Raw genomic sequence first — 72,089 nt, 5'->3', positions numbered from 1 at the left:
GCCTGTACATTTCCAATTAACCAAAATAAGAAATTATTCTTCAAAACCTATACAAGATTGTAGATACTTGGTACTCTCATACACATTCAGCAATAAACCTTGGTGACTTCACCATGTGGCCAACAGAACTCTTGTAAATCCTATGTGGAATTATAGCTAGATAGCAGAGAAATAGCTTTTATAGATAGGTTTGGGCATGAAAGCAATCCAATTTCACTTTATAATTTCTTGACTGCTCTACTATCAATGCTCTTAAGAAAGCAAGAAATTTTTAAATTTCCTCAACATTGGAAATAAAGTAGGAACTGAATCCATTAGTAGAGGGGTCTAGGCAATGCCAAGGAAAGGGAATCATTCCCAGGATTTTAATAGACTTAAAAGAAATGTAAACAAACAAAGGCAGAGTGTTCTAACAGACTCTGGTGGTTGCCTACCCAAACCATTTCCTTTATCCAAACTCCCAGACAATCTCCCACCAACACACACACTTTTTCTTTGCTAATAACTCTAATTTTGTTCAGATATCCATCCTTCATGTGCCTTAAAGAAAGCTACTTCTGTCTCAGTAGTCACATGTGATTGGTTTAATCCTGGTGTCCCATTCCCCTCACCAGTAACTGTTTTAGGCATATACCCACACATATCTCTCTTGCAGATATTACTCCATTGATTTATGTCTCTCTGACTCTCTAAACAGTTTGCACTTTGCCTAACTTATCTGGTGCAAGTCTGGACAATGAGATGTAAGGGAGTCTGCTGAAAGAATCAGTGGAAGGTCTTTCTCTGAAAAGAAGGTTTACAGAAAAAAAAATAGTTCTTCTTCTCTGCAGAATAGTGTCATGCCTGCATATGATGAATGTGACAGCCACCTTGGGACCCTGAGTGGCAATGGCCTAAGGAGAATAGATGGAGAAGAAAGTAGGAAGAAATATAAGAGCCTGAAAAAAATGAACTATTGGGACCTCATCAAAATAAAAAGTTTCTGCACAGTGAAGGAAACAATCAGCAAAACTAAAAGGCAACTGACAGAATAGAGAAGATATTCGCAAATGACATATCAGATAAAGGGTTAGTATACAAAATCTATAAAGAACTTATCAAACTCAACACCCACAAAACAAATAATTCAGTGAAGAAATGGGCTAAAGACATGAACAGACACTTTTCCAAAGAAGACATCCAGATGGCTAACAGACACGTGAAACGATGCTCAACATCACTCATCATCAGGGAAATGTAAATCAAAACCATAATGAGATACGACCTCACACCTGTCAGAATGGCTAACATTAACCACTCAGGCAACAACAGATGTTGATGAGGATGCAGAGAAAGAGGATTTCTTTTGCACTGCTGGTGGGAATGCAAACTGGTGCAGCGACTCTGGAAAACAGGACGGAGGTTCCTCAAAAAATTAAAAATAGAACTACCTTATGACCCAGCAATTGCACTACTAGGTATCTATCCAAGGGATTCAGGTTGCTGTTTCAAAGGGACGCATGCACCCCAATGTTTATAGCAGCACTATCAACAATAGTCAAAGTATGGAAAGAGCCCAAATGTCCATTGACGGATGAATGGATAAAGAAGATGTCATATATATATATACATACACACACACACAATGGAGTATTACTCGGCAATCAAAAAGAATGAAATCTTGCCATTTGCAACTACATGGGTATTATGCTAAGCGAAATTAGTCAGTCAGAGAAAGACAAATATTGTATGACTTCACTCATATGGGGACTTTAAAATACAAAACAGATGAACATAGGGAAGGGAAGCAAAAATAATATAAAAACAGGGAGGGGGACAAAACATAAGGGACTCAATTGCTGAGCAATTAAATTAACCAATCCTATACCTGCCCTAGCCCTAGAGTTCTTGTTATGGTACATAATAAAATCTCTATTCTTTAAGCCATTTTGAGTTAGGTACCCTCTTTTATCTGCAATTGAGCATCCTAAGTGACACAGGGTTGATATATTTCATAATTGCACAATTAAGACTGGATAAAGATACTGGAGCTCAGCAATATATTTGAAGACTCAAGCTCTTATATTTTTTAATTTTTTATTTAATTATTTTAAAAACCCTTATTTAATTTATAATTAATTAATTTAATTGACTTTTAAAATTTACATCCAAGTTAGTTAGCATGTAGTGCAACAATGATTTCAGGAGTAGATTCCTTAATGCCCCTTACCCATTTAGCCCATTCCCTCTCCTATAACCCCTCCAGTAACCTGTTTGTTCTCCATACTCTGGCTATACTGTGTCCTAGCGTCACCTGAGATGGAGTCAGCTGGGCACCACCTGTACTCTCTACTTGTACCACACCTTCTCCCTCAGACACGGCCAAATACCCACAACAGGAAGGACTGGCTCTGAGGTCCACTTCTGGGTCTTTCTGTTGTCTCAGTCTCTCTGTCCCTTTCCTTTCATCTCCCTGCCCTGTCTCCCCCTCCACTATCCCTCTTTCTTACTCTTGCTCTCTCTGGGCTCTGGCTCTCTTGATCTCCAAGGCTTTAATAATTCACAGGATAATTGAAATAGGTCTTGTTTCTCAATTGCTAGAAGAAGGGGAGGACTATTACAGATAGTCCAGGGAAGGTGGTTGCTTCACCCATATTTCTGAAACAGGAAATGCTAAGTGTTTGTAGTATAGCCAATAACCTCCAACCTTCCTTTGAGGGGAGGAGGATGAGGAGGTGTTGGCTGACTTCTCTTTCCTCTAACCCAGATACAGGCAGCATGGCTGCGTACCTGATCACAGGTGCCATTATTTCAAACTTGGTTCCAGGACCCAGTTGGAAGATAAAGAAGGCCATAGGATGTGTAGGCTGGGAGGGCTTCACAAGCAGAGCTCAACTTCAGGACAGCTTCTCATCTAACCCCAGATGCTCAGGCCACCCCATGAGCATTTCTATTTCCTCTCAAGAGTGTCAGACACAGACCTTGTACTCATAGCAAATTTATTGTACAAGTTTGTCTGCTGAAACCAATCTTCACAATATATTACACAGAAATAGTAGACCTAGAATCATGCCAGAAGGTTCCTAAAACCTTTCTACATTTTAAAAAATATTTTTATTTATGCTTTGAGAGAGAGAGAGAGAGAGAGAGAGAGAGAGAGAGAATACATGCATGAGTGGGGGAAGGGCAGGGAGAGAGGGAGACACAGAACCCAAAGAAGGCTCTAGGCTCTGAGCTGGCAGCACAGAGCCCAATGCAGGGCTCAAACCCACAAACTGTGAGATCACAACTTGAGCTGAAGTCTGATGCTTGACTGACTGAGCCACCCAGGTGCCCCCCTATGGTAACTTCTTTACAGCATTTAGCATTCATTCTTTCAGCAAGCATTTGTACATCTCTTGCTTTGTGTCATGTGTCACAAGATCAACAAAGTGATATTCTGCCCTCAAGGTTATTAAGACCTAGTAGACATAGATGCTCATTAAAGGGGCACTATTAAATCTAAATAATAGTTGCCTACGGAGCTAGACGCAGATAAATCTTCATAGCCTTAAAAACCAACCTTAGTAAGTATTTGTAACAGGAAAGGCCAATTTTTTTTCTTTCTTACAGGGTAAATTTTAGTTTAACTCCTGAGTAGGCTACAGCTAGTCATAAGAAGGGCTAAGCTTGGCTCCTTGATGAGAAACTTAAGATTTGTAAATGGAAGTACAGTTTTCTTTGTGAATAGTCACTACTGGTCTCTTATTAAGGACAACATCTCTTGGGTTAAAAAAAAAAAAAAGACAAAATAAAATAAAATCCCCTAAACACTGCCATACTGGTCTGGAGGTTTAGCAGAGAATAATTTATTAATTTGCTAATTACAATCTGTACTTTCTTTATTTTAGCATAGATATGTTGCCAGAAATTAAAGAGTTCCAGTGTTGTCTTTCGTTTTACTCAGACTCATAAATAAGTGGACTATTTGCCAACTCATCCAGTTACTCTCTCTGTTTCCTTTTTATTTGGCTTGGTTTTTAAAACCAGAGTGCCTTTTTCCCTGGAGACTAAGTTGGTATAAAATTAATAATGGCAAGACTGTCTACCCTTTCCTAAGTTAAAAGCCACATGGCTATTTCCAGACAAATCCAAGCTTTGTGAGGATTCAAGCTTATATAATTTGAGAGACCCTCTTTAAGAGAAAGAAAATAAGGCATCTTACTTTTTCAAAATTTTAACATTAGGGCCTCTCCTGAAGCCTTGGGAGTGGCCCATGAAGCATAAGTCTCATTTGCTTCCTATATAACTCTGCTTCATGTTTTCCTAATTTTGTCTACTCCCTCAAGTTGTTGCTCAAGCATTTTAATACATGTAGCCCAATAAAAATCAAGTTAAATGAGTTTCCTTATCTAATAATTCTTGCTTCAGAGATAATGTACATGTAAAATAATAAAATGGGACACAAAAGTAAAGGTTTAGGTTTAACTACAGGGTATAAATTGATACTGTACTGCCATCTATTGTCTACTCAAAGAATTCTTACTGTGTTCTGGTAGGCTTTGGACCCATGATTTGAAAGTTACTGAAGGGGTTTCCAGCTGCACTGAATTATTTCCTCATGAGAGCTTGTTATTAGAATCATTCTTCTGAATCAAGGCAGTGGTTGTATGGCTACATAAGTTTCCTGGCCATGAACAAAGAGAGAAAACTTTTAATTTACTAGCAAGCTAATAGTATGTATAGTCTTTTTCTTTTTGTTGTTGTTGTTGTTTTGTTTTGTGTTTTTGCTGCAACTGCTAAATGGTAGAGAGCTACCATTTCTTGAGCAACTCAGATTATGGACACATCCCATCAGATCATTCTAGACTTGAAAAGGCCCTAGAGATTATCTGGTGAGGTCTCCTCATTGCAGATTTGGAGAGACAATGACTCTGAGAAACTATGAGGCTGACAGAACTGTGGGCCTGCTGATTACCCACGTGTATAAGACTGGAAGTCTGACTTCTATGCCAAGGTTCACAAAGAGGCAAATGACAGTGTCAGCATGAGGCTATGTAAATCTGCCCTGTCTCCAAAACAAACAAATAAACAAATAAACATATATTTACCTTGGAAACAAAGGGTTTTAGATTTACAGAATGGGTTTTTCATTCAACAAGCAATGTTGTATTCAGACTTCTGTTTTTCTCAGCTGAACAGGAGATGAAATATAGCTATGGTATACACTCGGATTTCAAGTCATATGAGCCTAGCCATTAACTATGTGACCTTGGCTAGTTACTTAAATTCTCTAAGCCTCTGCTTCCTCATCTGCAAAATGGAGATAATAACCAGACTGTCATAAGAATGAAATTAGCTAACACTCATAAAAATTAGCTAATGTTCATTAGCTTAGTACTGGCACATAGTAGGTGCTCAATAAGTACCAGTTATTTTAATCATGCATATGAATGCCAGTTAACATTTCCTGCATAATAACTCACTGGGTATCATATGGATGTTACTTGAAGCTAACATATTTATTAGACTCCACTGAGTCTGGGAGATGGGAATACATAATCCACTTGACTCCCAATTTAGAGACTAATTTCAAATTCTCTGCAGATGAGTTTCATGATCACAAAATATCCAGCTGGATGGAGAAATAAATAAAATTTTCTATGTTCATTCAAGTTTTAAAAATCCAAAACACCCTCAGTGTTAGCTATACAAAGGATACTCCGACATTAATGTAGTAATTGAGCATCTGCAAATGGCAATAGCTTTCAATGCAGAAACTCTGCCATCTACTGGTTGCACAAGAGCATCAGTGTACTTTTTTTTTTTTTTTTAAATAAAAAATAACACTTTAGTCCAATCAGCCTTTACCCCTGGGCCCCTCAATGTTTTAAATGGCAGCTTGAAGGCTTGGGGCCATCTACCAATATGCTGTGTGGGGCAGAATGTCCAAGTTCCCCTCCTATCTGACCACTGGAATGCAGATCATCTCTCCAACAAAGGCTAGGGACCTTGGCCATAATAATTTCATTTTGTGAAACCTAGGCTTTGGATACTACAGGTTATGTGAAATTTAACCAAGCTATCTCAGAACCAATAATATGTACATTTTGGTCATTTGGGATCCCTCTCCAGGATTAATAAATTATGAAGCCACTCAGAACCAGGTTAGGCTCAACAGGGTTTCGTTTTATTATTGGTGTTCTCAGAGGAAGGAAGTATCTCATTCTGGGCAAGAGCAAAGAGGACAGGGCACCAAAACAGCCATGGGAACAACTGTCCCTAACCCCAGCAGAGCTGAGGAACTGAGGTCTGTGTCTCCAGGAAGGGCTCAGGGTCATTAGGAGACTCATGTTTCATGCACGACTGCACATGCTCTCACTTAGAGGAGCTGAGGATCATGGTATTTTTTCAACTTCTAGTTGGACAAGTTTAGTTGTTAAAATATAAAAGTTTTCTTCATTGCTGGTATTTTCCTTCTAGGCTACCTCAGTTCCTATAATCTAATGGCAATGAAGGGCAAATGTAGCTCTTCTTTTGATGGTATCTATAATCCTGAAAGAAAGACTGTCTAATGACTTCCTAAGCTTATAAATAACAAATCAATAATGCAAGACAGAGTTTTAAAAATTGCTATCCTTTGCAACACAAAACAAAGCTGGTGGTGATCGTATTACCATGGGGCAGGCAAGGAGCAGAAAGCCTGGCAGAATATGATTACTGGTTACAAGTGTAGAAAACCAACCCTACATCATCAGGGGCAACACTAGGGAGTCATCCCAGGGCTCTCCTCTCCCATTGCCCCACCTCTGATCACTGGTCAAGGGGCCCTTTGTCACCACACCTGACTTGCTTTGAGAGACACTAAAGCCACAGCCACATAAGAACTCTTTGTTGGACCCACTGCAGGGAAGCTGTGAAGGGTGTTAGCAACATCTTACTAGTCTCTCTATAGGGCCTGAAAAGAGAAATTTCTCTCACTCTTAAATGCCAAAATACCTTTTCTTTTCCTCACTTGCTGTCTTTCAGACAATGTAGACTATGTACCTGATCATGAATCAATTTTAGTAATGATATAGAACTTTATAAACATAGACTTCTGTAAAGTAATGATCTCTCAGGTATTATCACATTAGAATTCCTTTAGTTTCCTGATCTTCACCTACTTACATTGTTAATTGGATATAAACTACTGCAAATCCTTGGAGGAAGAGGTGATGGGGTATAAATATATGAAACATGTTGCCTCCACCAAACCAGAATGACAGCCATCTACCCTCGTTCATTCAATTGACCATTATCCTAATCCCCAACTTCATTATCTCTTCAATTTAGAAAGTTTTCTAGCTATCTTCTGCTACCTAGTCTCTCCTGTATCTCCTAATCTGCTCTAATACTATAGATTGATCTTTCCAGTGTATTCTCTTATTTCAACACCATTAGACGGGTCAGCACTACGTCTACAATAGTCCAGTACTCAAGCTTTTCCATCTTCTGGATGCAGTCCATCTTTTCAAACACAGCTCCCTTACACATTCTATATTACAGGCAGGTTTGCTATCTTGTAGTTTCATTATAATCATTGATGGCTCTTTCTCTCACAGAGTAAGTTCTTTTATCTCAGAGAGAAAGTTTCTTATGGAGCTCTACTAGTCTGATTCTCTCTGTTTCTGCCATGTCATATAACCACATCTGTCACATTACAGATATTCAGCTAGGGTTTACTGGGTGAGTCAATACAAAGCCCCTTCTGCAAAGATGGTTTGACTCATGATGACAGCAGCTACTTGCAGAACTTGTGCTTTTCATGACTATTTCAAATAATGTCTCTATAAAGCTTTGGTTCAAAAGCACATCTTCCTAACCACAATAGTTGCAGCCAGGCTGGTCTGTCTGTTGTTATTTTCCAGAAGTCTATGGTGATGTCACACACTTTGAAGTTGACTTTATAGCACCTTTAATATGTATCATCTGCTTCCTTTATTTACCTTTGCCCCACCTTAGCTCAACAGTCCAAAATGACTCTGGTGCCAACCACAATTAGTAAGAGTCTGTGAAACTCTAGGGTCCCTAAAGAACCTGACATCAAACTTGTCTGCCTTTGTTAGACCTTCTGGGCACTCAAAGAATTATTTTTACCAATCTTGAGCTTTGATAATACTTGCATTGCTGCAAGCATTATTACTGTATAGCAACTTGAGAAGCAAAAAGTTTCAAAATAAATTGTGTAATTGTTCCTCTTATCAAAAAGTTTTACCATTTACTGTATTCTGGAACTCACAAATCTCCTTTTCCTACAAATTAAGTACTCTCAAAATTCTCACAGCTATAATTCAAAGATTTAAAGTTTCTACTTAATAAATTCTTACTATACAGTGTTCTATATGTCTTATAAACCTAGAAGTGACGATTGAGTCTTTACATATTATTTGTAAGACATATTAAACATTCTCACACACAATATGGTGCTCTTAGTAAATGCCTTTTGATGATAATATGAAACTAAGGAAATTATTTTAAAATATGAGAATGAGTTTCTTTTTTTTTATCTTTTCAAGATAATTCTTACAGGTGTTAGTTTTTACATTAGTTTCCAATTTCAACAGTCAATTTCATCATGTTTGATTTACTCAATTTCCAAATACGTAGCAGTTATTCAATGATTAATGCAAGATGATCAGTAATTAGTACATAATTGTCTGAATTACATCTTTGGCTTCCCCCATCTATCTGCACCAGTCATGTAAATGCTATAAGAGACCAAAGTTGCTTAAGGGCCTCCTAAATCTGTCCTTTGGAAGTGACTAGAATTGTCATCATTTACTTAATGATGAGTTCAATTAGTATCTTTAACTGGTGCTAATGTTACAAAAGAAAACTCCAATTAAAAATCATTTCTGGGATGCCTGGGTGACTCAGTCAGTTAAGTGTCTGACATTTGACTTTGGCTCAGGTCAAGATCTCACAGTTGATGAGTGGAGCCCCAGGTTGGGCTCCGTGCTGGTGGTGCAGAGCCTGTTTGGGATTCTCTAACTCCCTTTCTCTCTGCATCTCCCCACTAGCCTCAAAACAAATAAACTTAAAAAGTCATTTGTGGGGCATCTGTGTTGCTTAGCAGGTTAAGCATCCAATTCTTGATTTCAGCTAAGGTATTGATTTCACAGTCATAAGATTGAGCCTTACATCAGGCTCCACACTGGGCCTGAAGCCTGCTTAATATTCTCTCTCTCCCTCTCCCTCTCTTTCCCTCAAAAATCATTTCTAACAAGAAGTAATAATGCAAAACATATTACAGACACATCAGGAATATAGACTTGCTGACTGAAGACAATCTGAATCTGAGAAGCTGAATCTGAGAATAGACTTATATTTATACTCTTGGCTCCCACGAACTGAAATCCTCTAAGGGGTATGAGGCAAAAAGAGGTCACCACTACTCTCCATCTAGTTTAATAAAGTACTCCTTACGGAGATGCTAGCAACAAGCTCCAAATTCTCACTAAGGAGTATTCCACTGCTGCTCCAAATCCAGTTTCCCCTCAGTTGTGGTCAGAGAGATTTGTTTGCTCTTCCCTATGCACAACTTGTTTCATAATTTACTCTTTGCTCGGGTTTCCTATCATTCTTTTCCCTCTCTTCTTTGCAATGTCTGGCTATCAAATTCTATTAAGTCTAATTTCAAAATTCATTTATTCCACAACACCACTGATTGTAATGAATCCTGTGTTTCTTTTCCCTTTAGGTGTCTAGTTTATAGTAAAGGAAATCCCAACTAACCGAAGAGTTATGTTCCAAAATTTTTTTTAAGGTAACTGACTTTTATCCAATAAGTACAATATTATAAATGATGGTATGAGTTCCAGATAAGCCACATGAAAACCTGATTTCATGTAGCCAAAATAGTATACACCACGGCAACAAAACAAAACAAACAAAAACAACCCCCCCCCAAAAAAAGCAAAAACAAAGCCACAAAAAAACAAGAAAGCAATAAAACAGCCTTAGAAATAGTATTTGTTTTTCTCAAGCACAGATTATTTTCTTTTTGGAACATTGATTACTGAGAAAAAGCATATTCAGTTAAGAAGAGATAATGGGGGGCGCCTGGGTGGCTTAGTCGGTTAAGCATCCGACTTTCGCTTAGGTCATGATCTCGCGGTTCGTGGGTTCGAGCCCCACGTCGGGCTCTGTGCTGACTGCCAGCTCAGAGCCTGGAGCCTGTTTCAGAGTCTGTGACTCCTTCTCTCTGACCCTCCCCTGCTCACGCTCTCTCTCTCTCTCTCTCCTAGAAATAAATAAAACATTAAAAAATTAAAAAAAAAAAGAAGAGATAATGGTTAGGTATTTTTTCAGAGATTATAAAATGACTTTATAGGACTTTCATTGTTACCAGATCTAGATAACTATTGTTTCAAAATAAAACATGGTTTTCTCTTCTCTTTGTACAAATGCGTCACTAGCTTTTGCTCTTGGACCTCACATCCATCAACTACATGATCATGATTCACAACAGAATGGAAAAAGACACAAAGAATGGGAGAATAAAAGGAAGGAAAGGAAGTGAGAGAGAAGGGAGAGATTTTCTTTGGCCAAGAGTGGAAAGAAAGAGGAAGAGAGGAAAGTATTACAACTAAGGTGAGGATAATATGCTTAAGAGGAAAGAAAATTCCCACATGTGGAAGTAATATAGCTGAAAAGAAAAGCGTATGTAAAATGTGCAGAATTCTCAAAGGGGAACACTGGCCCCACACTTCCCTAGGCTGAGCACCAAAATGAACAGGACTTTGTGTACAACTGCTCTCAATACATAAAGATGTAAAGGACATGGAAAAATCAGGTGAGTTTTTATTAAGAAAGGATGCTGTATTTTGTCAAATGCTTTTTTTTCATCTATTGACAGGATCATATGGTTCTTGTCTTTTCTTTTATTAATGTGATGTATCACATTGATTGATTTGTGAATACTGAACCAGCCCTGCAGCCCAGGAATGAATCCTACTTGATCATGGTAAATAATTCTTTTTATATGCTGTTGAATTAGATTTGCTAGTATCTTCTTGAGAATTTTTGTATCCATATTAATCAGGGATACTGGCCTGTATTTCTCTCTTTTTGCTGGGTCTCTGTCTGATTTGGGAATCAAAGTGATGCTGGCTTCATAGAATGAGTCTGGAAGTTTTCCTTCCATATCTTTTTTATGGAACAGCTTGAGAAGGATAGTTATTAACTTTGCTTTAAAAGTCTGGTAGAATTCCCCAGAGAAGCCATTTGGTCCAGGACTCTTATTTGTTGGGAGATTTTTGATAACTGATTTCTTCACTAGTTATGGGTCTGTTCAAATTTTCTATTTCTTCCTGTTTGAGTTTTGGTAGTGTGAGGGTATTAAAACCCTCAAGAAATTCTGGAGAGAAGGAACATACTTAACCATCATAAAAGTCATTTATGAAAAGCCACAGATAATATCATCCTCAATGGGGAAAAACTGAGAGCTTTCCCCCTGAGATCATGAACATGACAGGGATGTCCACTCTCACCACTGTTGTAAGTCCTAGAATCAGCAATCAGACAATGAAATGAAATAAAAGGCATCAAAATTGGCAAAGATGAAGTCAAATTTTCACTTTTCGCAGATGACATGAAACTCTACGCGGAAAACCCGACAGACTCCACCAAAAGTGTGCTAGAACTGATCCATGAATTCAGCAAAGTCGCCGGGCACAAAAATCAATGTACAGAAGTCAATTGCATTTTTATACACCAATAATGAAGCAACAGAAAGAGAAATAAAGAAAATGAACCCGTTCAAAATTGCACCAACAACCATAAAATACCTAGGGATAAACCTAACCAAAGATGTAAAAGATCTGTATGCTGAAAACTATAGAAAGCTTATGAAGGAAACTGAAGAAGACACAAAGAAATTGGAAAACATTTCATGCTCATGGATTGGAAGAATAAATATTGTTAAAATGTCAGTGCTACCCAAAGCAATCTACACATTCAATGCAATCCCAATCAAAATTGCACCACCATTCTTCTCAAAATTAGAATTAACAATCTTAAAATTTGTATGGAACGACAAAAGACCCTGAACAGCCAAAGTAATATTGAAGAGGAAAACCAAAACGGGAGGCATTGTAATTCCAGACTTTAGCCTCTACTACAAAGCTGTAATCATCAAGACAGTATGGTATTGGTACAAAAACAGACACATAAACCAATGGAATAGAATACAGAACCCAGAATTGGACCCACAAATGTATGACCAACTAATCTTTGACAAAGCAGGAAAAGAGTATCCAATGGAAAAAAGACAATCATCTCTTTTAAAAAATGGTGCTGGAAGAACTGGACAGCCACATGCAGAAGAATGAAACTAGACCACTTTCTTACACCATACACAAAAATAAACTCAAAATGGATGAAAGACCTGAATGTGAGACAGGAAGCCACTAAAACCCTAGAGAAGAAAGCAGGAAACAACCTCAGCCACAGCAATTTCTTACTCAACACATTTCCAAAGGCAAGAGAATTAAAAGCAAAAATGAACTATTAGGACCTCATGAAGACAAAATCTTCTGCACCACAAAGGAAACAATCAGCGAAATTAAAAGGCAACCGATGGAATGGGAAAAGATATTTGCAAATGACATATCAGATAAAGGGCTAGTATCCAAAATCTATAAAAACTTACCAAACTCCACACCTGAAAAACAAATAACCCAGTGAAGAAATGGGCAGAAGACATGAATAGACACTTTTCCAAAGAAGATACCCAGATGACCACAGACATGAAATGATGCTCAATGTCATTCATCACCTGGGAAATACAAATCAAAGCCACACTGTGATACCACCTCACACCAGTCAGAGTGGCTAAAATGAACAAATCATAAGACTATAGATGCTGGTGAGGATGTGGATAAATAGGAACCCTCTTGCACTGTTGGTGGGAATGCAAAACAGTGTGGAGGTTCCTCAAAAATTAAAAATAGAACGACCCTATGGCCCAGTAATAGCACAGCTAGGAATTTACCCATACGATATAGGAGTGCTGATGCATAGGGGCACATGTACCCCAATGTTTACAGCAGCACTTTCAACAATAGCCAAGTTATGGAAAGACCTAAGTGTCCATCAACTGATGAATGGATAAAGAAGATGTGGTTTATATATACAATGGAATACTACTTGGCAATGAGAAAGAATGAAATCTTACCATTTGCAGCAACATGGATGGAACTGGAGGCTATTATACTAAGTGAAATAAGTCAGTCAGAGAAAGACAGATACCATATGTTTTCACTCATATGTGGATCTTGAGAAACTTAACAGAAGACCATGGGTGGGGGGAGTTACAGGGAGGGAGGGAGGTGAACCATAAAAGACTCTTAAATACTGAGAATAAACTGAGGGTTGATGGGCGGTGGGGGAGAGGGAAAAGTGGGTGATGGGCATTAAGGAGGGCACTTGTTGAGATGAGCACTGGGTGTTGTATAGAAATAAATTTGACAACAAATTATATTGAAAAACAAACAACTGCCCCCCCCAAAAAAAAAACAGGTGAGTGATAGTAGCTGGTTGTGAGTTTTTAGGTTGAATGCTATGAAATAATATTTTTATACGTTAAAAACAGTCAGATAAGCTTCAACTTAGCACTATTTGTTAAGTGCTCACATTAGGTTTTCTGTGAATACACATTATTCCCTCAATTCAATTTTGGCCTTTTTAGGAGTTAAGAACATATTATCTTCTATCCCTATAATGTGTAGTCTGCAGGTATAAAATAAGTGCTTTTTTTTTGATCAGGGATGATATAAAACAAGTTTTTTCATGTGGCACTGTCTGATTGAGAATCCAGGCTTCTGGCACTGAGAGAGTTGAGTCACCAAACCACAAAGCATTCTACTCCAAGAAACTACTTATTTTGTTTAATAGAATTTTAAATTAGGGAGTGTCATCTCATCAGGTAAAATGAGGACTTCGGAGTAAAGCAGCTCTGTGTGTACACAGGAGATCTTTATTTCTGCACTCAAGATGAAGGTAGCAACCTTCACAGTATTTGTGGCTATCAGGCACAAGCGAACAGAAAAAAAGAACAATATATTGATTTTGTTCAAATCAGAAGCGAACCAAAAAAAAGAAAATATATTCATTTTTTCACTTAAAAATACCTTCATACTCCTTTTAGTAAAAATTTGTAAATATTGCCAATATTTCCAAAAGGAATTAAACTTGTGTTTTATAAGCCAGATAATAGTGGAACATATCACACATTTCTCAAAAATGAGAAATTCATAAAATTAAACAGTAGGTATATAAATTTCATTAAATTTTTTATAAAAGCCATATTATTTATAACAGGAGGAAAAGGCTATTGGCATTTTCCCAGCTTCTGCAACTGTATTTTACTAAAAAGAATCAAAATGTGTTATCAGAACAATTAATTCTCCAATCTGTCATCCTCTCTTCTCTTTAAAATAATAAAATCTTAGGATTTCCCTGTATTTAGGAGTCAAAATAAACTTTTTTCTCTCCCTGCAAAATTTAGCAGTTACAACTCATTGATTGGACTTCGAATATGAGAAAATCATATAATTGCAGTTTCTATTAATTTATGTAAGTTTTTTTTTAAAATCAAACAGATTTGACATCAAACCATTACCTGAATCATTCTAATGGGTTACTCATTTTGTCCTTTCACTTAACTATCAACTAGTTTATGTTACTAATAGAAAAAGAAGATACTGATCAACCTAACCAAACACTTGGATTCTCCACTTTAACCACAAGCAAGTTACTGAGAAAGCAAAACACATGTGGATTTACTATTTATCTGGTTACAGGACCAGCCACGGGCAAAGGGGTGGGATGAGACATTATTTCTGCTCCCCCTCTCCCTTGACTCTCTCTGCTGGTTTCTCCCTTTGCCTCCTCACTACAGATTCCAGGATTTTCTAGTGGTTCCATATCAACTGTTAAAAAGAAAAAGTGATCTAATAAAACTAAATAATAGGAAAGAGCTATTTGCTTACTATGTGTACTGGGATGAATAATGTTCTCTGAACATTCACATGCCTCTAGAACCTCAGAATGTGACTGTATTTGAAATAGAGTCTTTGCAGATGTAATTAGTTAAATTCGGATGAAGTCACACTGGATTCACGTGGACCCTAATCCAATGACTGTGTCCTTTCAAGAAGAGGGAGATCCAGACACAAAGACTCAGACACATGCAGATACAGAGGGAAGCGAGCTACGTGAAGGTGGAGGCAGGGCCTAGAAGGATGCAGTTGCCAACCCGCAAACACAAGGATTGCTGGCAGCAACCGGAAGCACGGAAGAGGCAAGAAAGACCTCCAGCAGCCATCAGAGGAAGGATGGACTTCTAGCCTCCAGAACAGTGAGAGGATACATTCTGTTGTTATGGCAGCCACAGGAGACTAATACACTATGCTACTCTGCTGAGGTGCATGTGCGTTTTTTAACAAGGCTTTTGGGAGAGGGCAGTGTTTAGTGCAAAGAGAAGAAATAACAGCTATATCTGGCATCAATGAAAACTCAGAGAAGAAATTTTTAAGGAACTGAGTCTTTTGAGTAACTTTTATTTATCTCATTTTTTAAAATTTCTTTTTAGAGTTTATTTATTTTGAGAGGGGGGAGGGGCAGAGAGAGAAGGAGACAGAATCTGAAGCAACCTCCAGGCTCCAAGCTGTCTGCACAGAGCCTGATGCGGGGTTTAAACTCAAGAGCCATGAGATCATGACCTGAGTGGAAGTCAAATGCTTCACTGACTGAGCTACCCAGGTGCCTCTCTTTTGAGTACCTTTTAAATGAAACATAACAGGTGCCAGCCTCCTCTAAAGAGGTGTGGGACTGGGCTGGTCTGAGTAGAGTGACTTACTAAGCCTTGTGGAGGAAAGAAAGAGAAATGAAAAGAAGACATACACTTTGTCACACAGGGCACTCCAAAGACACTAAAAGTCCTAAGATGAAAGATTCTGCTTCAGGGACTAAGAAGCCCTGAAGTAAAGCCAAGAACAGGAGACCTAAGGAGGAATCTCTGAGTTAGAGAGGACTGTATGTATCTACACCATGCATTTGCCTAGAACCTGGCAAAGTTATACTCTATATGTACCAAAGTTAATTCCAGGTGACTGAAAGAATTAAATGTGAAAACATCAAATCACTAAGCAGTTAGAAGGCCTAATACAGCATGTTAGAAGATAATATAGGAAACAACTTCTTAAGATTAAAAGCAATGGAAAAAACAAAAAAGAAAAATACTGGTAACAGTATTACTAGGCAAAAATTTTAATTTTTCATACTTTTTTAAAAATGAAAGACAATAACAAGCCACAAAAATATTTTCAACAAAAACATCCAAAAATTGTGTAAGGGCCATACTGGATAAAGAAACCATACTATAATATAAGAAAAATATTAGCAACCCAGTAAAAGGGGAAAGGAAAATAAATAATTTTTAACGGAAGAAAGAAAAGGTTAATTAATGTATTTTCCCAACCTCACTAATAATCAAAATATGCAAATTAAAGCAACAAAAGGTACAATTTTAGCTTTTTAAATGTTTATTTTTGAGAGGGAGAGAGAGAGAGAAAATGAGGGTGGGGGGCAGAGAGAGAAGGAGACACAGAATCTGAAGCAGGCTCCAGGCTCTAAGCTGTCAGCACAGAGCCTGATGAGGGGCTGAAACCCACAAGCTCTGAGATCAGGACCTGAGCTGAAGTTAGATGCCTAACCAACTGAGTTACCCAGGCGCCCCCAAAAGGTACAATTTTAAATTAATAATGCTCAATGCTTCTACATACTACTGGGGGATATATCAACTGCTTTAGTCTTTCAGTAAGCAATTTATAAGTACTTATCAAGAGACTTAAAAATGTTAATATATCTATAACCTGTTATTCTACTTCTATGAAATGTTTATAAGGAAATAATCAAATAAGTCTTCAAAGAGCTATTTACAAAGATCTGTATGCAAGTGCTATTTATGATTTTAAAAATGTGCAAACAACTAATTCAGGTAATGATTTACTAAGTTATGGAACATTCATATTATAAGAATGACATTTATCCTCTAGGTCATTGGGTAAAGCCTGTGATATAACAGCAAGTTGAAAAGTAGGATAAAAAATTGTATATCACCTATGTTAAATATCCAAGAACATATGGAAAGGAAATGCATTAAAATCTTTATAGAGGTCATTTCTGGCTAGTTGAATTATGAGTACTTTACATTCTATTCTGTATTTTCCCTAACTGTTATACACATTCTCTTATAATGAAAAAAAAATTAACAAAAAAAGTTGTAAAACTCCTAATAGGCTCCCTGGGGAAGTCTAAATAATAAGGATTTTGAGTGGCAGTAGCAGAAGGTAAAACCCAGATGATGGAACAGATCTTTTAACATAATCTAATGAAATATTAATGTACAGATTTTACCTGCCAGTCTCAATTTCTTTTTCCTAGTTCCTTAGGCCAATAATTCCCAGCCTAGGTTTTGGAACACCTCAGGTTATTGTCAATTATCTCATGAGAGTCACAATGTTTTTCTTGGATATTTTTCAAGCTACCACTTGTTTTAAAAATTTGCAGGGGAAAAAATACTAATAGGGAGCTTCACCCTGTTTAAAATGATCAACATCTGTTTTGACGTTTGTCAGAGAATTAAAAAGTAATCATTGAAAGGTAATTCTGCAGGAGTGGTAGCTAGACTGACATGGGGATAGAGAGAGTACAGAAGTTAACAAGAGAATGATTTTATCTTGTTTCCTACTGTGCATAATTTCAAAGTCACTTATTCCACTTCAACAGGGGCTAGGGTGCAAATATCCAAAGGGTATCCTGATGCCATTCACTGTTTCATTATTCAGCCTTTTATACCTCCTGTGGCTCCTTTTTATTATCTATACACATTTTATAGAATAAATCAGTAAACCCATAAAATGAAACTGGGAGAGAAACTGGTAGAGAAAAGCAAATATTTTATCTTTTACCATGATTCTAGATAAAAGCTTCTGATTTAGTATTTTATAGTTTTCTTTTAGGTCAAGGGTTAGCAAGCTAACCTTGGGCCAAATCTGGCCCACCACTTGTTTTTGTAAATAAAGTTTCATTGGAATAACCACATAGTGACTGTAATACAGAAGTCTCTATGGCTGCTTTTGTGTTATAGTGGCAGAACTAAACATCTGCAACAGAGACTGGATTGTTGGTGGTTCCTAAAATACTCACTACCTGGCCCTTTAGAGACAAAATCTGCTGACCTCTATTTTGGATTATAAATTCCTATAAGCTTGTTGGCAGAGTATCTTCTTTCTGTACTTTTATAACGTTCACTGAAGAGGAATGAATACTTCTAAAACTATTATATATATTATCAGATAATTATAACACAAGCTCAGGTTTACCCAAGTCTAGATAAATTTAAAGATAGGAAAAATTCACCCACAATCTTATAGATAGACCTAAATCTGAAAAATCCTTTGATTTATTTAATTTTGACTACTAAATATATATATATATATATAATTTTTTATCTTATTTTAAAGGAATAGAACAGTAGGTGAGGACGAATAGAACATCCTCCAAGACGTTTCCCATTATCCTCTCCCGCTGGTATTTACACCCTTGTACAGTTTCCCCACATGCACAGATGATATCTCACTTCTAAGACTAGGTCATAACATTGTGGCTTCTCTCTCTTTCTCTCTGTCTCTCCCTTTCATCACTTGCTCTAGGGGAAGCCAGCTTCAGTGTAGAGAGGCCCACATGGCAAGGAAATTCTACCAATAATCAGGGAGGAACTGTGGCCTCCTGACAACAGACACAAGAGTAAGTTTGGAAATAGAGCTTCCAGCCACAGTCTGCCCCTCGTATGACTTGGGTTGACAGCCTTGACTGCCACCTAACAGAGACCCTGAGCTGCAGCCACCCAGTTAAGCTGCTTCTGAATTCCTGACTGGTTCAAACTGAGAAATGATAACTATCTGTTGTTTTAAACCCCTAAATGTGGGGGTATTTTATTATACAGCAACAGGAAATGAACATACTTATGTCTGTCACCACTTACTTATTGCAGTTTCTAGCTTTCAAATGTTTATTTATTATATTGATAGAGAGCACAGGCAGGAGAGGGGCAGAGAGAGAGAGAGTGAGAGAGAGAGGGAGAGAGAGAGAGAGAGAGAGGATATGAAGTGGGCTCTGTGCTGACAGCAGAGAGCCTGATGCAGGGCTTGAACTCACAAACCATGAGACCATGACCTGAGCCAAAGTCAGATGCCCAACCAACTGAGCCACCCAGGTGCTACTGCACTTTCTAGCTTTTAAAAGCCATCTGCACGAAACACAGACATGGTACCGGAAATGGGCCATGAATTAGATCTAGCTTAGGTCACAATATAAATATTGTGCTAAAAAAAAAAAAAACAAACACAGAGACTTTCTCTCTGCTATAAAGACTATCAGCCATTAGCTCAGCTCTTGAGTGTTCCACTACACTGCCATAGTGACACTAGTCAAAGCCTGAAATGACGGAGATCATGTGTGAGCCCTAAAAACAACACAACCTTCACACCAGGAGGACTGAAAACCCACCAGAACTTGCCAACAACCAAACTCCCAAAGTGTTAGGGAACCAGAGCTCAAGCTTCTATGACAGGTTTAGTCTTCCAAACAGTTTTGAGTCTCCCTTCTACTTTTATCAGAGAGGTGAACGATACCAACGATCTTTATATTTGTGTAGCACTTTGTCATTTGAAAAGTAGAGCCTTTGTGTGTATTTTTAATCCTCATAGCAACCTTGACTAGTAAGTTTAAAGTAAGAGTCATCTTATTTTTTTTTATTTTTTTAATGTTTAGTTATTATTGAGAGACAGAGAGAGAGAGAGAGAGAGACAGAGCATGAGTGTGGGAGGGGCAAAGAGAGGTGAAGATAGAATCTGAAGCAAGCTCCAGGCTCTGAGTTGTCAGCAGAGCCTGATGCGGGGCTCAAACTCACGAACTGTGAGATCCTGACCTGAGCCTAAATCAGATGCTTAACCAACTGAGGCACCCAGGTGGCCATCATCTTATTTTTTGTAAAGAGAGGAAGAGAGCATATTAGTATAAAAATAGAAAATAGAAGGGGGAAGGGTAAGGAGAAAGGGGGGGATGGGCATGGAGGAGGGCACTTATTGGGATGAGCACTGGGTGTTATATGGAAACCAACCTGACAATAAACTATAAAAGAAAAAAAGAAAAAACAGATTAAAACAATGATTCAAAAAAAAGAATAAAAAATAGCATCTAATTGTATCTGATAAGTATTAGGATGTTCTGCAGAGAATGTGTAGAGCCCAGAACTTCAGTGGATGGACCTCAGAGGCCAAATCAGGGGCCAAGAGTGGAAAGGTTGAGGTGTACTGGGTGGTTCCCATTCCCAGAAGTCTCCCAGAGAACTTCATTTTTCCCACTGGTTCAGAATGCAGGGTACACTCAATGAGAACAACTTCTATGTTGGGATTAGAGTAGCACACTCTTGACCCTCAATTGTTCAAGCCCTCCAGTGACCCACTGATTAGCCTGAGAACATCCTTAATTCCCTGGAGGGTAGGTGCTGGGTACCATTCATCTTTGTACCCCAACAGCATGTAGTATACTGAATTCACATAGAAGGTACTCAGTTATTGTGTGGGAAAGGGAAGGAGGGAGAAAAAGAGGAAGGAAATAGAGAAGGTGTTTGAAATACAACATGCTTTTCCTCAAACTACAAAATCTACTGTATTACAAAGTAATTTTAAACAAAGTTGAGTAATGTCTCTTGACGGACCTCCTCCTATTTAAAATAGAAGTGCACAAAATCAATGTGGGAGGGGGGACATTAATGCAAGTACAAAGTAAGTGAGAAGAGCTCCTTTTGAATGTGTGGTGATTCATCTCCTAAGCATCTTCTAAGGTGATGAGTTACAATTAAGAGACGATGTTTATTTGAAAGTTTCACTCTCCAAGAGCTTTCAGAGGCAAGAGGCATCAAGAAGACAGCAATGATCTGGGGCGCCTGGGTGGCTTAGTCGGTTAAGCGTCCGACTTTCGCTTAGGTCATGATCTCGCGGTTCGTGGGTTCGAGCCCCGCATCGGGCTATGTGCTGACTGCCAGCTCAGAGCCTGGAGCCTGTTTCAGTCTGTGACTCCCTCTCTCTCTGACCCTCCCCTGTTCACGCTGTCTCTCTCTCTCTCTCTCCTAGAAATAAATAAAAAAAATATTACAAAAAAAAAAAGACAGCAATGATCTGCCATGCTGAAATTAATATTATGGTCTCATAAGAACCTAATCAGTATTTATAGTAATGTTGCCATAAACCAGGGCACGTGAGATATTGTAGCAGTGTAGCAGGATTCTCCACAGAGTGTTGTGACACCAAGGCTTTTTTTTCCCCCAGGAAGCAACTTTATTTGTGTTGGCACTGGCTCAGTTGGGTTCATACCTGAAGAACTGAGAGCCCTGACAGCCATGTGGCATAGTTTTTTACACCTTTTTTACTTCTTTGATTTCCCATATATGGTAACACACAAACATGTAGTCTGATTAAGTGGTCTCATGTTACAAGGTCATGAGGGATGTTACATAAATGTATAGCCAGGTTGCCTTGAGGTGTTTTTTTTTTTTCCCCATAGGGAGGGGACCCAACCACAATGTAATTGATGCCTAAGCAAACAATGTAAAGAAACCCCTCCATGTCAGCACAACCTGTGGGTGGCAAATTCATCATGTCCTGTGCAGCCACTGAAAACATCTGGTTCCATGAGACCAGAATGGACATATAGCATCTCTCAGCCCTGACAGAATGTGCAGGAATCCAGCCAAGCCTCAATATAGTGAGTGCTGCAGGCTCACATTCCAAGTGAGTTGGGGACCTTCACAGGTGCACCTTCACATAACAAGCCCCATGACAAAATACGTAATGTGTTCAAAACCAAAAATGCAATAAACTGCAAAGCAATGTGGCCATTTCTGCATATATCTTACCCCTCCTGGTGTAATATGCCTACCTACAGGTAGGAAGATTAAGTCCATAAAATAGAACTCAATGCCCTTTTTCAGCTTGGTGTATTTGTTTAAGCAAAACAGGCAATTTGCTTGCTCATTTGGTTTATAATCCCCTTTAATTAATTGATTGATTAATGTTTATTTATTTTTGAGAGAGAGAGCATGTGAGCAGGGGAAGGGCAGAGAGAAGGTGACAGAGGATCTGAAGTGGGCTCTATGCTGACAGCAGACAGCCCAAAGCAGGGCTCTAACTCACAAACTGTGAGATCATGACCGGAACCAAAGTTGGACACTCAACTGACTGAGCCATTCGGGCATCCCTATAATTCCCTCCTTTTAGAGATATCTCAGATATAATCCCCAAGATGATTTGGAATCTGTACGTTTCCAGTTTAGAAAGACTGTGTAGAGTATCTGGATTGAATGAAAGACTAACGTGTCCACCTAAGAATGTGTTTATGTGTCACTCGGAAGGTTGTAGATTATTTAGAGGGAGGTTGATTCTAAAGCAGAGATTAGGACACTAACTGGCAGCGGGCTGGATGGACACATTTGTCGGAGGCTGAGGGAACTAGTCTCCAAAGATGGCCCCAGCAATTCCCCTTCTCAGGATACTAAATGCTGCTTCTCATGTGCAGGGGTGAAATTCTTTCTCCCTTTTGAGCTGCCTCATAAGAGGTGCAGCTGCCCCGGGGAGAGGCCACCTTGGGAGGATATGTGGGGTAGGACCTTGGAACCTAACCAACAGCAAGAGCTGAGGCCCTGGCTATAGGCCCCAGTAAAACTATTCCTGCCAGTGCCCAGCTGTTTTAGCTGAGCCCAGGCATGTGACTGAAGAAGTCATCTCAGAAGTCTCAGCCTCGGAAGACATCCCATAGAGCAGGAACAAGCGGATCCCACAAGCCTTGTCCAAATTCCAATCATTAGAACAAAGAAAATAATTGTTAGTTTAGGTCAGGATAGCTGGTATGCAGTGATCGATATCCAAAACAGGATAAAGTCACATAGCCTTCTGCTAAAACATATTTTTAGGGGCTCCTGAGTGGCTCAGTTGGTTAAGCATCCAATTTCAGCTCAGGTCATGATCTCCTGGTTTGTGGGTTCGAGCCCTGCATCAAGATCTGTGCTGATAGCCTGGAGCCTGCTTTGGATTCTGTGTCTTCCGCTCTCTGCCCCTCTCCTCTTTCACTCTGTCTCTCAAAAATAAATAAATTTAAAAAAATTTTTTAAATCTATTTTTTAAAAAAATGTTATGGTTTGTCATTTCGTACAGAAATCATCCACAAAAACTCAGTTTTTCTAGAATTTATTAGGTGGAGTCTGAAATTTGAAATTTGAACAGATATACTTTAGAAAGGATAGAAAGATTCAGGGAGGGTTTTCAAAAACAGTAGTATATATGTTACAGAATATATATGTATATATATAAAGCAGTTTTTATCTTACTTTAAGTGATTGGAGCATCAGGGGAAGACAAATAGAAAATCAACCCAGTAGTACTAAGCACTTAAGATAATTTTAGTTTAATAGTAATGACTCCTTTTAGGGTGATTGCTATATTCGAAATATTGTGCTAAGTTCTTTACATGTATTTTCTCATTTAATCCTTACAAGACACCTGTGAGATAGGTGTTATTGCTGCATTTTATACAGATGAGGAAACTAAGTCTCAAAGAGCTTAAGCAATTTGCTGAAAGTTACACAGCTAGGAAGTTGTGAGGGTGGGATTTGAATCTGGCCAGCCTGACTCCAAAGTTATTTAACTGTTTAATGTACTTAATAGTCTCCACCTTTAATAGTAAAAGGTATAGTAAGTAGTTTCATTATTCAGATACTTTTAGGCTCAGAGAGGAAGGTGTCTCACAGTTATAACAACTAAAAATAAAAGCCATATTTTGGTCTTAAATAAGTGACTCAAAGCATTTTGCATGCAAGTTAGCATCCTTTTGCATTACAGTTAGGGGATTTGGTCAGATTCACGCTATATAATTCTGGGAGGATATAGGAAAATTCCTCATATACAGTATGGACATCTGTCCGTTTGTTAGTTTATCTTATATTTCCTACAAGATTAAAATAGTAATAAAAAACCTCTCCACAAAGAAAAGCCCAGGACTGGATAGTTTCATTGGTGAACTCTACTAAATGTTAAAAGAAGAAGTAACACCAATCCTTCTCCAACTCTTTCAAAAAATAGAAGAGGAGGGAACAGTCTCAAACTTACTTTACAAAACCAGCATTACCTTCATACCAAAGACAGATAAGGACACTATAAGAAAAGAAAATTACAGGGGAGACTGGGTGATTAAGTCAGTTAAGTGTCTGACTCTTGATCTTGGCTCCAGTCATGATTTCACAGTTGTGAGATCAAACCCTGTGTCAGGCTCCGAGCTGGGTGTGGAGCCTGGCTTACGATTCTCTCTCTCTCTCTGTCTCTCTTCCTCTGCCCCTCCCTAACAACCCTTCCCAGCTTGCGCACGCACGAGCCCAATCTCTCTCTCTCAAAAAAATAAAATTACAGGCCAATATCCCTGATAAATATTGATGTAAAAACTCTCAATGAAATATTAAAAAACTGTATCATACATGATGATCAAGTGAGATTTATCCCTGGGATGCAAGGATTGTTCAACATACACAAATTAACATAAATACAATATACCACACAATAATAGAATGAAAGAGAAAAGTCATATGATCATCTCAATGCAGAAAAGGCATTTGACAAAATTTAATATCCTTTCATGATAAAAACTCTCAACAAACTGGGTATAAAGAGAGCATAACTCAACATAATACTGGTCATATATAACAAACTCACAGCTAACATCACATTCAACAGTGAAAGGTTGAAAGTTTTCCTGATAAGATCAGGAATAAGACAAAGATGTCTAGTTTCACTACTCCTATTCAACATAACACTGGATGCCCCACCTGAAGCAATTAGGCAAGAAAAAGAAATAAAAGTCATCTGAATCAGAAAGGAAGAAGTAGAACTCTCTGTTTGCAGATGATATCTTTATATAGAAAATCGAAAGACTACCAAAAACTGTTGAAAACAATTAATGAACTCAGTAAAGTTGCAGGATACAAGGCCAACGTATGAAAATCTGTTGTTTCTATACAGAAACAACAAACTCTCTGAAAAATAGGTGTTTTTCTGAGTTGTGTGAGCTGCTCTAATACATTATTTGAGCCCAAGGAGGAGGTCACTGAAAATTCCAATCTACAGCTGGTTGGTCAAAAGCACAGACAACATTCTGGGCTTCTGACTGGCATCAGAAGTGGGGGGGTGGGGGCAGTCTTGTAGGATGGAGCCCTTAACCTGTGGAATCTGACACCATCTTCAGGCAGACAGCATCAGAACTGAGATGAAATGTAGGACATTCAACTGGTATTGGAGAATTGCTTGATGATGTGGGAACCACCCCAACCTCCCACATTGGAATTGGGTGTAGACTTGTGTACAGCAATTCCACTTTGGGGTATACATTGAAGAAAATGAAATCACTGTCTGAAAGAGATAGCTGCACCCCATGTTCATTGTAGCATTATTCACAGTAGCCAAGACATGGAAACAACCTAAGTGTCCATCCACCAGATGAATGAAAAAGGAAACTGTGATCTCTCTCTCTCCTCTCTCTCTCTCTCTCTCTCTCTCACACACACACACACACACACACACACACACACACACACACGATTTACAAGTGTGTGTATGTTCAGGTTTAAATCCTGTGTGTGTGTGTCTAATTCAGCCATAAAAAGAAAGGGACTCCTGTCTTTTGCAACAACATGGATAGACCTTGAAGGCATTGTACTCAGTAAATAAGTCAGACAGAGAAAGACAAATACTTCCACAGGGCTGAGAAGGCAAGAGGCAGGCAGAATGATGGTGTGGAAAGCAAGACAGGAGAGCACTTTCTCCCCTAATGAGCAGGGGAACTGAGAGAGAACAGACATCCAATACCCTAGGGGGATGTGGGAAAGATAATGTCCTCGAGGGAGATCTGGGATTTGCTCTGAGGGACACCCCAGAGAGAGATTGGGGGCATTTTCCTGACGGTGCCCCCAATTTCCAGAGGACATAGGGGAAGGTCTTGGGGGCAGTTCAGAGAGTTTTTTCCCAAGAACTACATCAGGGCAGCAAATTACCAGGTGTGGGGGGGGCGGTTCTGGTGGCCTCCAAGAGTTTGTTGAGCTTATCTACAGGAACAACTCACTTTACAGCATGCAAGTCACCACCTTCTTCTGAAGGCCTTTCAAAAGTACCTGCTCTTTATCTACTTTCCCACTGTAACACCACTTTTCTAAATGAAGCTCCTGAAGAAGGGAATATAGTGAGTCACGTTAGTTTTAGGTACCATGCTAGTTGATGGTATTATTACTACCTTATCTAGCTGTCGATTCAGTCCAGTGACTTTTTTAAGTTTATTTATTTCTTTCGAGAGAAAGAGCAAGAACACAGGAAGGGCAGAGAGAGGGAGATAGAGAGAATCCCAAGCAGGCTCTGCGCTGTCTGCACTATTAATCGAGGAGCCCAACTCGATTAGTCAGGGCTAATAGTCAGGGCTCTAACACAGGAACCAAGAGATCATGACCTGAGCCAGATCAAGGGTCAGATGCTTAACCAGCTGACCCACTCAGGTGCCCTGAGTTTTTTGCTTTTCTAAATCACTGTGATATAAAAGTTCATTTATTCAAATATTTATAAATTTCCTCCTTTTCTCAAAATTTCAGCTGAAGTTCCACACTTGAGAATAATAGGCAACACATTCTGAGGAAAGGTATCAGAAAAACCTCAGCCAGGCTTAGTAAGATACAGCAGAACCAGTCTAGCAACTATCCACCCCCATCTTTTACCTCACACTTACATAAAAGAAGACTAGAGGGCCACCTGGTTAGCTCAGTTGGTTAAGAATCCAACTTCAGTTCATGTCATGATCTCGTGGTTCATGAGTTTGAGCCCCACATAGGGCTCTGCACTGACAGCTCAGAGCCTGGAGCCTGCTTCAGATTCCGTGTCTCCCTCTCCATCTGCCCCTCCCCTGCTCCGCTCTGTCTCTCTGTCTCAGAAATGAGCAAATGTTAAAAAAATAAAAAATAAAATAAAACAAGACTAGAAATCTGAGTGGAGATTGAAGAATGCCATCAAAGTAAAGCTTATGTTTGGGTGTCCTTCTCGTCCTTCATAGGGGGAAGAGACAGTGTTTGTCCCCCTACCACAGCAAACCAAGTGAGGGAAGCCCCAAGAACACTGAAAATAGAAACTAGGAGTGTCTTGCAAGAAGGAAAGACAGTACTTCCTCCTCTGATAACTGTTTATTGCATCACAGAACTTGGGCCCTGGCGCTAGCGTGGGTCTATGGTAGAAGCATTCTTAGGAGTGTCTGGCCAGTATGCCTTGGAATTTGGGGATGTACATGGACCCAGAGGGCACTGCTGGCTTCTTTCAGGGAGAACTCTGAAAACTGAGCGTCTGGAGTCCATCTAACAGTGAGGCCAGGAAAGGAGATATTGGAGGCCTGCCTATTCTGGGAAGGAGAACTTGGCAATAAAAGGCTGTGGGGTAAATTCTGAGCAGAGTTCAGAGAAGGGGATCCTAAGAAGGCATCCACACCATTGTCTACATCAGGGAATGTTGCAGAGTCAAAATATCTGTCAGGGTCCCTAAGGAGTCAACAAAAGGACCCCAAGAGAGAAACAGCCAGCATCTGAATGCTTGCCGTATACAAAGGCCAAAAGAGGACAAATTGAAAACTAATTAGAAAGATTTTTGCCACTCTTCCTTCAACCCTCCCTTCCTCCCCAACCCAACCTTGAGGGCAGAGCTGGAAAAAGAGCCCTGGAGATTAGTTTTATATCAACAAATTTTTTAAAAGCATTTTTTGTTTAAAAGCAGAATTATGGTATCTATTTTTTTAATGTTTATCTATTTTTTAAATGTTTATTTATTATTGAGAGAATGCACAAAAGTGCAGGTGAGGGAGGGGCAGAGAGACAGGGAGAGAATCCCAAGCAGGCTCTGTGCTGTCAGCGTAGAGCCTGATTTGGGGCTCAATCCCATGAACTGTGAGACTGTGATTTCCTGAGCGGAAATCAAGAATTGGACAGTTAACCAACTGAGCCACCCAGACATCCCATGTCATCTTTTTTTTTTTTTTGATGCAAAAAAGTAATGGCTATTTCCTGAAAACAACTATATCTGAAATGTATAAACATCTTAATAAGAAACTTGATGCTATTTAACTTGAATGAGAAGTTGAAATCATGTGATGGTCTTTGACCTTCTATCAATTTTGACTTTGCATACTAATGGTAACCACAGCAGAAAACTTGGATTCATACAGGTTGGAGGAAGAAGTAGAATCAGAGCTCCCATCTCTTTGCTAGATAGAGGCAAACTTATGTGGGAAAAGAAAAAGACTTATTCAAAATTTAAAATGCATTTGCATTCTTTCTGTTGTCCTCAAGTCGATGAGGTTATCTTCGGCAAGGTCTGTGTCTCTGATGTTCCTTTTATCAGAAAGGAAGGGATTATAAATCGATGTTCAATTTTTAAATCACATGGATTGAAAGGTACCCTTCAAGAATTCAGTAGTGTTTCAAGGTGATCTCTGCCTGCCTCAATTCCATGTCCAGTCCTGGAAAGTATATACAGTTGCATGCCTCCAAGTTCTTCTGGAGAGGGAGCTTGGAACTGGCAACTAATCTCATCATCAGTCTCTGCTCCAGCAGCAGCATCCTTAACATTGCCTGCAGAGTTGGGTTTTTTTAAAAAATTAATTTATTTATTTTGAGACAGAGAGAGAATGAAAGGGAGTGAGAGAGAGAAAATGTGTACAAGTGGAGGAGGGGGCAGACAGGGATGGGGAGAGAGAATCCCACGCAGGCTCAGGGCTGTCAGCAGGGGACTGAAGGGAGGCACAATCTCATGAACTGAACTGTGAGATCATGAGTTGACACTTAACCAACCAAGCCATCCAGACACCCTACCTGCAGGGTTTTGAATAACAAAGTTCGCATGATTGATAAACCGAAAATATACACCAGGTTAAGCCAAGCCAAACATTTACTGCTCCCAGTCAACTTGCTCTGAGAGTGGACTTTCCTTATCTCTCTCTTAAGAGAAAATGAAACTTTGAAGAAAGTCAATTAAGCACTTCAAACATCTTTCAATACCAATGGCCCTCTGTATAGGAGAGAAAGACTTATGTTGTGCTCTCAGTTCTTGGACAAACTTCTCAAAGAGGAGGCAATATGTTCTGGCTCTGGCACAGTAGACAGTAGTAGTGACCTGCCTGTCTTTGGCCAGACCCATGGAGGCAGTCCATGCCAGTGCAGATGTCAGGCAGCCATCGAGGTGGTGGGGGCTCTTCCTCAACAAAGGAGCAAAAACCAGATATGTTGCTGAGCATCAAAGGAGGTCCACTGGCACACAGAAGGTCAAGGTTCACTTCCATTTGAAGTGTTGTACGGAAAAGTAACATTTCACTATTTCAAAGACAGTATAAGTCTTTGAAATATCCAAAAGGGGCTCACAAAGCAAATTCTCATCAGGTGAAAGAACACACACATGATAGAGGAAAACCAGGAGCTGGCTATGCTAAGAGATATCGACAATTTCATTCAGTTGGATGCTAAAGGAAATGAGATCATTGATAATTTCTCCAAAATCTGCTTTTAAAAATTGGAAGAAATATCAGAAATTCTGGAGTTAATACAATATGACAGAGACTCTGATATAGTTTTCTTTCTCGGCAACAAACTCCAAAGCAGCCCATAAATCTTATGACCGCACAGCGTCACCAAGGTCTCTCTGCTTGAGTGCGGCTTCTTTTACCCTACAGTGCTGTATGAATTTTCACAATGCTTAAAGACAGGGCTTTTGTGATGAAGTGAAGCCAAATTTTGATGAAGCTAAATCCTTTAAAAATTCATTTTCTTTTCATGAAGAAGACCTTCTCAGTCTAAAGTGGGCATCTATTTATTTTTGCTGGCCCAGAATTTCCTTTGTTTTTTTTTTTTTTTTTTTTTTTTTCCAGCTATAGCACATTGATTACTCTTCGGGGCACTCCTACCTGACTCTGACTGTCTCTGCTGAGCCTAACCCTGGGCATAGTGGTGACTGCTGTGGCCAGGAGGATGGACTGACTTCACAAGCATGGATGTATAACCCAAATGAAGCCAATGAGACAGAAGCCCAAATCTTCTGTTGGAACAAGTAGGAAAGAAGGGTTCTCCTTTTGCTGGGAGGTAATATAAGTTCAAAGTCAAGGGAGACCACTTTGTGGCAGGGGGTGGGAACATAGTTACCTGAGAATGTTGCCTTCACAGGTGAGGGTGACAGGACTTCACCTCTGGACCCAACCACTCCTATGACCAGGACCACTGTGGACTTTTCAAGGGTATGAATCAATAAAGTTCTTTTTTTGTTTTTTGCCTGTTTGCATTTTTTGTTTGTTTATTTGTTTTCTTTCAGAATTTGAGCTGGATTTCTGCACTTGCAACTGAAAAAGTCATGAGTGACACAAAAAGTCCAATTTACTCTTAGATGGACAGATATAAGGTACTTCTTCAGCTTTGCTGGCTTCATGTGTCCAATGGGAAGAATTTTGCCACACAAAAAAATAAGCACGGAAATTTGGAGCCTTATCAGGTTCAGAGATGAAGGTGAAAATAAGGGATAATAATGTTTGCTTATTTTCTTTGCTTTCACATTTCCCAACTTACATTAGGCCAATGTAAACAAAGACAGACATCCCTAGTCATATGAACAGGACATAAGTTCCTTAGTTCCTGTCAGTAGACATGATAGTCTAGCAAAAAGAGCCACCATACCCTTTGGTTACAGTGTACAACAATCCATCAACGTGTGGGATAAAACAGTAACCTCGTAACATATTTTTCTTTAACAAATCAAATTTTAAAGTAATAGGACTTTAGTTGAGATAATTAAGAAGCTACTCTCTCCCATCTAAATACATAGAGAATCTGGATAAGTTATAAAAAACTTATTTAACATACATTATTATACTCAAAATAAAGAGAACTTGAAGGTGCCAAAAAGGAAGAAGCAACTCAAACCATCAGCATAAGCAGTGTGAAGCTGCCTGGTGTGGGGGAAGGGGAAGATTTAGGGCCAAAATAGCTCCTTACAACTGAGTTTTAATGCCAGCCCCAGCATGGGCATGAAGGCTCCTGTCCTCACAGCGGTGAAAGGTGGAGCTGGGCTTCCCACACAGGTGTGAGTGCTGAAAACCGTCCTATCTGTGAACAAGGACTAGAAGAATTCTACCAGCAGGTCTGGGGCCAAGATGTGGAGAAAACTTAGGGTGAAAAAATCATTCAAGGGGTGCCTGGGTGGCTCAGTTAGATAAGCGTCCGACTTTGTCTCAGGTCGTGATCTCATGGTTCGTGGTTTCGAGCCCCGCATCGGGCTCTGTGCTAACAGAGCCTGGAGCCTACTTCCGATTCTGTGACTCCCTCTCTCTCTGACCCTCCCCTGCTCACGCTGTCTCTCTCTCTCTCTCAGATAAATAAAACATTAAAAAATATTTCTTTTAAATTAAAAAAAGAAAAAATCATTCAAAAATAATTTATTCCTAAAGAACCTTGGCCTGTGTAGATACAGATCTGTGGCGGCAAAAGCTCTGCATGAGGAAATGACATTAACATCAAAATTACTGAATCCTAATGAAACCCATAGGCAAATGGTTAGTTGCCTCTGGGGTTCACCTCCACAGGCCAGGGCACACATAGGACTCCCACAGAAATCAACCTCTGCACCAGAAAAACTCATTTCAGAAACAATTTCCCAGTCAACAGAGGCCAACAGTAGTTGGACATTTTGTTATGGCCCAAGGCACCCTATGACAGTTTAAAAAGCTAATTTCGTCTACAAACACATCAGCTTAGAATAAAAGAAATGTACTTCAAACTGATTTTATTACTTCATATTAACATACACAAATGCTAATTTATATATATATATAACTTAGTAATCACATTTTATCTTTCATCTTCCTGGTTCTTAAGATTAAAATCAATCTCCCAGGGGTTTTCTACTAACAGTATTTTTATGGTGAATACATTTCCTGATTTGCTCTCCCACTCTTTGAGCCAAAATATCGATGAAGATATTAAGTGAGATTTGGATGTTCAGGTGTAATCGTTCTTTTTCTGAAATAGATGAACTATTATTATGCTCCTACATGTCTGAGGAAGCAATTCATAGACATCAATTTAAAAAATTTAAGTTTATTTATTTTGAGAGAGAGAGCAAGTGAGGGAGGGGCAGAGAGAGAGAATCTCAAGCAGGCTCCACACTGTCAGCGCAGTGTCTAATGCAGGGCTTGAACTTACAAATCATGAGATCATGACCTGAGCTGAAACCAAGGGTGAGATGCTCAATGGACTCAGCCACCCAGGTGCACCTCAACTTAAAATTTTAATACCAAACTGATTAGAGAGTATTAACAGCAGAACTCTTATAGTTCCAGCACCAAGATGTATACCTGTTGAAATGCTGCCAGTCACTTTATAAGCTGGCTTCCTTCTTCCTGCGTTATGTATGACACTGTTGTGATGGAAAGATCACCAGACTGGAGATAAGGGGCCCTGCAGTCCAGCCCTGTGCTGTCCTCCCAATAGGCATCTAACCTTGAGGTAAGTCACATAACCTCCTTAAGCTTCGGCTTCCATATTTATAAACTGTCTGTGATCATATCACCAAGCTTCCATGCCTCACACTTGTGAAAAGTACTGATGGGGAGGCTAAAGGGAATCACAGGAGATCACAGATGTGGGAGAAATCCAGTCACTAGTCCTCTTCCAATAGTAACTCACATGCCCTTAAGCAAGTTTACCCTACTTTGATGCTTTTCATCTGGGATTCTGGAACTCCTAAAATCCCTCCCACACTTGACACTGTTGAGTCCCCTGGAACTAGCCTCTCTCCAGATTTCTGTTTTGCATGTTGTTTTCAAGCTAGCATGTCTTGGCCTTTCTTAGACCACCTAAAGTTGTTTGTTTCTGTAATTTTATGCATACAGCCTCCATCATTAGAGTATCTATTCCCCATAGGACTGTTTTTCAAACTGTAATTATAACCCATGGATTACACTGATTTTGACCACTACTATTTAAAAATACCAAACAGAACAGAAAATAATGGAGCACTTCACACTTGGTAAAGCTAAGCATTGTTCACAAAAAAATATTTATGTGTGTGTATACGTGTTTTTTATCAGGCTACAATGTGAAATGTGTTTCTCACTGTCTGTCCTGATCAAAGAGTTGGAAAACACTGCTCTATACAGTAGAGCAAATCCTGTCACATCATCCCCTTGCTTAAAATCCTTTAATGGTGTCTCACTGCCAGGGACAAAGCCCGCTATCTTTAATGTGAACTACATGTCCTAATAGTTCTCAGAATCACTTCATTCCATGCAATCCTCTGTTCTCTATGCCCCAGTAACAATGGGGTCTTTTCAATTCCTCCTTTAATTTCAAGTCCAATTATTTGGTTAAGAATCTGTCACATGTCAGACAATGTTCTAGGCACAAGAAGAGTAAAGAGCAGTTTCCCTGCCCTCACAGAACTTAAACACCAGGACTTCAATGCACCCTGCTCCTTGCCACCAGTGGGCATGGTCATCACACTGCTCATAGTCTTCTCCCACTTCCCCCACCCCCATCCCACATACTGCTGAGCTGATGATCTAAGGATCACTTCTTCCTCAGGTCCCAGATGAAGGGCATCAGAATCACCTTCCCTAACATGTCCCCATCATTCATTGAAAAATCCTGACTGAATTTCAAAGACTTATTCAGAATATAAGAGAATAATGATATCATTGAGAATAGAAAATATAACTGAAAAATTCTCTGAATCTAATTTCCCATTAGGGAGAAGCAAACTGGAGGCTAAACCCTCTTCACAGTAAATAACACACATAAAATACAAACAAAGTTCAAAGGATTCACCAGTCCTTACTTAAGAGTCACTTGTTACAAATGAGTCCAACTCACTATTCTCTGCATGTTGAAAAGAGATTAAGAGGATCCTCACAATTTTACATTTAATATAAAGAAAAAAATGATCCTTTTTACCTCTTTCCCCACCTTTACCTGAAAACCCAATTATGACCAGAAGGTCATCAAATGATGTAGGAGCTTGGAGGGGGAAAGTCAGGCACTGACAGAGCGGCAGGCACTGACCCATATCTCAGCTAGTGAGCAAGAAAGGTACCTCTCCAAACACCACACATTTACTCTGGTCACACTGTTCTCCTTGCTTAAAATGCTCTTCCCCTCACTCTACTTTAGCTGGTAAAATCTGCTTCCCTCCGAGATTTCGCTTGCATGTCTCCTTTGTGAAACCCTTGACTTTCCCCCAAAAAACTGATAATGTCCCCCTGTGTCCTGATAAACACTGCAGGTATTGTAATTTTCACATGGCATTATAGCTAACTGGTCAGTGTCTGTCTATCCCACTAGATTATGAGGTCCATGGAGGCAGGAATTGCAGCATATTCACTTTTCTATTTCGACTTTTCATTCTTTGCACAATGCCTGGCACTTACCAGGGTTTATTCTGTGTTCTATATTTATTGCATATTTCTAGAGACTACTTTGAAAGGGCTCTACTAAGTCATTCAGTTTCTTCCAACACCAAGGCAAATCTTTCCATGATTTCCTAAAAATATTTTGCCCTCACTTGTGATCAAGCTCCTCCTGCTACACCTGTTTCTATTCTTATTCTAGAATATTTCCCCCATCCATTGCTAGGACTCAATAAAGTAAGAGATGGAGAAAACACAAGTGCAATTACACTAAAATAAAAAATAAAAGAAAAAGGGCATTGCCTTAAGTAAGATCTGGTAATGTCTGTTACTGTATTATACGGTACATATTTAGTTAATAATGCATCTTAAAGAGCAGATCTGGAAAACCCAAGCTGAATTTATCTTACAGAAAGCTCCTTTTAAACCATGAGAGAATACTTAAAGCTTATTTCCTTGGGCCCAGATGGTCTTTAAGATTTTACCATGTCTATATTTTACATCCAAAAAGTTATTCAAAGGGATGCCCTCAGCAAGTTCAAACCTGTCTAACAAAGACATGAATTTAAGAAAGACAGTAACTTTTTAAGTTACTGATATTTAAAGATGGATATGCAAAAAGGGCACCAAACAAGTTGTAAGATAACAATGAGTTATTTTTTTGGTCTAGAAAATTAGAAAGGCAAACTATAGCATGTGACAAATTGTAACTTGGACAAAGGGCGAAAAACTGAAATCATGTCAGGATTTTCTACTTAGCAAAATTATCGAAATGCTGACCCAAAGGTTTTTCTGAAGTAAAGAGACTTTGACAGGAAGTGGTAAGGTGACTCATCAGGCTTCTTTGGTTATTTTTTAAGTGCAGAGACTCCATTTGGAATGGAGCTGGCATTTTTAAGCATTCATATATACCTATTGGATGTTTCTACTATGCAAAATAAACTACCTCTCTAGGCAAACTTCCTCACTGAGAAGGTTTAATGAAAGGTGAATTACAGGGGCACCTGGGTGGCTCAGTTGGCTAAGCATTCGACTTCTGCTCAGGTCATGATCTCTCAGTCCATGGGTTCAAATCCCACTTTGGGCTTTGTGCTGACAGCTCAGAGCCTAGAGCCTGCTTTGGATTCTGTGTCTCCCTCCCTCTATGCCTCTCCCCTGTGTGCTCTCTGTCTCTCTCTCTCTCTCTAAAAATAAATAAACATTTAAAAAATTTAAAAAAAGAAAGGTGAATTATAGTTCTTCATGGGACCTAGGTAAAAAACATGAAGATGAACTCCTGTTCTTTATTTATTCACTTAGTAAATCTTTATGGGATGTGTCCTTTGTGCCACATATCATGCTAGGCACTAGGGGAAAAAATGGCATGAGTCTTTAAGGTATTTATATTCTGACAGAGAGAAATAGGTGTGAAAACAAACAAATGCAAAAAAGCATTAGAGGATTTGTGACAGAAGGATTCAGAAAATATGAAATAAGAAGAAAGGGTCTCAGTTTTGCCTGGAGGACACCAGGAAGATTTTATAGAAGAGGTAGTACTCTGAATAGTATTCCAGCATTTGAGAAGCACGATACAAAAATGAGTGAATAAGAGTTTAGGATGGCTTAGAGTTTAGGAAGTCACCCAACAGAGTTTTTGAATGTTTAGAGACATTTCAATATACTTGATAGAAAATAGATTTTTGCCATCAATTGCTGAAATGGCTTTTCTGAATCCACTGGTTGTTGTTACACTGTTCTCTCAGTTTTATAGGCCTGACATCCTGTAAAAGTAGGGAAGATGGGCAAAGTCTCAATGTACGTATTGTAGTTCAAAACTGGAGAGGGGTGTCTGAGTGGGTCAATCAGGTAAGCATCTGACTTTGGCTCAGGTCATGATCTCATGTTTCGTGGGTTCGAGCCCTGCATCGGGCTCTGTGCTGACAGCTTAGAGTGTGGAGCCTGCCTTAGATTCTATGTCTCCTTTTCTCTCCCTGCCCCTCCCTTGCTCTTACTCTGTCTCTCTCTGTCTCTCAAAAATAAATAATTGTTAAACAAACAAACAAACAAAAAAACTTCCTGGAGCAAAAAAAAAGAGAGAAACAATTGTGTAGAATAGTTCAATGAGACATAGTATTTTGGCACTTACTGATAAACCACCAGATGAATACCTCTCATGATGATACCAAATGCTAGGGAATGTGGGGCCATATAAATTTGATATAGAGATGGTCGAGACCTAAAGGTTCCAGAGACTGACACAAAGATATAGCAGCTCAAATTCCTATGTTTATGACAGCAAGGGGTAAAAACATAGGGCTTCCTGGAATTATACAGGCACTAGGTGACTATTACAATTTATCTCTAGTTAATTCTTTGTTAAAAATGTTCCAGTTATAGAGATTATAACTGTGGTCAAGGAGTTAGTGGTGATACACCCACTGATTTCATAGAGGCAGGTATGCCTGCAGCCTTCCACTGACCCCAAACCATCTCAGTCTGGGCATAATGCCCTGACTCCTGAACTCTGTGTTCCTTGGTCACACCCTCTCCCTTATCAGAGATGAGAGACTAACAGTTGAACATTATAAAAGGATTATGTTATGTAATTGAATTGAGCTCATTAAAAGTACCTAATACTTAGAGCTCCTATCTAACTTGATATTTGTCTTATTTGAGGCAATTTCTGGACCATTGATTCCAAGTCTTCTTTGAATCCAAAGTCACATGCATATTAAAATGAATCAAGATAAAAGTCATTTGGAAAAACATAGCTTTTAAATACTATGACTTCATGTAATACGACAGCAAATTTAGTGTGGATGTCTTTGTATACCATGATGCAATCAATCAAAAATGTCAGTGTTCAAATAGTGGGTGTTTATCTGAGGTCTTGTTTTTCTGGCAGAACAGGGTATTAGTAAATCCACAATCTGTATATTTGGTCAAGAGCATTACCATTAAACTTGACCTTTCCACTTACCCATGCTAAGAGTTGCATACCAGAGATTTTAGGTGCTGGTTTTTCAAACTCTGGTGCTAAAGTTGTCAAAGAGGATAAATGTTCTAGGAGAAATACTAGAAATGAAATTACATATTCCTACAGAAGTTAGAATTCTCATTTACTAGAAATTGGTGAGGTCATACACGTGATAATACTGTAACTAACTTGATGTTTAAATACGGAAGAACTAAGATGTTCTCTTTGCTTTCCACTAAATTTAAGAGTTCATCCAATGTCACACTGAAACAGGGGTCAAAATTCTGTATAGAAAGGATCCTGGGAGGCTAATGAAAGAGTGACACCTTTTCACTGTATACTCCTAGAAATGTGAGATAAAATTTAATTAAATTTCAAAGAGTGAAAAAGAAGAAAAAGAAGTGTCTTGACATTAGAGATAAAGAAAAAACTCAAACCAAAACCAAGATGGCACGCTGGCACCCTAACGGATAGCAGATCCAGAAATAAGTTCTAATATCTAGAGACTAGGGCTTTAATGACTCTGAGGAGACAAGAGACATAGCTGTGGGACCATGCAAGTCAGAGAGCTGGAAATGAGACTCTGTCACAAAGCTGGATTCATGGATAGGATTCTTCCTCTATGAAAATGGAAGCTAAAACAGTCTCTAGTGGCCCAGGGAAGTAACAAGGATCTTGCCATGTGTCCGGGACTCAGGATGGGGACAAAAGTCTCCCATGAAAAACAAAATACCAAAGCCTATGATCTGTATAGATATGAAGTCTGAAATTACAGTAATTTAATTATTGTAATAAAATAATCACAACCTGAGGAATTATTATAAAAATAAGTCTTAAATGGATAAGACTCCTGCAGGGAGGGCAAAAGCAAAATCACTACTTAAAACAACAAAAAATGTTATATCTTTGAAAATGTATAATCACACCTCTAAATTACTCATGGGTCCCAGAAGATATCACAATTGAAACTGTAAAACACAGCTGAACAACAATGACAAATACTATATAACAAATTAAAGGTATACAGCTAAAGATAATTTATATGTTTGTGTATACATATATATTTTGAAAATAATGGAAGACAAAAAGTTAATGAACTAAGCATTCATTCACGAAGCTAAAAAAGAATAGCATACACCCAAACAAATGAGAAAAAAATGACTGTAAAGATCAGAAGTTAATGAGATAGAAAATAGAGAAATAATTGAGAGGAAAAAGAAAACTAAAAACATTAGGAATAAAGACAAAAACCTACCTATAGCAACATAAATTTTTTTTTAAACATGAAGATATTACATCAATACATTTGGAAATTTCAAGAGAATGGAAATTTTCCTAAAAATATATAAATTATCAAAACTGACTCAAGATGAAACAGGCACACTGATTAAAGTCCTACTAAGTTAAGGAAATTTGAACAATATTCTAAACATTACTCAGAAGTTACTGGGCCTTGATATTTTTACATTAACCTCACTAAAATTTCAGGTAACTTTTATAACTGCTCTTATATAGACTGTTCTAGAGACTAGAGAAAGAAGGAAAACTCACCAATTAGCTTTATGAGTCTCATACATCCTTGATACCCAAAGCAGAAATGGGTTATAAAGTAAAAAACTATGGGCCAATCTCAATTATAGGCATAGTTATAAAAATGCTAAAAAAAAAATAGTAGCAAAATGAATTGTTCAATGTGTAAAACGTATGCCTTCACCAAGAAGAATTTATCCCAGGAACTCCAGCCTGATTTAATATTAAACAATAGGGGCACCTGGGTGGCTCAGTTGGTTGAACGTCTGACTTCGGCTCAGGTCATGACCTCACAGTTCATGGGTTTGAGCCCCGCATCAGGCTCTGTGCTGACAGCTCAGAGCCTGGAGCTTGCTTCAGATTCTGTGTGTGTGTGTGTGTGTGTGTGTGTGTGTGTCTGCCCCTCCCCGACTTGCTCTCTGTCTCTCAAAAATAAACAAACATTTAAAAATGTTTAAAAAATAAAAAATATAGACAATAAATGTTATTATTAATATAACATAGGAGAGTAATAGATTAAAGGAGAAAAACTGCATGGTTTCCTCAATATATACAGAAAAATCTCTTGATAAAATTCAATAGCCATTCATGTCAAAATCCTCCAGCAAACCAAATAAACAAATTTTTATTGGGAGAGGCAGTCTGCCATGGGTTCCAAACATCCTAACACGTCCTTTCTGAGTATTTCAAACCTGAAGGATTTAATCAGTGTGTCCTTGAGCCATTTCTATAGCTAGCTACACAGGCAATTAAATAGGTAAAGGCAATCATAATATGATTACAGTGTAACCACTCACTCTACAGGGAAGTAGGATTGCCTTGCTCACTGCTTGGTATAAAAGGTGCTGAGCCCCTAGCTTTGGATTCCCTAGCCATGGCACACTGGGCCACCACATCATACCATGACGCTTGGGGCCAGGAGAACTAGTGTTACCATGCTTATGCTCATGTTGTTTGTTCTGCTGAGAATAATAAACTGTCTTGCTCTGATCCATTAAGTCTCATTATCTACTTCCAGTATCTATAGCATTATGGCAAGACAATCTGCTGGCATGTGTCTGTCTCTTTCAGAGTTGTATTGGTTTTTATACTTCTCAGTAAGGTTGGAGTTCTCTGAAAAAATGTATCTCAAAACTCATACAGTGAGCATTATACAATAGTGAAATGTTAGAAACAGTCTCTTTAAAGCTAAGAATACAACAATCATACCTTCTATCACTGTTATCTATTTATCAATGAACTGGAGTTTCTAGCTAGTGCAAAAGATAAAAACAAGAAATGTATTATAAAGATTAGAATGAAAGAAACAAAATTGTCATTATGCATAGATTAAATGATTACCTGAGTAAATCCAAGGAAATCTACAAACTATTAAAAATAAGAGAACCTATCAGGGTTGCTACAGTAAAGATCAATGTATAAAATCAGTAGTATTTCTATATGCCAAAATTTATAATTAGAGATTGTAAAAGAAGTTAAACCCTATTCACAGAAACAAAAAAAAAAAAAACCCTAAAAGTACCATGATATTTAAAGAACAGATAGTCAAGGTCTTCAAGAATAAAATTATACTCTTTCTTAAAGGACATAAGTCAAGGCCTAAAATAATAAAGAGAATTATGGATAAGAATAATTCACCTCATAAAGAGGTCAATTTTCCTCCAAATTAGTCTATAAATCTAGTGCTTTTCTAATAGAGATATCATTAGATCTTTTCAATAAACTTATCCTAAATTTATAATGGAAGAGCAAAAGGCCAAAAAAAGCCCAGGCAATTTTGGGTAAGACTAAAAAGACATCTCACAGGGAGATATTGATAAATGCTTTACATTTTTAAAAAATGTAAACTTCATACACAAAAATAAACTCAAAATGGATGAAAGACTTAAATGTAACATAGGAAGCCATTAAAATCCTGGAGGAGAAAGCAGGTAAAAACCTTTTTGACCTCAGCTGCAGCAACTTCTTACTTAACAGGTCTCTGAAGGCAAGGGAATGAACTAGGTAAGGCAAAGCAAAAATGAACTATTGGGACCTCATCAAGATAAAAAACTTCTGCACAGCAAAGGAAACAATCAGCAAAACTAAAAGGCAACTGACAAAATGGGAGAAGATATTTGCAAATGACATATCATATAGTATTAGAATCCAAAATCTATAAAGAACTTATCAAACTCAACACCCACAAAACAAATAATCCAGTGAAGAAATGGGCAAAAAAACATGAACAGACACAGATGGCTAATAGACACATGAAAAGATTCTCAACATCACTCATCATCAGGCAAATACAAATCAAAACCACAACGTGATACTACCTCACACCTGTCAGAATGGCTAACATTAACCATTCAGGCAACAACAGATATTGACAAAGATGCAGAGAAAGAGGATCTCTTTTGCACTGCTGGTGGGAATGCAAACTGGTGAAGCCACTCTGGAAAACAGGATGGAGGTTCCTCAAAAAATTAAAAATAGAACTACCCTATGACTCAGCAATTGCACTACTAGGTATTTATTCAAGGGATACAGGTATGCTCTTTCAAAGGGGCACATGCACCCCAATGTTCATAGCAACACTATTGACAATAGCTAAAGTATGGAAAGAGCCCAAATGTCCATTGATGGATGAATGGATAAGGAAGATGTGGTATATACATACAATGGAGTATTACTCAGCAATCAAAAAGAATGAAATCTTGCCATTTGCAACTACATGGATGGAACTGGAGGTTATTATGCTAAGCGAAATTAGTCAGAGAAAGGCACATATCATATGACTTCATTCATATGAGGACTTTAAGATACAAAACAGATAACCATAAGGGAAGAGAAGGAAAAATAATATAAAAACAGGAAGGGGGACAAAACATAAGAGACTCTTAAATACAGAAAACAGAGAGTTGCCAGGGGGACTGTGGGAGGAGGGATGAGCTAAATGGGTAAGGGGCATTAAGGAATCTACTCCTAAAATCATTGTTGCCCTATATGCTAACTTGGATGTAAATTTAAAAATTAATTATTTGTGGGGCGCCTGGGTGGCTCAGTCGGTTGTCGGTTAAGTGCCCGACTTCGGCTCAGGTCATGATCTCACGGTTTGTGGGTTCGAGCCCCACGTCGGGCTCTGTGCTGACAGCTAGCTCAGAGCCTGGAGCCTGCTTCAGATTCTGTATCTCCCTCTCTCTCTCTGACCCTCCCCTGCTCATGCTGTCTCTCTCTCTCTCTCTCTCAGAAATAAATAAAACATTAAAAATTAAAAAAGACTTTAAAAATTAATTTAATTAAATAAAGGCAAAAAAATGTAAACTTCAGTGAACACTAAGCAATGTATAGAATTGTTGAATCACTACGCTGTACACCAGAAATTAATATAACACTATGTTAATTATACTTTAACAGAAAATTGTAAACTTCTACATTACATAGGGAATCATTAAAAAGTTAAACAATAAAAAATATTTTAAAAACTTAAGCAATAATGACAAAAATGCTATAAAGAGGAGCTATTTACAGTACATATAATAAGTAAAGGATTAGTATTAGAATACAAGAAGAACTTAATAAGGACAACTCAGTAGAAAAATGGGCAAACAATATTTCACAGAAGAGGACATTTATGTAACTAATACACATAGTAAAAGATTTCAACATTATAACATGTAGATTAAACTACATTAAAACTCAAAATGAAGAGCATTCTATGAAAACATGAGGATTGTATTCTCTAAAATAAAGAAAGACTGAGTGAAAGGAGACTACGATGTGTGACAGTCAAATGCTACACATGGTCTTGAACTGGATCCTGGACAGGGGAGAAGAATGATATAAAGGACATGATTAGTCGATGGATAAAACTGTGGGTGGTAGATTATATACAATTATTGTATGTCCAGTTAATTTTCCTGAAACGAACATTGTACTTGGATAAAATAAGTGATATTTTTATTCTTAGAACATACACATTGAAGTATTTAGGTATCAGGGGGCAGAATGCACACAGCTTGTTCTGAAGTGATTCAGAAAAATAGGTATATATAGAAACAAATAAAACGAGGCAAAAAGTTAGTAATTAGTGGATCTGGATAAAGAGCATCTGAAAGTTCTTTGTACTATTTTTCCAACTTTTCCATAAATTTGAAAATATTCCCACATAAAAAATTTTAACTAAAAATCCAACAGCTATACTCCAATAACATTTTGCATGCTTCATATTGGCAAAACTTTAAGAGTTGTATAATATCAAATGTTGGTGAGGATATGAAAGGTGAGAATTCATACCTTTTGATAAATCTACATTGGAAAAGAATTTCATACTTTCTAGTAAGGTTAAAAATTCACATATTCTACTACCTAGCAAGTCTACTTCTAGGTAAAAACCCTAGAGAAACTTTTACACATGGACTGGAAGGAGAGATAGACAAAGGTGCTCACTGCCACATTGTTTGCACATTTGGTCAAGAGGCAACCCCTTAAACTTGACCTTTCCTCTGACCCATGCTAATGAGTGGCATTCCAGAGATGTTAGGTCCTTTTGTCCCCCTGACTTTTGAGCTAAAATTGTCAAAGAGGATAAATGCGTCCTTCTTGAAATGCTGGAAGTGAAATTACATATTCTGGCAAAGTTGTAGAATTCTCCTCTGCTAGAAATTGATTAAGTCAAACACACACAGATGATAATACTATAATTACCTGATGTTTATGTGGAAGGATTGTGATGTGCTGAATTTATGAATTCATTCAGTCTTCACACCCAAATAGAGAGGTATTTTCATATAGTGAAAAATAACAAAAACAGAAAAAACTGTATGTCCATCAATTAGAGACTGGATAAATAAAGTATGGTATTGCATAAAATGTAAATCTCTATAGCAGTTAAATAGATTAGACACTCTTACATCATCATAGATAAATTTCAAAACCCATAATCTTTAGAATTTTAAAAAGCAGTTTGTAAAAAGATAGACAAAAGCAATATGATACTATTTATGTAAACCTAAAAATTTTTAAACAATAATATATCATTTATGGGACATACACATGCAATAAAAGCATTAAAACATGAGTGGAAAGGATACACACTGATTTTGGTTTAAAAGTGGAAGCTAGAAAAAGAGGAAAGGAAATGGACCAAATGAAGATACTCTTAAAACAATTCTGTATTAATTTTTTTCTTAAAAAAAAAGGAGATAGATACGGCAAGTTAACAAACTATTTTGTGTGTGTGAAATGCATATGGAATAATTTAAAAGAAAAAAATTTAATTATTTTATTAAAAAATTTTTAAAAATTTAATGTTTTTATTTATTTCTGAGAGAGAGAGAGAGACAGCACGAGTGGGGGAGGGGCAGAGAGAGTGGGAGACACAGAATCCAAAGCAGGCTCCAGTCTCTGAGCTGTCAGCAGAGTCCGATGTGGGGCTGGAACCCATGAACTATGAGATCATGATCTGAGCCAAAGTCAGATGCTTAGCCAACTAAGCCACCCAGGCACCGCTAATTTTTTTTTTTTTTTAGAGGGAAAGAGAGAGAGTGAGTGTGAGTGGGGGAGAGGGGCAGAGAGAAAGGAAGAGAGGGAGAGAGAGGGAGAGAGAGGGAGAGGAAGAGAGAGAGAGAGAAGAGAGAATCTTAAGTAGGCTCCACACTTAGCGCAGAGCCCAATGTGAGCCCTATCCCACGACCCTGGGATCATGACCTGAGCCAAAATAAAAAATTAGATGCCCAACTGAATGAACCATCCAGGCACTCCTAACAAAAAATTGTTTTTAAATTTAAAGAAAGACATGGATGTATATTAGCACTCAAAGGAGATCTCATATTTAAAGCTCTTCTAAAACTATAATATAATCATAATAGTAATAATTTTTCACATCTCTAATAATAACTAAAGAAAATAAACTTTTTAGGTTTACCCTCTCAAAAGTTGATACAGGGAATTCCTTTTTCTTTAAATTGTTCTTTATAAATCATCAGGTATACACTGAGTTTTATTTAAGGTTTTAGTCAGATCTCAAGTGCTTCCACTCTTTTCCTTTGGACTGTAAATATTTTCAGAAGGAGGGTGTCAAAATATGATGGGTATCAATTCTTGCTGTGTGTATTTAACACACTATTGCTGGGACGCCTGGGTGGTTCAGTCAGTTAATTGTCCAACTTCGCTCAGGTCATGATCTCACAGTTCATGGGTTCGAGCCCTGTGTCAGGCTCTGTTCTGACAGCTCAGAGCCTGGAGCCTGCTTCAGATTCTGTGTCTCCCTCTCCTTCTGACCCTCCCCTGCTCAGGTTGCCTCTCTCTCTCTCTCTCTCTCTCAGAAATAAATAAAACATTTAAAAAAGAGTTTAATACACTATTGCTATAAATTCCCTGAGGCATTGTGCTTCCAATTAGGAGATGGTCTCTGTGTTTTTTTCTTTGAAAGATAAAGCCTGCCAAGTTTTTTTAAAACAATGCTTGCTTTTAAAGGTAACATCAATAAGCAGAAATTACACGGTTCATTTCACTTGGATGCCCTATCATGAAACAAACTTAACTTGTTTAGAAAGTGCTTTGCTTTCAAAAACAAGCTTATGTTTTGGAAATAATTTATAATCACTTTATTCATTTTTGCTAGATAGGGTGATTAACACTGTCAGGAATGAAAATCAAGGTGTTGTGATGTCCAGTTTCCTTAGATTTAGCCTCTAAAATAATCCTTTGATAACAACTTTAAGATAATCTTATAAAAAACATAGGGGAAGCTTAGAGGTTTGAAAGAAAAAATATTGGGGCATCTGGGGTGACTTAGTCGCTTAAGTGACCGGCTCTTGGTTTCAGCTCAGGTCATGATGTTATGATTCGTGAATTCAAGCCCCACATTGGGCTCTACACTGACCATGGGGAGCCTGCTTGGGATTCTCTCCCTTTTTCTCTGCCCTTCTCCTACTCATGTTCTCTCCCTCTCCCTCTCTCTAAAATAAATAAGTAAACTTTAAAAAAGAAAGAAAGAAAAAATGTTTACCAATATGTTTTCAACTATCTGTGATAAAGGTAAATGGACATGACACAGAAAACAATGATATTTAGTAAATGCTTAATGGGTAACAAAACCCTATAAGGGTAAGACACTGTTTTGTATGTGCAAGAAAGGTAGAAAAAAATGGAAAACACTCCTTCAGAACCTGCAGAGAACATGACAGTAAGAGGATAAGGAGAAGGTTAAACAATGTCGGAGACACTTATTAACAAGCTATGTTCAGAGATGCCAACAATATATAGTGTCAGAGAAGCTGAATCACATGTATCTAAGGCTTTGTGGCCTGGATGAATTTTGTTTGTATGCATTAGGGACTATTTTAGGCAGCTCTACAACCCAATACTGGCCAGATACCCTTCTATTGAATTTCTGATAAAAGTGCTGTAGATCAGTAATCAAATATCTTGGTTTTAATTTTTTAATGTTTATTTTTGAGAGAGAGAAAGGGACACAGAATCCAAAGCAGGCTCCAGGCTCTGAGCTGTCAGCACAGAATCTGACATGGGCTTGAACCCATGAACGTGGAGATCATGACCTGAGCCAAAGTCAGATGCTCAACCAATGGAGCCACCTAGGCACCCAGGTAATCAAATATCTTACAGGCAGGAAAAGACAAAAAGGAAGAGGAAAAGGAGGAGCAATGTAAGAGGTACAGCTTTATTATACACAAGTAGAATAAGGAGGTAGTCAACAAAGAGCAATAAATCTTTAGATCTGAGAACAGTGGTGATAGTGAAAACCCTTAGCCCAGGTAAGGACTGAGCACCATGCAATCCCTGCCAATCTTTGCAGGGCTCAGGTGCTTCAGGGATCCCAGGTCAAGGGAATGGGGTGCAGAAGGAGCACCCAGAGGGTTCTGGACAGCATCTACTTGTTCATGAGTGTGTTAGTGTGACCATATCTTAATCGTGAGGCTGCACAGGTGCACACAGGTGGGTGCTCCTGCCCCAGTTAAAGGGGCTTTAAAGAGCACTTCTTTCACTCCCCAGGCAGCATCATTCTGTGTCACCAGGCCTTGCTTTCTAGACAAAGAACCACAGCTCTGCTGGGCTCACTCTCAGAATTCTGAGGAGCTGGACCAATGTCTACAATTTAGAAACTATCAGCATATTCTAGAACTAGAACAATACCTGTGAACAAACCAGATTCTGGTATAGAGACTTTGCTACTCTGAAACCTAAAAACTGTCAATGTGGTTTAAACAAAAAATTCAGTCATTAGATTATTATACATGACTATAGAAGTCTTGGCATAAACATAGTAAACATAAGCAAGCTAGTCAATGATAAAGAAAATGGAGGGGTGAGGTATTTACTATCCACTAGTGTTCAGCATATAAAAGAATGACAATTATAATATTCATTTTTTATAAATAGTATAGAAACCTCAGCTAGTCAGTTTTCAGGGCTAGAATTATTCTGCATAGCTGTTTTTAAAACAGATTAAAAAATTTTTAATGTTTATTTTGAGAGAGAGAGAGAGAGAGAGTGCACAAGTAGGGGAAGGGCAGAGACACAGAATCTGAAGCAGGCTCCAGGCTGTGAGCTGTCAGCACAGGGGCTCGAACCCAGGAACCTGTGAGATCATGACCTGAGTCAAAGTTAGATACTTAACCGACTGAGCCACCCAGGCACCCCTTAAAACAGATTTTTTTAAAAAAACAAGGCTATTGGGCACCTGGGTGGATCAGTCCATTAAGCATCTGACTTCAGCTCAGGTCATGATCTCAGCATTCATGAGTTCAAGTCCTGTATCGGGTGAACACGAGCCCTGCTTTCAGTGAGCACGAGCCCCACTTCAGGTGAGCCCCACTTCTTTCTTTCTCTCTCTCTCTCTCTCACACACATACACTCTCTCTCCCTCATGCTTTCTCTTTCTCTCTCTGCCCCTCGTGGGATTCTCTCTCTCCCTCTCTTTCTCTACTCTCACTCACTTGCATCTTCTGTCTCTTTCTCAAAAAAGTAAAATCATAAAGTTAAATTTAAAAAATAAAAAATAGACTATTACCCTGTCAGAATGGCTAATCAACAACACAGGAAACAACATGTGTTGGTAAAGATGTGGAGAAAGGGGAACCCTCTTGCACTGTTGGCCGGAATGCAAACTCTTGCTCCCACTCTGGAAAATGGTATGGAGGTTCCTCAAAAAGTTAAAAATAGAATTACCGTAGGATCCAGCAATTGTACTACTAGGTATTTACCCAAAGAATAAAAAAATACTAATTCAAAGGCATACATGTACCCCTATGGTTATAGCAGCATTATCTATAATAGCCAAATTATGGAAACAGCCCAAATATCCATCGACTGAGGAATGGATAAAGAAGATGTAGTGTGTACATATATGTGTGTGTATATATATACAATGGAATATTAGTCATAAAAAAGAATGAAATCTTACCATTTGCAACAACATGGGTGGGGCTAAAGAGTAAAATGCTAAGTGAAATAAGTCCGTTAGAGAAAGATAAATACATGATTTTACTCATATGTGGAATTTAAGACATAAAACAAATGAGCAAAAGAAAAGAAGAGAGAGACAACCAAAAAAACAGACTCTTAACTATTGAGAACAGAGTGATGGTTATGGAGGGAGGTAGGCAGGGGAAGAGTGAAATTGATGATAGGAATTCTGGAATGCACTAGCTTTGATGATCACTATCAAAAGACACTATCCAGAGAAGAGAGAAGCTACAAACTGGAAAAGCACATATATAATTATATCGTATTTTTAGACATGCATTTTTTATACATATGTATCATTTATATTATAAAAGAGTATAATTTTATAAATATGAATGTGTATAATCAAAAATTTGTTAAGAAGAAAGTTTGTTTTCTAAAATGGGTATAATATTTAAACAGTCACTTCACCAAAAAAGGATATGAAAGAGTTTATGAAAAGGTGTTCAACATCATTAGTTATTAGGGAAAGATAAACCAGGCCACCTGGGTGGTTCAGTGGACTTTGGCTCAGGTCATGATCTCACAATTTGCGGGTTCAAGCCCTGTATCAGGTTCTGTGCTGAAAGCACACAGCCCACTTCAGATCCTCTGTACCTCTCTGTCTCTACCCCTCCCCTGCTCCATCTTTCTCTCTCAAAATAAATAAATAAACTTATTTTAAAAAGACAAACCATAATGAGATACATTATCAACCACCAGTGCACACCAGAATGGCTAAAATTAGAAGGATTGATGAGCAATCAGAGCTCTAATATACTGCTGGTAGGAGTGTAAATGGGAATGGTCACTTTGGAAAATAGTTTGGAATTATCCACTAAATGAAACATATGTTTGCCATATGTCCCAGAAATCTAAATTCTGTGTATATCCCAAAATGAATACATATTTATGTTCCCCAAAGATGCATATGAGAATGTTCATAGAAACTTTATTCATAACAGTAAAAAACTAGAAACAATCCAAAGGTCTGGTTACAATAGAATGCATAAGATAAATAATAACACAGTTGCATAATAGAATATTATACAGCAATAAACTACTATTTTGCAAAAATATGGATGACTCTCATAGATGTAATACTGTGTGAAAGAAGCCAAATATATTCCATATGATTTGAAGATAAAGATAGCAAAATTAACCCATAGTAAACATACGTCAGAAGAGTAGTTATTTTTATGATGGAGGTGGTAAGGACAGTGCACAAGAAAGCTGTCTGGGGGCGCCTGGTTGGCTCAGTGGGTTAAACGTCCAACTTCGGCTCAGGTCATGATCTCGTGGTTCATGAGTTGGAACTCCACATCAGGCTCTGTGTTGACAGCTGAGAGCCTTGAGTCTGCTTTGGATTCTGTGTCTCCCTCTCTCTCTCTCTCTCTGCTTTCTCTCTCTCTCTCTCTCTCTCTCTCAAAAATAAATTTAAATACTTTAAAAAAAACTTTAAAAAATCTAAAAACAAGAAAGCTGCCTGGAGTAATGGTATTCTGTATTATCTGGGTTGTGGTCACATGGGTATATTCATATATATATAAATTAATTCATTGTGCAATTAATAATTTTGCATTTTGCTCTGTGTAAGCTCTACCACAATTAGAAATGAAAGGAAGGGGAGGCACTTGGGTGGCTCAGTTGGTTATGCATCTGACTTCAGCTCAGGTCATGATCTTGCGGTTTGTGGGTTCAAGCCCCACATCCAGCTCTGTGCTGACAGCTCAAAGCCTGGAGTCTGCTTTGGATTCTGTGTCTCCGTCTCTCTCTGCTTCTCTCTCTCTCTCTCTCTCCTCTCAAAGGTAAATAAACATTAAGAAAAAGAAATGAAAGGAAGGAAGAAGAGAGGGAAGTGAAAAAGGAGAAATGAGGGGAAGGGAGTGGAAATATCAGTCCTATTATATCATGCCACTGCTTTAGACATTGTGATTTCACAAGGAAGCACCAAAGAACCTAAAATAATATCATAATGTTTTCTGCTTTGTTAACAAGTCCCCAACACCCAGCATTTCCAAACAGTAGAACGTTTGTTCTTTGGTCGGTCTGAGCAGAACACAGTGTTTTTTATAGGTCCATCCTACAGGTGATTCACCTAAATGCTATTTCCTTGAACAATAACTGGCTTCATGGATGAAATTAATTAAACTTTTTACCTAGACCGAGGGACTATTTTCAATTAAAATCAACTGCAGACATAAAATAACAATTTACTCAAAGGTTTGCTCAAAAATGTGTCCTCTGCCAAAAGAATAGGCACCTAAATTATTTTCATGGCTATTACAAAAGAATCTTTAATGACAAGTTATAGCAGCTGAAAAAAGCCAAAATATCACAACAGAAACTTACCTCTCATTATAGGAGTCAGTTAGACTAGAAACTTATGTAAAAATATAAAAGTGACAAAATATGCTTTTATGTTGTATGTATTCATAAAAAGAAATGTCAGAAGACACTCAACCATCTCTGTTACACACAAAAACATCCAGCTAACATACTTTGCCTAAGTTACTTCAAATTCCTGCTCAAGAAAGAAAACTCACACTTCTGAAACAGGTAAATAATTACTATATTCTGAAATATGACATAAGAAAACAAACTAAAAAAAATGAGATCTCTGTTTTACCAGAATTCTTTGAATTTTGAAACAACTGATCACTTTATTTCATAGTATATTTTTAAAGAATAAATTAACTTTGACAAAATTTGGAACACTATTACAGTTGATAAAAATTGGGCATATAGAATTGGGTTTTGCAAAAAAAAAAAAAAGTAGTTCTACTTACCATGTTAAGAAAAAGTATATTGCCAATTAACACCTTCTTACCACTTTAATTTCATTCTAGAGTGCTAACATATCAATAATAAAACACAAACAACCAATATTAAAATGAGCAAGGGCTGTTAGACAAAGGAAGAAACATAAATACATAGCCAATAAGCATATGAGGCAATTTCTACTTCCCTAGTAATTGAACAAATATAAATCATACAGCAAAAAGTGAATTTTTACCTTAAAAAGTGGAAGATATTTTTTAAATTATAAAAGTTACAGATGCAACTATGAAGGGAGACTTGGGCAAAGGAATTTTAATTCCATGTGTAACCTCAGTACTGAGCTGGGGATAAAAAGGTGAGCAGAAACACAAACTAAACTCTGGCAACTTAGAAATTGATGAAATTGGTACCAATTTTATGCGAGTATTTATTTTTCTGCTTAGGCATTTTCTTTTTTAAAAGTTTAGAAGTACTGCAGCGCCTGGGTGGCTCAGTCGTTTGAGTGTCTGACTTCAGCTCAGGTAATGATATCATGGTTCGTGAGTTCAAGCCTGGCTTTGGGTTCTGTGCTGACAGTTGAGAGCCTGGGGCCAGCTTTGGATTCTTTGTCTCCCTCTCTCTCTCTGCTTGCACTCTGTCTCTCTCTCAAAAACAAACAGGAAAAAAAAAAAAGTTTAGAAGTACTAACTATTCCTAATTATCATAACAAAGAATTCTGTGTTTCTTTCAAAATGGGTAAAACTGTCAAAAGTACAGGTTTTTCTCTTAGCTAGCTACCTCTATGGTATACAGCTAGTATTTTTACAAGATGGCTATAATCCAAATACTGTTGTTTATTTGGTGACATCTTATTATGATTGCCAGGAGAATACATAAAAAGATATGACTTGAGGGGCCACTGGGTGGCTCAGTTGGCTGAGCATCTGACTTTGGCTCAGGTCATGATCTCATGGTTCATGGGTTCGAGCCCCACGTCAGGCTCTGTGCTGACAGCTAGCTCAGAGCCTGAAGTCTGTTTTCGGAGTCCATGTCTGTCTGTCTCTCTGATCCTCCCCTGCTTATGCTCCCTCTCTCTAAAATAAATAAAAACATTTTAAAATTTTTTTAAAAAAGAAATGACTTGAGATATAAAATTGCCAACCTGAACTACAAAGTGAAAAGTGTAATTTACAAGGCCATATATCAGATGATACTTTTCTGTGCACACTGATGGTTGATGCCAGAAATGACTATTCTACTACAGAATTGAAGTATATTCCCCCTTTTTAAGAGGATACTCTTAAAATAAAATTTTTAATACATATAAAATTATATATTCAACATATTTTTAACCTTAAGAGCCTTTGCTCTCTAATTACTAATAACACAATAAGAGGGAAGTAATTCAATTAAATAATCGCCAACAGTTCATGGAGATACTTGGGTCCTGGGTTGGGCTGGAGAGAAGGGGCAGATTGAAGAAGGAATCAAATCTCTCCTCCCTTCTTCACATTTAAGTGCAATGCAGAAACACACAATGATCTTGCATTAGCCCCAAGATAGTTCAGGACCCAGAGATATTTGCAGGTGCAGAGGTGGAGATAGCAAGAACATCCACAAAGTGATTTTTGGACTTTTAGGGAAGTTTTCAATATTCCCAGGAAAGAAGTACATGTAATTTAACACTCTACCAACATGGCAGCAGGGGCTTGAGTTTAAACTTAGAAAAAGCAGTCATAGTGAACAGTCAGGTTCATGGTGGGGTGACTTTATAACTTATTATCCAAACAAGGGTCTTTTCAGAGTAAAATAGGATGCTAGTAATGAGTGCCAGGTAGGAGAGGAGAGAAGGTGCCTGTAGGGGTCAGCTGTGATTGTAGGGGATTGTGCAATGGACCTATGCTCTAGGCCCCAAGGAACCATCTCTCTGGAACATGAGAAATAGGTTATGAGTTTATCTTCCTCAACCTTTTTCCTTCCTCACCTCTCCCAGGTATTTACATCAAAACGTTTCTTTCCATTTAGAGTTCAAAGCATTTTGCAATTCCAATGATAATTAAACTCACTGTTGTGGAAATTTTGAAAGTTCAACAAACTCTTTAAATCCCTATAACTTCATGTATAACTATTTCATTAACTTGCATATTAATTCCTAGATTGCATCACACTGGCCCCCTGCAGATCAGCCTTAACTGAGTTATATTCCAAGTTAATATTAGGAGCTATAAAAAACATCCCCAAGAAATGTGTTATTTAGTCTATTCTAAGAAATTCTCAAAACATTGTTCCTTACAGCATAGAATTCTCTTTATAAAGGTGCTGAGGGAAAATTCTGATCTGAGCACAAAGAAGCATTGTAACCCTCCTGATGGAGCTGTGCTTGTCTTAAAGACTGAACTGAGTAACTTAGTCCATTTCTTGTTTTACTGAGAGCATTAGAAAAGTTAGTGCTAGATTTGAGATGTAGTCATTATGATCAGCAGGTTTAGCCTGATCTCTTTTTAACTTGGGTTCCAACTTTATTTTTTCTTTGTTGTTTTCTGTATTTGCAAATCACACTATACTACTTTGGCATATTTTACGTCCCCTGGTAAGCCCCGTGCAATCCTTGCTGGGTTAAGATACAGTTATAAGAATAAGGAAAGGAACGAGAGGAGACAAAAGTAGAGTTACTGTTTCCAAATTCTATTTGCACTTTAATCAAAGTCAAAATCAACTCTGTCCCAACTGCCTTTTCTAAGAGGGCCTGGGTGCCCTGTGGCAGCTCCTGAAGGGGCAGTGGGTCACCGATTAGTCTCTGTAGACTTGTTCTGGGTCACAGTTTAAATTCCTGCTGTTTCCCATCCTAGGCAAAGGTGACACTAACCACCCACCATCAGCAGGAAGTGCCCTGCATGTTGCCTCCTCCTGAGGTGATGTATGTGCTAGGCTGAGCAACACACTGGCTCTCACCTGCTTCCTGCATGCCCAATACTGCATGTCTTCAGGAAGACCTGCCTTGTAAGAAGGGCTGTTTATGAACAAGGAAGTACCTTTTTTGCTTTGTGCAAAGTTGACTGGCCACAAACAGAAATGAGAACTGCAATTATGGCTTCATTAGTCCTAAGTACTAATCATGCAAACTCATCAGTTCAGACAGTCATCAACTATCTGGCTCTAAGCAGTGTATTCACTGGCTGGAACATGTAAGAGACTGAATATGAAGAACTACAGGAGGAAGTTAGGAACTTATCTGTGGCAAACTTGCCAAATATGAAACAACAGATGTGGAAAGGAAGAAGTGGTCAGAGAAAAAATATGTATGACAAACCATATGATACATTTATATAGAGACTTGTTAGAAATCCATTCATACCAGAACTTTTCATTTGCTGTGTTGTATGGTTTTGTTTTGTTTTGTCTAGGATATAAAGCCCAGCCTTGCAAAATGATTCTTATGCTAGTCTGCATAAATTTCATTTACATATTTTCATATATAAAAGGTTTGAGACTTTATACATCTGCTATATTTGATACTGTAGTAAATTATTACTTATCATTACTTATACAAGGTATAAGTTTGGGATATAGATTCAAATATTTATAAAAATTAGAAATATAATGTAAAGAAATAAACTTTAAACTCGGGAGACCTGGGTTTGGCCCCAACTCTGTGACCAGACATCTGGATGCCTTTGGGAAGACCCTCATGAGATTTGTGTATCCTAATCCTCACTGGGCTAGACCCATGGTTCTCAAACTTTAATGACTTTAATAAGAGGTTGTTTAAAATGCAGATTCCTAGGCCCTACTCAAAACCTACCCAATTTCCATTTATGGAGGTGGGAAAAGGAATCTGTTTTTTTCTCCAGGTGATTTTGATTTGGATATTTAAGCAACACATTTTGAGAAACCATAGACCTCTTCTTTTAAAGGCCCATAAAATTGTCATTCCATGATTAAGTCAAGTTGAATTTCCAACATCCTTTCCCCACAAAGCTACCTAAAGAGGCCACCTACCTTTCATGGACAGGGAGACAAAAGAAAATGATTGCAAGATTTCCCATTAACTTTCCTGGATATCAATAATTTTGTAGTAAGTAGATTACTTAATAGCAATATAATCATGTTGCCTTAACTATAATCTTCTTTTGCAACATGGCTAATTCAAGGACAGTGATTCACCAGGTCATATTATTATTTTTTTAGTGCTTAGTTTTTAGAGAGAGAGGGAGAGAGACAGAGCATGAGTGAGGGAGGGGTGGAGAGAGAGGAAGACACAGAATCTGAAGCAGGTTCCAGGCTCTGAGCTGTCAGCACAGAGCCTGAACTCACGATCTGCAAGATCATGACCTGAGCTGAATGAAGTTGGATGCTTAACCACCTGAGTCACCCAGGCGCCCCATAAAGTGTTAATAACTTTTTTTAAAAATAATAATCATAAGTGCACATATTATCAAAGGTCTTCTGCTAGCTTCTACATATCAGTAGTACAGAAAACATTTCTATACACTTAACTTTTAATTGTGGCATAAATATTAAAAATAAAGTCTAAATTATTTAAAAATAGTAACCATAAAGTTATACTTCTAACACATATTTTCCACTGTATAAACAGCAATACATTAAGAGATTAATTTTTAGAAGCCAACTTCACTGAATTTGTATAAAACCTTGGGTGATGCTGAAGGAACGAAACCTCAGTGCTCACACCAAACATTCTACTTCAAATCTCAGACATATCAAAATCTGTCAAGGATGTTGCTAACATCTGGTCTGGTTCTACAGAGAAACTGATAGAAAATTCTGCATCTACTAACATGCTTTTACAACACAACAGAGAATTTTCTTCTCTATAAAAAGAAGAGTTTCTACAAAATATAATTATATTCCTCATGGAGTGTCACCCTTTGCATCACAAAGACAAAGTCCTCATTCATGCTACTCCCTAGAAGTGGCCAGCAATTAAGCCTGCAATTTTGACTCCACTGACCGCACGTGTACTGTCAACATGACTTTTTGCAATGTCCATGGCCTGCCTCCCAGAGCTAAGGCTAATAGGCACTCAGGAGCCTGCCCCTCCCTGGCTGCTACATGCCATTGTGTTTGAAGATAGACAGGAAGTTGCTGTAGCTGAGGACTTGCTCATTGCTTCCTGGGGGTATTGCTGCAGGGTCCTTAAGTAGTATTTCCTTCTAAAAGTGAATGCATGGGGTGCCTGGGTGGCTCAGTCGGTTAAGCACCCGACTTCAGCTCAGGTCATGATCTTGCAGATCATGGGTTCAAGCCCCGCATCAGGCTCTGTGCTGACAGCTCAGAGCCTGGAGCCTGCTTTAGATTCTATGTCTCCTTCTCTCTCTGCCCCTCCCCCACTCATGCTCTGTCTCTCAAAAATGAATAAACATAAAAAAAATAATAAATAAAAAAAAGTGATTGCATTTATTCTACCTTTAGTTGGTGCACCATGGTGCAGTAGTTTGGATGTACTGCTCTGGTTATACCACTGTAACCAGATTATACAAACACTGTAACTGCCCATACTTGCTCAGGACATTGTAGCCTGGGACTGCTGAACTTCCAATCACATGGGGGCTTTCTGGCCAGCAGGGGCCCATACTGTCAGAGGCAGGAAATGCCAGAGAAAGCACTGCCTACAGGAGCACCCCGCAACCCATGACTGGCAGAACTAAGAGCTCTAATACAATACCCCTATTCTTCTGTCCAAAGGATGGCATAGCTCTGACTTCTACAATGACATTCAGAATTTCCCATGAGGACTAACCTCCATTTAACTACAGTGGAAACTGTGTGATAATTCCCCCTTTATTGGCTGGCTTATCTTTTCTTCTCACTTCCTCACTCCCTACGAGTATTTCCTGAAATCCATCTGTACTTATATCCTTGTCATAGAGTCTGCTTCTGGGAGAACCCATCTATGACACCATCTCGTAGGCTGTCATCCCCCTCACTAAAACAATCTTTCACTGGATGTGTATTTCTTTTAAAGTAATCTCTATGAGCAACATGGGGCTTGAACTCAAAACCACAAGATCAAGAGTTGCATTCTCTTCCAACTGAGCTAGCCAGGTGCCCCACATTGGATGTGGTTTTTAAAATTTAGGATTGGTTGGGATGTAACTGTTGGACATAACAAATGTCTTTGTTAATGACCTTCAACCTCCCCAGTAGCAAGTTAGACTCTCTAGAGAAACAGAATATAAAATCTGGAAAAAGACTGATAAATATCACTTCATCTTTCACTGCTTCATTTTTCATATTTGAGGAAAATGATTCACCTCCAAAGACATAAAGTGATTTACCTAAGGTAACACAATCAGAAAATGGCTGAACGAGGACAATTTAGATATTATGGCCACAAGCTCAGGGCTGAAGACACTATACTTCAAGCCTGTAAAGAAACCAATATGCTCTTTTATTAAATCAAAGATATATCATGATTATAGAAGCCAGACATCTTTCTGTACATCTTTTTCCCCTAAATTTTCCTCATTAATAAGACCTTCTAGGCTGCAAAATAATGCCTGCACATATCTCAGTTTAAATTTTATGATCCTATGCTGAATTGTAAAATGATGATTGAATGTAAAGACATAGATGTGCATATCTTAAAAATTCCTCAAAACAGCATTTATATGTCTATGTCTTCATCTTATATGTGTAAACTCTTATAGTTTTCTTCTTTTATCTTTTGCAATTGTCCAAGTGGTACAAGGTTTCTACTGGGAAGGAGTTTAAAAACCCTAAGTTTGTCAACCTACCTTATGACTTTGATGGCTTTAACATTTCACCAACAGACACTTCCAGTGAAAAGGGTAGAAAGAACTACTTCACATTAGAACTAGTTCAGTCTCCAAAATGTATTAGACATTACTATTTATTGTACTTACTTGACCAACTTTGCTGGAAAAGTTATAAACTCAAATTTGTGATTGGGTGGACTTCAACAAGAACAAATCTTATGATTTGCCCCTCCTATTATAACTGAGGAATCTAAGGCCCAAGTAAGTCAAGTGATTTTACTGGGTTAACATCGCTAGTAAGTAGAGATCTAAGTTTTCAGATTTCTGGTTTACTTCTTTCCTCAAATTGTTATTATCAATCCTTTTTCCTGAAGTCATCTATGAAAGTCCCAAAGGTTATGGGACAACAATAGGAACAGCCATTATCACCTGCTCACACTCCCCTCTCTGCTAATAAGCCACCGACACAGCTAGGTGGCTAGTCCCTCAGCCCCCTGACCCATCACCAAGCTTTGATATCTCAGGGAACTTGTATCATAGCTACTCTGGGTTCCTGCCTCCTGCTCAAACCTTGACTTTGGGGCACCAGAATCTCTTGAGAATTTAATCAGAGACCTTTGCAAATCACAAGCTCCAAAAGGAAATTAGCCTACGGATATTTTTAAATTGTTCAATATTTAAATTTCTTAAATACATTGTGTTCAATGCTACTCAAATTTCCACTTAAGAAATAAAACGGAAGGTGCATGCATGTTAGGACCTGAACATGAATAGTTCTGATGGAAAAAGTGTCTGGTGGGGTAACAACTGCTGGGGTTTTGCTCTACCCAAGTTGTACAAGTCAGGACAGTGCCTTTGGTTATCAAGCTCCAAACACTGAAATGCCCTAGAAACAACTGTCTTTCAAAAGAGCATAAAATAGGTAAAAGTGAAAGTTGAGAATTCAATAGCCAGCCATTTGTCACTAACAAAAATCCATTATTTTCTACATATAGAATTTTCTTAGAAATGCTATATTAAAATTTTAATATTCAAAGTAGTGTGACTTTTTAAAGTTTATTTATTTATTTTGAGAGAGAGTGCATGTGCAAACAGGGGAGGGGCAGAGAGAAGGAGGGAGAGAGAGAATCCCGAGCAAGCTCTATGTAGTCAGTGTAGAACCTGACCTGAGGCTTGATCTCAGAAATCACAAGCTCATGACCTGAGCTGAAATCAAGAGTTGGATGCTTAGCTGACTAAACCACCCAGGTGCCCCAGTAGTGTGATCTTTAACTAGAATGTAAAGATCAATATCTTACTCTACTAATCAAATAAATATTTTCAATTTCCTCTTCTTCTTCAATTTCATTTTACTCCATTAACATTTAAATGGAGTGTTAAATTTAAAAAAGGGAAGAATAAAGGACATTGCAATAAATCAGTAAAGCTACAAAAGATTTTTTCAATTTCTATCTATTCTGGCTAAAATTCAAGAGTCCTGAAATATAGTTCTGACTCTCATTAAACAACTTTATGCCTCAATTTTTAATCTGCAAAATGGAGGCAATCAAACCTAACTACCTCCCTGAATTCTCTGGGAAGCCCATATGAGCTTCCTCTGTGCAATAAATTGCATCTGTCAGAGAAAGGCAACCTAGTGGCCATAGCTGGGGAAGAAATATGGGTATGTCTATCCAGCTAAACAATTCCCACAGACATTTAAGGTGGCAGAAGACTCAGGCTAGTAGGGAGGAAAGCAGAGAAGGGGGGGGGTGAGCATGTAAAGCAACAGCAACAGGATCCATAGAGCCGCCCTCTTTCAACCCATCCCTTTGTGTAGGGACATGGATGAGAGGGCCCCAGACCAGCTTCAGACCAGAATTCCAGATATGAAGAGGAATGCACAGAGAGGAGATGAAGTTGGAGAAAAGATGGGGAAAAACAAATATTGCCATGTATCTACTCACTTCTGAAAAGACCACAGGAAGAGGAAAAAAAAAATGTAACAAGGCTTTCAGAAAAGAAGTGATGAGAGCCAGAGATGAGTCAAGGGATGACAGAGCACCCTCTACCTCATGGCCTCACAGTTCTCACTGCTTCCTCACATTGTTTCAAAGGAGCCTCTCAATAGCTTGGTTTGGGGGGCAGGCAGGTTGGTATCATCCCCATCTTGTTGATAAGTACCCTGAGGCACAAAGAGCTTAGATGATTTACCCAAAGTCATCTACTTTATAACTGAAAAATTCAGGATTAAAACCCAAGCCCTCTCATTTCTATTTACCAGTGGATTTTTGTTTTCATTTTTTTCTTTTCTGCTATCAATGATCATTGGTAAATGGTGAGAATGTTATATATTGAATTTTAAGTGAACTATCCTTATTTTATACTTGCAATTAGAATATACTCATAGTAATTCACATTTTTAAGAGCATGAAATATAACCTATCATATCAACAGAAACATTTCCTAAAATAAATAAAATTTATTTTAAAATGAAACAAAACAAGGACTAGACCTTTTGAGCAACCCAGTGAGTCCTTGGATAAACCTCAATACTTTATTAGTGAGGGATCCTGCCAGTGATGACCCAGTAAACATGAAAAACTGTATCATTCAATTTAAGTGACCTGTGAAGTATTAGCAACCCCTAGTTGCTTTGACTGCTTTGGCATTTATGCTGGAAAATTATAGACTTTGATATCCGGAACTGAAGCAAAGGCTAATGAAGTTAAATGCTACATGCTTTTTACTTTTCATTTAAAGATTAAGAGAAAGCTATCGTTCACAGATGGAGGAATGCCCAAAACATGGTAGTATCTATTCAGCCCACAAAATCCTGAGTATGCTTTCTATGAGGAAGAGGTTGTAAGCAAACATATAGATAAAGAAGGAATATATAGGAAGGAATATATGTATATATAAATGTACAAACTGCCAAGAACAGGAGGAAAAACATTCGGGGTTAGCCACAGTGAAAAGAAATGAAAGAATCGAACCAAGAATATCTAAATGAAACAAAACTGAGAACACGTGGCAGCTGAGGTACCCTCCTTACCTTTGAAGTGCTGGAGTCCAACATCACGCAGGGAAAAGTTTATTGCTCCCTTCTCTCTGTTCCAGAGGCAACTCGTTGATACTTCCATGAGGGTATTTAATTCCATCTATGGCTAGTCTTCACTATTACCAGCTCAGACCTGACTTAACTCTCCTACCCAACTCTGAGCAGTCTTTTACCCTTCTGCAGTAAAAAGACTCAAGCACAAAATGAAATAAAAAGAGCATACCACTTAGACGTAGAGGATGTCAGGCAGTCAGAATCCCAGATGTCTTATGCCATCCCATAACAGATGGCACAAACAAAAGAGATGACTGAGTAATGTTTCCAGTTTACAAGATGTGGGCAGGCGAGAGGGATATCAGTAGGCATAGTGGAGCAGCCAGGGCTCTCGGCAGCAGGAAGCCTATCACCCCTGAATGAGGAGGCTAGGCAGGGAGAAGGAGCTGGAACTGGTGAGATCTGAGCTGTAGAAGAGGTCCACCCATCAGAGCCTGTAGCCTTGAGTGGCCGACTGAAATCTCCACCATGCTCCCCTAGAAAGTCCTGCTCCTGTCCTCTCTAGAGCCTCCCATTGCCTACACCAAACTAGAAATCAGAGGGCAAGAGAGCTTTGTCCATGCACTCTCTCAGGAGCACAGAGGAGGGTGAAAAGTAGATCTGTAAGGGCATATAGAGAATATCCAGAGATTGAGGTTCCCCACAGGGCTGTTCACTGAAGTATTATTTACAATGGTGAAAAATTAGAAAAAACCTAAGTGTCCATCAAGAGGCTCATGAGTAAAAAAATTATTTTACATACTTGAGTTAGGTGAGATAATGCTAATGATATAATGCTAAGTGAAAAAGCAGGATACAAAAGGTATCTAAATTGCTGCCTTTGTGATGTCATCTTTAGTGCTAATTTATATGAAAACATGCACAGAAAACGAACAGAATGTTAATAGTGTTATTCACAGATAGTGAGATTATGGATCATTACAACTATACAGTAAAACTGCCAAAACAGCTAAGGCAACTGTAAACTACATTAGTCAATAAAATGAGAATCTCAATTATAAAAGAACAATCCCTCAGAATGTTCACTGGTCTGACCACCTCTATAAAAGTTGCGGCAACCCGGGCTGCCACAACTGAGTGGCTCAGTTGGTTAAGTGTCCAACTCTTGATTTCAGCTCAGGTCATGGTCTCATGATTTCATGGGTTCGAGTCCCACATGTGGCTGTGCACTGATTCTGCAGCACCTGCTTGGGATTCCACCCCCTGCCCTTTCTGCCCCTTCTCAGCTCACGCTCTTTCTGTCTCTCTCAAAATAAATAAACTTAAATAAAAGAAAATAAAAATAAATTCTAAATCTTAAAACAAATAAATATCTTGAAATAGCATTAATCTCTAGACATATTCCGGAATTATTCCCCATCTCTCTCATTCCTGCTTTGCTAATGTTGTAAGCACATGCTTAATTTAACAAGCAGGTAAATCCTGCACAGAATACAAATTCAGATCTTCCTCAATTTATGATGGGGTCACATCTCAATAAGCCCATCTTAATGTGAAAATATCATATCAGAAATGTATTTTTGTTGTCATTGTTAGAGGGAGACACAGAGCATGTGAGCAGGGGAGAGGGGCAGAGAGAGAGAATCTTAAACACGCTTCAGGCTCAGCAAGGAGTTCAACACAGGGCTCTCTCCCATGACCCTGGGATTATGACCTGAGCTGAAATCAAGAGTCAGATACTCAACAGACTGAGCTATTCAGGTGCCTCAGAAATGTATTTAATAAACCTAATCTACCAAACATCATAGCTTAGCTTAGCCTACCTTAAACATTATCAGAACACTTAATTAACTGACAGTTGGGCAAAATCATCTAACAACATAAAGCCTGTTTCATAATAAAGTATTGAATGTGTCATGTAATTTATGGAATGCTGTACTGAAAGTGAAAAACAGAATGGCTGTGTGGGTGCAGAATGGTTGTAGCTGCATGGGTTGTTTACCCTCGTGATCACATAGCTGACTGGGGGCTGTAGCTGCCCAGCATCCCAAGAGATCACATCCTATACTGCTAGTCCAGAAAAGATCCAAATTCCAAATCTGACATACAGTTTCTACTGAATGCAGATCACTTTCACACCATTGTAAAATTGAGAAATTGGGGGCCATCTGTATAAGTAAAGTACCTTAGTGTTAGATGCATGTGTGCATACAAATACAAATTATTTTACTTTATAATTATTTATATTATACAAATATAAATATAACTATCAGTTTAGAGATTTTATATACCTTAACTGGATTGTGATTATACACACATACCACAAATGTTACCAAGTGTTCTTCGGAATTTCATGATCAGTGATGGGATTGAGAACTCTCATGGATTATAGATACTCCATCCCCTGGGAGGTTTTACCTCCTGTATCTCTCAGCCTATTTCTTGTACCTATTTGAATATCTTCTTCCTTATTAAACACAGCAAGTGTGTAAACTTTTTATTATCTTAAAGGTGAATATTGTAGCTTCTCCAAAGACAGGAAAGCGAAACCCAGTTCCCAGAGATAGAGCCTGAACTGGTTTGCCAGCCCACACCCCACCAGCCTCCCACACAGCAGATGTCCTTGAGTGTTTTTCTAATAAATGAATTACACTGGTGCAGTTTATCATAAATGTGGTGACACTCACATTTACTTACCTTCCTGAGTGTGACACAGTTGCTAACAACCATTCATCAAGACTGCTTTTGAGAGAGGTAACATCTGCTCAGTTAGTTGAACCACAAATGAAAGAAGCAAACCTGATGCTTCAATTACCATTATCACCGAACAATTTTTTTAAAATTAGAGAAAGCCTACAATAAGCAGAACTGTGGTTTGAGATAAAGTGGTAAATTTTCAGTACTCTACAAATAGTACTAACGACTCTAGTTATTTATGCAAGAGCATGCTTTTAGTCTAGCATAATGGAAAAATAAATTTACTCTCTTCTATGACCTACTGTGGATTAGTTCTGTGCATTTAATAAAACTCATAGAAATTAATGAGCATTCTTAAATAGAACTTTTAAAGTTTATTTGGGAGGGGGAGGGTCAAAGAGTGAGAGGGAGAGAGAGAGAGAATCTCAAGCATGTTCCATGCTGTTAGCCCCCAACTCGGGGCTCAATCCCTTGACCTGAGTCAAAACCAAGTCCAACCAAGAGTTGGATACTTAACCAACTGAGCCGTCCAAGCACCCCTTAAATACAAAATACCTCAAATACATAAAAGCTAAAATAAAATTCAATCTTCAGAGAAATGGGCACTAAAGACAAACTTACTATTTCCTATCAGGATAATTTAAAAGATTTTCACAATCCTTTTATATCAAACTCTCTGGATCTATGTCTTTCAAGCCAACAGTATCTCCTATAAATTCGGAGTTTGGGTCACCAACAATTTCTTTCCCTTATAGAGCTGTGATTAACTTTTTTAAAAACTTTTTTTAATGTTTTATTTATTTCTGGGAGAGTGAGAGAGGCTGCGTGAGCAGGGGAGGGTCAGAGAGAGAGGGAGATACAGAATCTGAAACAGGCTCCAGGCTCTGAGCTGTCAGCACAGAGCCCGACGCAGGGCTCGAACCCACAAACCGCGAGATCATGACCTGAGCTGAAGTCGGACGTTAATTTAACTGACTGAGCCACCTAGGTGCCCCTAGAGCTGTGATTAACTTTTATGAAGAGTAAAAACCCTCAACATTTTCACCTTAGATTCTTTTACATACTCTGTGAATCACGTCGGCAACAGGTAGTAAGACTCTGGCTTTCAGAGTGGATTGGAAATCAGGAACAACAAGTCTAGTTAACACTTCAAGGACTGAGTCACTGATTCTTGGCAGAATTATCTCAAGTCCAGGGTTCCCAGGAAAACAAGGGTGCCCCACTGACTTCACAACACATATGGACTCTTCATTCTTGGATATCCTCCCTCTCACAATGGGACAGCATTTCAAGGAGCATGCTTCTGTTTTGGTATTTGAAAAAATGATAGCTTTGAAAGCAAGTGGTTGATTATGTTTGTCTTGGATACTACCATCCTTTAACTAACTGCCTAACTAACTTACCTAACACACAAAAACACACCCTCTATCAAGTACTCATTCAAAGCTTTAGTTTTCTCACGGTTTGGTGAAAATATTACAAGCTTTGGAGTTAGAAAGACTGGGATTCAAATACTGCTCTATCATTTACTAACACAATCAGACTCCATTTTCTCAATTGTAAATATCGGGGTAAAATGACTTACCTAGCAGAGCTATTATGAAGATTAAATGAGATACATTGAACATGAAAACTGTCACATAATAGGTACTCAGTTCATTAGTCCCTTTGTTTTATTTATTCTTGACAGAAGTTTTCTTGTGTTAACTTACAGGAGACATTAGGAATTTGGTGACTAAAAAGAATTCTCCTTGCCCATATCCCCATGCCACACCCATTTCCCTCAGAAAACATACCCTCCTCATGTCCCCACAAAATAAGGAAACATGCCCAAACCCAACTGGCTGTTACTTTTGCTGTTTGTTGATCAATTATTGAGTGACATTAAGATAAAAATTGGTGCTCCTCTTTGTTTAACATCTGCTGCATGTGTACCTTTGTGGATTTGTAACCAGGGTATGATTACACACAGAGAAAAGCAACCTTGTAAGCAAGGAAGTTGATCCATAAATTCTGAAGGGCTTCTCTGTAGGAAGAAACTGCACAATGATGAAGGACCCAAAGCCTCAGTGCACTTTCAACAGTTATCACCTAGATCTAGGGCTGGTTGTCCCTTTTGGGTATATAAAGAAGCTTCTAATAAAAGTGAAATAACAAGGAAGGGTACAATTCACTGCCAGCAATGTACTGGCACTAAGATTTCTAGGTCAAAGTACTTGAAACTTCCTAGAGGATATTAGGACAATCACAGAATCAAATTGGTAAAAGTCATAAGTTGAGCAAGTGCCAGACATTCAGTCGTACTTTACTTTTATCTTGAAAAAAATCCAAAATCTGGTTTTAGGCTAGCTTGTTTAAACATGTTTACTGACACATACAGGAACACAAATGCTGTTGTTTCCATCTAAAGTATGCTCCAATGAAGGACTCCTGATCGATAATTGAGTCTCTTCCAGACAAAATTGTTTTGGGTAGTGAATACTAAAACAGAATGGTTCTGCAATCCCACCTTGGAGCAACTACCTTTTCTTGTTTTGCAGACAATAACAACTTCTTAGTTCGTGGGAGCTAAGCAGCAGGGAAGCAAGCCAACATTTGCAAGGCTAGAGAGCCAAGAATGGCTGGCAATGCCTGGGGAGCCTCTATTGCTCAGGCTTGAAAAGGACCAGTTCTCAGCTTTGCACATGGCACTCATGATAAAGGAGGCACTGTATTTCAACATGAATGTCAACAGTTTGCTTCAACTGTCATATCTTTTTCAAATAGCAGATGCAAATGCAATCAAACTATGCTTTCATAAGATATTTACACATCTATCAGTATTATTGAAACATTTAAATGACAAATAATGAATAAAGTATATTACATGTCATAGTACCAGCATTACTTCAAGCCCTGTAAAGGGAGTTCTTGAGTGGGTACAATATGAATAGACCCTATAATTTCAAATTGACATTTTGTTGTTATAAAGTATGACTGTGCAAGTTAAAAAATTTTTTTGAAAACAGGAATTCAGGTCTTTTAGTGGGGCTTTTTGGTAGTAGGTGAAATACTAATTATAGCAGAAACTCTGAAAGTAATTGATATGTCAATAACCAGACTACAGTGTATATACACCAGCTGAATAACTAGTAACTCAATCTTGCAATCAATCTCATAGTTGTTGGCTTATGAAACAAGGGGAAGATTTCCAGGGGAATAGTCATCACGAAGTTAGGGGAATAGTCATCACGAAGTTAGATGAATCAGTTGGGTTCCTGTCAAAGGTGGTTATAGGCCAGGAACAGGGAAGCACAGTCTATAATCCAAGAGAACCAAAAAGAACCGCTGCCCAGAAAACCGAAAACCTGTTTCAGGCCCACCTCTTTCATCTGCATTGCATTTTTTGAACTTCAATCTCCTCATGTATAAAATGCGGACATGGGCCTACTACACAGAGCCTCAAGTGGGATAAGATATCAGTAATGATTTATAACCCTTCAAGTGTAGAGCCAAGATAAGGTAAAACTTGAATTCGTTGTCAGGGACTCCTTGATGATAAATCAGGAAGTAAAGCCAAAGGATTCAAGTTGCAGGACTTCTGGAGACTGGAAAGTTAGAAGTGCTCCTCGCAGCTCAGCTTGAAGAATTCTGATACCCATCCCTCCTTGGCCTGGGCAGGGACTATCAATTTTGAGCATCACCTGCCTTGCATTCTCTGCCTGTGCCAAGATTTTGGGAGATGATGGAGGGTGTACAAACTAGGCCCACATCTTGGTTATGTTGTTTTCTGACAAAGATTGGGAGGAAGCCCCAAACGCAGGATCTAGACACATTACTTTTGTATCACATACACATTAGAATTTCTGCTCTAAAATTGCTTTTTTTCTGGGGCACCTGGATGGCTCAGTCAGTTAAGCCTCTGACTCTTGGTTTCAGCTCAGTTCATGACCTCATGGTTCATGAGTTCAAGCCCTGCATCGGGCTCAGCGCTGACAGTGTAGAGCCTGCTTGGGACTCTCTCTCTCTCTCCCTCTCTCTCTGCCCCTGCCCTGCTTGTGCTATCTCTGTCTCACTCAAAATAAATAAATAAACTTTAAATAAAATAAAATTGTTTTTTTCTCCCAAGATTTTCATGTACTTATATTGCTATGGATTTACATATTTTTCTCTCCACTACTTAACATAAAATTGTCTAGTACCAAAATTAACTTGATTTCCAATATATATTATAATTTCTGCTTGTGAAACCAAAGGCCTAAATATACTCATTGTGGGAATATAAAGAGGACAGCATCTACCACAGTGATTTCAATTTGCAGTGATTAATCTCAGGACTCAAGACCACCAGGTGGGGAATCCTGGCCCCAGACCTTATGAGTTCTGTGATGCTGACTAAATTACCATACCCCTGTGTGCCTCATTTTTCCTCAAAATGGGGATAGTAGTAAGTAGTACCTACCTCCCAGGGATGTTATTAATTAATTGCAGTGAATTAGTATTTGTGATGTGCTTAGAACAGGGTCTAATATATGCCATATATGTTAAAAAAAAAACAAACATCTTTCAGCCAAATCTTGACACGGTCTGAAGTTGTTATTATAAACCAAATGCTTCCTCTCATTTCTTATTTTATTTAGCATATGTTATTTTGTCCCTTGACCCCAATCCCAAGATAAATAACTATCCAACTAGAGAATCCAAAGAACTATCAGGAGCTTATGTGCCTCTCATTAACTAATTTGAAAAAGATTAGAAGGTATATTATGTATGGTGTCTTTATGTAACTATTGGCCAAATCTCTTATACAAGCTGTTGATAGTAACTTCAGGATGCCATAACCCTAATTTCTAATAAATGAGATTCAGTTAGGGTTGCTGGTTTGAAATGGCATACAACAATAATAAATACAGCCAACACCAACTTTCTTTACCACAGAATATTTTGCCAAGCTCAACAGCAGCTTACTTTTACTCATTTAATTGCCATTTATGGGAAGGTATAAAAACAAAAGGCATTTGTTAATTTTGTCTTTCATTTTTCTTTTTTTTTTTAATTTTAATTTTTTTTTTTTATTTCTAGGAGAGAGAGAGAGACAGCGTGAGCAGGGGAGGGTCAGAGAGAGAGGGAGTCACAGACTGAAACAGACTCCAGGCTCTGAGCTGGCAGTCAGCACAGAGCCCGACGCGGGGCTCGAACCCACGAACCGCGAGATCATGACCTAAGTGAAAGTCAGACGCTTAACCGACTGAGCCACCCAGGCGCCCCTGTCTTTCATTTTTCTGAGTTAGCTACAGGTTCAGCCTGTACTCATCTTGTCTATAACTTGTTGGTGAGAGGAGCTGGGGACACCATGATAGACTTTGGATTCTCTGAGTCACTTGTATGTCCTTGGGGTCCCCTGGCACTTTGTCAAAATGTTCCCCTGTTTATGAAGGGTCTCCATCATTGCTCATGTGCACAGAACATGCTCTTCCAGGAGATGTGCAGTGCCATAAAGGCAGCACTAAGCAATTCTTATTCTCTAGAGTAAGACTTTTCATAAATCTGAATCCTTAGAGATATTTGAGGAATGAGGCATTTGAGGAAGCCCAATGCAGCTGTGTTCTAAGGGAGCTACAAGTGGCTTTTCTCACCAACCCCCACAAGTGTCAGACATTCATATATATTTTATCTTGAAAACTTACTTTGGGGCAAGATATCGGTTTCACATTTCAATTCTATCTTGGGTAAAAGCTGAGAATTCATTTTTCTGAAGTGAATATATGGAAAGATACCTGTGGAATGTGCTAGGCAATTTGGTATGAAAATAAAAACAGGGATTTTTGTTTTTGATTTTGTTTTAAGGAAGAGCACCTTGCTTTGAGAAAATAGGCAATGATGGACTCTCCCTGAAAGAGACTCCAGAATCTCTTCACAAAGATTGAGTAGACACAAAGTTAGCTCTTTGTATCTGTAAATCTATCTAAAGAATGTTAAAAACCACTTATTTTCAGTCTATAATTTTAGAAGGTCAACATCAAGCTTACTTATAATTTCAACCAAAGTTTCAAATAAGTATGTCACATTCCAAGCCCAAGTTTCTAAGGTGTCAAAATATGACAGAAGAGCTGAAGTAATATGGTCTTGGGCTCTAGATATTTTAAGGGACCGGAGGAAATTATTTAAGCATAATCTGGAATACATGATTCTCTTTGTCTTAAATGCTACTATGAAGATAAAAGTTTCCATGAGTATTGAGTATAGTTTAAAAGGATTATAACCTCAAGAAGATTTGAAGCCTTTGATGATCTTTATATCAGAGAAAAAACTTCTCATAAATTATTCAATATGAGTAAAACATCTTCATCAGAGAAAAAATTTCTGCTTCTTCAAATTTCTGATCCTTCTTCTGATTCCAGTACATTTGATTAAATCTTTCTTAATACTTATTTTGAGAGAGAGAGAGAGAGAGAATCTGGGGAGGAGCAAAGTGGGGGGTAGAGAATCCCAAGCAGGCTCTGTGCTGTCAACACAGAGCCCAACATGGGGCTTGATCTCAATGCTATGAGATTATGACCTGAGCTGAAATCAAGGGTTGGACACTCAACCCACTGAGCCACCCTAAATCTTCTATTTCTGCCCTTCATGCATCCCCATATGCTACTTTATTCATTTTTATCTGTATGCTCCATTCTCCATTAGCATGCAAGCTTCTTAGGAACAATGATCACCTCTGATTTCATTGCTCTTTTTTAAAAAAATTTTTAATGCTTATTTATTTTGAGAGAGAGAGAGAGAGACAGACACGGTGCCAGCAGGGGAGGGGCAGAGAGAGAGGGAGATACAGAGTTTGAAGCAGGCTTCAAGCTCTGAGCTGTCAGCACAGAGCCTGAAGTGGGGCTCGAACCCACAAGTGGTGAGATCATGACCTAAGCTGAAGTCAGACGCTCAACAGATTGAGCCACGCAGGCGCCTCTGATTTCATTGTTCTATTTCCCAGGACCTGATATAGAATAAGTCCTCTGTAAGAGTTTGTTGATCATAAGACACTTCTCTAAAATTTGATTGATAAACATTTCACTAAGAAGATACAAAAAGAGACACCTGGGTGGCTCAGTTGGTTAAGTGGTGGACTCCTGATCTCAGCTCAGGTCATGATCTCAGGGTTCATGGGACTGAGCCCATGTCAGGCTCTGTGCTGACAGCATGGAGACTGCTTGGGATTCTCTCTCTCTCTCTCTCTCTCTCTCTCTGTGTCTCTCTCTCTTCCTCCTCCTCCTCCTCTCTCTCTGCCCCTACCTGGCTTGTGCACACACACTCTCATGCTCTCTCTCTAAATAAATAAAACATTTAAAAAATTATTATTTGATTTTTAAAAAAAGGTGATGCAGAAAGGAATTTGTGCCATAGAATATCATTAATTCTAGAAAAAATGATTTCATGAACAGAATCTCTAAATCTTTTGTACAGTAAGTACATGAAATGGAGATTAAGCATTATGCAAAGTAAACAAATTTTCAAAGTAAACAAAAATACATACAATTCAGGATTCAAATTGTCTTACCAGAAACAATTTTTAAAATAAATAAATCACTTTTTTCTGCATGGGCATTCCTGAAACACAACTGACCCGTTAGGTGAACTCAACTTTAAGACAGACTTGTATTTTTCATATTCATAGTAAGATGGGCATTTTGAATGAATATTGGGAGTTAGAAAACGAATTTTAATATCTAATATCTTTGTGGCATTGCTTCAATCATGGACTAATAGTAAAGCAGTGATTTACTGTCTCAACCTTGCAAATAAGATTTGTAATTAAAAGCTAAAGAGGGAAAAAGAAGTTAACCCAAGCCCAGAAGTTCTAAAGGTCTTCAAGAGTGTGTACATCACTTGTATATGGACTAAGAAGATCATGACCAAAAGTATAGAAATGGACAAAGTGATATAACGACAGAGAGAAGCAGGAGAGAATTAGTCTATACTGAACTCAGATGCCAAAATCACTTCAGGAGAAACTCCTCTAACTTCAAGTATAAAGTTTACCTTTTGCTTCCTCATTTCAACGTATTAACACTTTTAAGTCACCGGATGCATAAAGGGCCACCCTTATATAGACTAACAGGTACATCCAGATATTCAAAGGCACTTCAGGGTTTGACAGATCTGGTTACAACTCCTGGGCCTCTCAAGTTGTTTGACTCTACTTACAATGTAAAACCGTATCTATTAATGCTGCTGCCATTGCTCTGAAGACAAGAATCACAGCCATCATGGCCCCTGTCACTCTTGCTTCCACCATCTGTCATCTGGCCAGCACCTGCCTTGGGCTAGGCCTTGTGCCCTGTTCTATATATATGATACCTAATTCTCCGAGAGCCCCATAAGG

This window comes from Crocuta crocuta, unplaced genomic scaffold (assembly GCF_008692635.1).
Source record: "Crocuta crocuta isolate KB4526 unplaced genomic scaffold, BGI_CrCroc_1.0 scaffold147, whole genome shotgun sequence".
In the NCBI taxonomy this organism is placed as follows: domain Eukaryota; kingdom Metazoa; phylum Chordata; class Mammalia; order Carnivora; family Hyaenidae; genus Crocuta; species Crocuta crocuta.
Note: the sequence above shows the minus strand (reverse complement) of the source record.